This window comes from Podarcis pityusensis, assembly GCF_964106645.2.
Source record: "Podarcis pityusensis genome assembly, chromosome: 6".
Classification (NCBI taxonomy): domain Eukaryota; kingdom Metazoa; phylum Chordata; class Lepidosauria; order Squamata; family Lacertidae; genus Podarcis; species Podarcis pityusensis.
The window spans coordinates 24,604,706-24,676,794 of NC_138030.1; the positions used below are offsets into that span (position 1 = coordinate 24,604,706).

General features: G+C 42.6%; 1 long non-coding RNA gene across 4 annotated transcripts; it reads right to left on the reverse strand.

Moving 5' to 3' along the window:
- Positions 1-21,449: 21,449 nt before the first annotated feature.
- LOC308479010 lies at positions 21,450-44,278 on the reverse strand. Of its 4 annotated transcripts, XR_013987420.1 has the most exons (7): positions 43,832-44,278; positions 39,063-39,232; positions 36,575-36,684; positions 34,503-34,618; positions 30,864-30,985; positions 29,735-30,427; positions 21,450-22,628 (listed from the first exon to the last, which is right to left on the reverse strand). It is a non-coding gene; the product is annotated as an uncharacterized lncRNA (long non-coding RNA). The 4 variants fall into 4 exon arrangements; XR_013987422.1 differs by lacking the exons at positions 39,063-39,232; positions 43,832-44,278 and adding an exon at positions 37,154-37,659; XR_013987423.1 differs by lacking the exons at positions 34,503-34,618; positions 39,063-39,232; positions 43,832-44,278 and adding exons at positions 35,796-35,903; positions 37,154-37,659.
- Between the last annotated feature and the right edge of the window lie 27,811 nt (positions 44,279-72,089).

Consider the following 72,089-nt stretch of genomic DNA (forward strand, 5'->3'; position numbering starts at 1 on the left):
TCCTTGTATGATCAGTGGAAACAGTTGGTTCTGGCAAGTATTAACCACTCTCAACTCCAACCTGATAACTGCCACCTGCCCAGATTTTAACTTGTCTGAATTAATTTTAAGTTGCATTTTAATTGATTGATGTCTGTTTTTATGCATATTGTGTTGTTTTTATGATGTTAGCCACTCTGAGCCCGGCCTCGGCCGGAAAGGGCGGGATACAAATAAAAAATTATTGTTATATATTATTAATTTTTAACTTAACGTTGCTTACCTCAGTTTTTTTATTTTCTATAGAAACAATATTGCCTTGATAGAGAGTGGGAGGGAAGGAGATAGAGAGTGGGAGGGAAGGAGATAGAGAGTGGGAGGGAAGGAGCCTGCAACCTTCCTGTCACAGCAGATGTGGAAGGCATTGGTGTGCCACTCCTGTAATCTGAAGCTGCAAGTATAGTATGTCCTGTCACCTTATTCTGTTCCGTTTTTGTAGACTATCCTTCCTTCCCCCATCCTCTCTTTCTGTCTCCTCCTCTCTTTTGTAGAGGAGAGGCTGGGCCAACAACTCACAGCTCAGAATGTTGCTTCTTCTATTTCAACATTGCTTCTGCTTGGTTGTCGTGATTTGACAGGATCAGGATGCCTTGTACAGATACAAGGAAGTAACTCTGCATAAGCAGCATTATCTACATTATCACCTCATTTTTTCCCCTTGTGGCAATGGGCTTGTATTCTAGCTGACAGCAGGCCCATTGGATTCCCAAGCCTTGGTAAAGCATAAATATTTTCCCTATCATGCTTGGGTCCTGCCTTGGAATCATAGAATTGTAGAGTTGGAAGGGTCCACATCTGTTATCTAGTCCAACCCCCTGCAATACACAAATATTTTGCCCAATGTGGGGATCAAACCTACGACCCTGAGATTAAGAGTCTTCTGCTCTACCAGATGAGCTATCCAGGTCCAATGTCTAGGCAGCATCCTTATTACTGAGATTTCCTCTTCTTTTTATTTTCTCCAGCTACTGCCTGCTAATGCTGCTCTTCTGCGTATACTAGACCTATCCAGGTTCCTTTCATCTGACCACGTGGTTTACCATGATGGTTGGAGAGCTAAATGTGTGATCACCTCTTTACTAAGCCCAATTCCTCATGAACTCACCATAAATGGATTAGGAGGGAGGGAATCCTCTCATACTGGGAGAAAACTGTGTGGTAGGCGTCTCTCTCTGTGAAAAGTTTTGTTACAAGAGGTTTGGGCTATATATGTAGCAATTACTTCAAAGCTAGGGACATTTCTTAGTATCTTTCTTCTGCCATATGCCCACCCTAAGAAAACAGGGGAAAGGCCAGATAAAAAGCTTTGGAAATCCAAGGACTAGACTTTTTAAAGAATGTAGCAAGGTACTTTTTAGTTCAGGGCCCTGCCAGAATGAAGTGAGCACAAAGGAACATGTACATGCCAATATCAGTGGCATCTGGAGCAAGAGAGGAGAAAAAAAGGTCATTTGTAGAACAATTAGAAATAATGTTTCAGCCTTGGGGGTCTTCCTCAGGCCATGGAGAAACTAGGACACAGCCAAACTCAATGACATCCTGTTCCTCTGTAGCCTAAGGAAGGCCCTAGAGGCAAAATGCCATCTCTTGTTTAATTCTCTTGTTTTGACAAGCAGATTGAACCTTCCCTTTCTAATTTGTTGTTTTGGAACTCGGGAGGTGTCAATGAAAAAAACTTGTGTACTCCAAGACTCAGAGTCATCTCCAGAGGTCATCTGCAATGGGTAGTCCATACATGCCCCAGATATTTCTCATTTTCAAAGTCAGCTCAAAATGCCCCCATGGGAAACCAGTCAGGTGACCAGCAAAATTATGAATGGTGTATGGAGAGAGTGAATTGGGAAATATTAATCTCAATGGTCAGTATCTAACTAAACAGTTATGCTAGCACAATAGGTTTTACTTGCGCAAAAGCTGCCCTCTCCCTGAGCCCCCCCAACACCCCCCAAATCTGCTCCAGGAATTCCTCCAACTTTCTGGAGCAGATTGAAGAGGGGCTTGGTGTGCACGGGGACAGGAGAGGGTTGGAAGGTACATTGTGTAGTTTCAAGTCATTTCACTAGCCTATCTGTTTAGTTAGAGACTACTGTGTCTGACCAGCTTTGGACATGATTCTATTGCAGAGTAACCAGGAAGCAGAAGTGGCCATGTGTCCTGTTTTCCTGCTTCTCTGTGGGCACATTCAGGTTAAACACATGAATGCTCAAAGTGTAGTTGGTGGCAGAGGCACAACTGCAAGCCCTGCCTCAACATTCTCATGTGCATCCTTCATGCCTGGCCAGTCCCTGACCCTCTTCAGCCCAGTATACCTGAAGGAGCATCTCCACTCCCATCATTCTTCCCGGACACTGAGGTCCAGCGCTGAGGGCCTTCTGGCGTTTCCCTCACTGCGAGAAGCAAAGCTACAGGGAACCAGGCAGGGGGCCTTCTTGTTAGTGGCGTCTGCCCTGCGGAACACCCTCCCATCAGATGTCAAAGAGATAAACAACTACCTGACATTCATCTGAAGGAAGCCCTGTTCAGGGACGTTTTTAATGTCTGACATTTTAATGCATTTTTAAAATTTGTTGGAAGCCACCCAGAGTGGCTGGGGAAACCCAGCCAGATGGGTGGGGTACAAATAATAAATTATTATTATTATTATTATTATTATTATTATTATTATTATTTTGCATAGGGAAGGTCTGTGGGGGGCTTTTACCATGTTTGCATGAATGCGAGTAGAAGTCACATGCAGAGCTTCCCTGTGAAACATGGGAAGGTTATGTCTGAGAGACAGCAGGGTAGGGGGATGCACAGGAGGACACCAGGGAAGAGGCTTGCATGCACACTCCTGCTCCCATCTATACTTTGAGCATTCATGTGTTCAGACCAATGCCTGAAAATGCCTTGTCCCACCTCAAAGGATTAATCACCAATCCCAATATCTTATTGCAGGTAGATGCCCATTCTTTTCTGCACATTGTGAGCTAATATCACTACTGGTGGCTATTGAACGTCCTAATTCCAGGCTAGATTAATGTATTGCATTAACATGAACTACAAGGCACTAGAGATGGGAGAGAAATTTGACCCATTTTGCACTGAAAGGTGAACTTACCTAATTTGAAGTTTCTGAAACAATACATGACCTGAATCTATCTTTCAAAATTCGCACTTTTGCAGTGCAGTTCTCCAGCCAAGCAATGTGTACAAAAATGCATGTGCTAAATAAAGTGTGCATAAAAATGCATATATTAGTAGAAATAACAGACAAAAATGCATTATATAAGGGAGAAAGTTTATCTTAGGCAAAACTGCAAACAAAAATGTGTCTCTTAGGAGAAATTCACATGAAAATGCTGCTGAATTTTCATGAGAACTTAAAAAAAAAATCACACTATTGTAGAAATGTGGAGAACTGAATTTGAGATTGGAAAATAAGAAACTGAAATTGGCAGCATGGCCCATTCCTACAAGGCGCTCATGCTTCCTTTACAGCACTATCCACATTTAAAGTCATTTTCCATTTCTGTGTATGTGTGTGTGCATGCACAAACAAACGCAATTAGTCTCTCTTTCTCTCTCTCTCAAATACCACATCATCAGAACTTAGGACCCTTCAATAAATCTGATTGGTATTGAGAGCAAATAAAAGAAAATACTTCTTCATTGAGTCTGTAATAAATGTGTGGAATTTGTTGATGTGACATGTAGTGATAACCATTAGCTTTTCTTTTCTTTTTAAGGAAATTGAATAAAAGATAGACTTATCAATGGCTATCAGCCATGAAAGGTAACATGGAACTTCATTTATCTGCTTTTGTTTGCAGGTTTCAAAAAGCATCTTGTTGACTACTGCTAAAGACTGTATTGGATTAAATGGACCACTGGTAAGATACAAAGAAGCTGTTATCTCAAGGTTCTACTTCTGCTTAATGAAAGTTTTCAGTGATGTGTGAAATCTCAGCTTGTTTACAGTTTAAGCCTACATTAGAAGCAAGTGGTTACACCTTGAACCCATGGCTTATGAATTGGCCTTCTTTTTCTTCTGTTTTAACCTTTCTATTGTAATCTTAAAAGCTTTAGAGAGGGCTCTGGTTCTATGAATGGGCCAGATCTTCTATTATGCTGTGTCTTCCCTTCACACTCTCTTTGTAGACAGTTTACATCCGGGATAGAGGTAAATGAGGTCTTGCGACCTATGAAAGTTACAAATTGGTTAGAAAGACGGAATGGTGGGGGGCGGGGATTGGTAGCACAAGTTTATTGCCACCTGGAAATGTCGAAAAGAACAGAGGACATATACTGTGATGATGTACAAATCCTTTATGAATGGGGCCCTTGTGGCTTCATGTCAGGAATGAATCTGAAGCAATGACAGACAACTCATAAAAAGCCCTTCTTGGGATACTGAAGGACTCCCTTAAAGAGCTATCCTGGAAGAATGGGCTCTGGAGACCTTCAGAGTAAAGAGTCCTTCCAAGACAGCTGAAGGTTCTTTGTGCTAAGCAACATTTATGATCACCATAATAGCCAGAAGGAGCTGGTTTTGGAATTTCGACTTGCTGGCAATGCTGAATAACTTCTGCTCTTGTCTCTGGCATATTTTGACCTAGAGCTAGGGTTATCCAGGTAGCATCTTTTACAGCAGAATTTAGCCCCTTATTAGTGTTTTTAATACTGACATAACCTGACAGCTTCCCCATTCCTGCTAAGAACGGGTGGATAAACTACCTATAGCGCTTTATCAACTATCATAGGTTGTCCAGGTGCCACGTTCCTCCTAGGTCTGGTTTCATGTAAACCTTGGACAAGGTCTGGACACTGCAATTCAACAACTTTTCCTGGAATTTGCCTGAACTGAATTTGTGCCCCTCTGCACAGGCTCCAAAATCAACCTCATCTGTTTACATATATACCATAGCAGCAAGCTACTTTCCATGAATCTCTTATAACCTAGCTATTGATCCCAAGTAAGAATGCAAAAGATGGATGCTTTAATGCAGTAGGTGTGTGTTTCTCTCACGCATATGAGAGAAACCAGCATTACTAAAACATTTAATGATTTGGGGCAGCCCCTCCCCCGACACAAAATTATGTAAAAATTGCATATGTTAATTTAAATGTGTGGATGAAAATTTAGATTTATAAATGCCACAAAAGACACATCAACTAACCTCCCCATCAGCTAATTTGCAGCACACCCTAGATCACCCCATCCATTTCTCTTCCATTCATTTACCCCCAATTAACTTCCTAAGAGATCCTGCTCCAAACCAATTCAAGTTCCCTTCTATTACCTCCCTTCACTACCTCCCACTTATCCTGTATGGATGTCTTCTGAAAGGAATGCATCCCTCAAATCAGTATACCACCCAGAATACCACTCAGTTCATTCCCAGTTCAATTCCCCACAAATTCATTGCCCACCCAGAAATACTTGGGGCACTTGGGGAGATTCAGGGCTCATGTTGGGGGTGGAGCAAACCCAACAGTGCCCCTGCAGCTATTGATACTTATTTGGGAGCAAAAGCTAGGCTATAAGAGAACCATATGACATCGTAAAGCTTGTGCTCTCTTAACTACAGCCTCAGAGCTGTTACGTGCCTATGCCTGATTTGATTTCAAATCTGAAAGATATGCTCCCTGTTAATTGAAATTTGGTGCATGAAAAGTTTATTAATTTAGACAGCAACACTGCAGAGGAGTAATGACAGAAACTGCCTGTAGGCTGATCTTCTGTGGCCTGTCATTAAATGTTCTTAGAGTTAACTATTGGTGCTGTGACTTTTTAGTACTTAGATCACATTGCATTCACATTTTTAAGAAAAAGACCCTTTTTTCACAGGTCCTTGGGCTAGAGGCAGAGTTTACTGAGTTAATCACCAGTCTGAAGGTTTTCGTACAGACAGTGAAAGCAGTACAATGCATGAGAGGCATGCCTTAAATGCAGAGTACACGCTTATGACAATTACAGTGTTGTGAGACCACGGCTATGTCTGAGTCACAGAATATCCATTGCCAAGAAGCTGTTTAAATACAAACTATTCTCAACCGTGCGCAGGAAGGAAGGACCATTTCACACAAACACCTGCCCATCTAATGTATGCTACTGATTATGCACAGAAGAAAGTGCAGCGAATCACAGTTCGCTGACAAATAAAGCTGTAATATGGAGAACATATTACAATTCTCCAATTGGAACACAGCCTTTACCAAAGGTGTCATGGACTTTGAAGAAGCACAAACTCAGGATGAAAGGGAGAAACGTGCTAAGAAGAAGGCATGTTTGGCAAACCCTCACCGTGATCACCTCCCACCCAGAAACCTATGTCCCCACTGTGGAAGGATGTGTGGATCCGGAATTGGCCTCCACAGACTCACTGTTCATGTAAGACAATCTTATTCGGCTATGAGTGATCGCCCAAGAAGAAGACTGTAGGACTTGAAAAATTCACACTACACATTTTTCCATGTACTCCTAAAATGGAGGGTTCAGACTTGATGTGTTTATTCATGGTACAACATACATAAAACTTAGTGATGGTTTGTGAGGGGGGTGGCAGAGTCAGTGGCATCTCCTGGTGGTGCCACTGCACTTGTCAGGATGGGGCAGGACTAGGCAAGTCAGTGGTGAATGAGCTCTGGGCTGGTGGCTGCAGTCCAACAGGTTCACATGCACCTGCTGGACCACCCTCCTCCCCAGAGCTCTCTCAAATTCACCACTGCCTTGACCCATCCCTGTTCTGACTAGTGCAATACCACTGCTTCCAACTCCCCTCACAAGTCATCATATGCTATCTTAAAACAGGGCAGCATAGGCATGGATGTCTTGATTAATACCACCAGCTTCCCTCCACCCCCACCTTGGGTTGTTGGTTTTTTTAACACCTATTCATTGTGGATATTTATATTTCTAATGTTTTAATAGGATTGTTTGACTGTGTGTTTTAATTAATGTGCTTGTGTGTCAAGACCCCATAGCCACCCCACCCCCCCAATTAATGAATAAGACACAAGGACATGGATATTGGGTTAATGGTTATTGGGCAAATTTAGGCCACAACTTTATTGGTTACAGAATGTGAGCAGTATTGGCTTAGGCATTGGAATTGACACAACTATATCTGACTTCTGCCCGTCACGTAGGGAGTCCTGTAAGGGTCAACCAGCAGTAGGGGGAGCCCCGTCAATGCAAACCAACTCGAGCTCCCCCTGGGTTCCTGACGGGGTTGTGGCATGGCCCTAGCCCTGCCCCAGACTACGGACGAGATCCACACCCCTGGATTCCTTTAACAGAATACCCTTAAACTTGGAGGGGCAGGTGATGGCCACACCTCCCCTGCCCCATCACAAGATCAACCAATGCCTAACTGTAGCCTTATTGGAGTTCACCGATTGAGTTATGACATTCCTTCATAACCACCACTCAAGCCCAAAGCTCGCCATCAAATACCCTCACACCTGCAACCAATATTTTATGCCTTCTGCAATATTGGCCAACCAAACATTGTTTTCCCAATCGGAAAGATGTACACCATCAGCACAAAATAGGCCATCTTCACAGTATAGAGCCCAGTCACCACAGTTTAAATGGTGCCTGGCCATGCCCCCCTCCCACAGCCAGCGGATTGGCTGGCTGGAACAATGATGTGGCCGGAGACCTCCAGGAGGGGAGTGGATGGCCACATGGTCCACCGCAACTCCTCCCCACTGGGAAGTGGAGTGGATTTATATTATCATGTTTGCAGAACTGGTTATGCACTTTATAATCTGACCGTAGTCCCTTGTGGAGTTCTGGGACCCTTTGAATGCTTGCACACCCTAACACGACGTTTTGGTTGCCCCCCAAAAGGTATTGCCCTAATCTTTTGGAATTTCAAAATTAAAATGTGTGAGGTGGCCCAAAACAATATTTTAGAGACAATGTTGCATTTCACAGTGAAAGGGGCAGAACAAGGAGAAAGGAGCAGGAGGCAAGAATACTGAATGACAACATTTGCCCCTTTGCCAGTTGGATTAAATGAGCATGCAAGTGAAGAAGAAAATTTCCAGAAGGTTTAAACGTGTTCATCTATAAAATGGAGATAATTAACACTTCCCTATCTCACAAAGCTCAGTTGCTATGTTTGGTTGTCTAATGCTTTTTCAGCCTATCAAGACCGCAGAGCCCTATAAGAACTATTATGAACCGATTTAAAAATGTGCCACATGCCAGTGTTTCCAGGCTTCAAACACTGGATGCAACACTTACCCAGCTCTTGCCTTTCTGCTTGGATATCACTTCGCACAGTATTGGTTCTCAGGTTTTTTGTTTTGTTTTCCAGCTCAGGGGGAAAAAACAGGCCGCTTTTACATAGGATAATTATGCCAAAATGAAAATGTCAAAGGAACTCCAGCACGATAGAGAGACTATTCATTTATAGCCTGAGTACCTACAAAATCATTCCATGCGCAATAAATGTGCAGTTGTTACTCATTTGTCGTATCCCCCTCCAGAGAGTGCTAGTGTTATTCTTCTGTGCTGCCCCTGGGAAAATGACCACAATGCAGATGGACACATGCAACACACAATTTTTCTAATGCTTTTGCAGGCTGAGCATTCCCCTTTCATGAGGCAACCGAGTCTGGAAGCTCATATGTAAGCCTAATACAGTCGGACCTTGATTCTTGAACAGCTTAGTTGATGAAAAAATCGGCTCCCGAACACCTGAAACCCGGAAGTGTTACGGTTTGCAACATCCAAGCACAACATCCAACACAGCTTATGCTTGAGTGCAGGAAGCTCCTGCAGCCAATTGGAAGCCGCGCCTTGGTTTTCAAATGGTTTCGGGAGTCGAATGGACTCCCGGAATTAATTAAGTTCAAGAACCAAGATACCACTATACTTCCGCAGAGCAATGGCTAACCACATCACATTGTTGTTGGCATCTGTCTGTCTTGAGGGACAATAGGGGATTGTGCCTTTTGGGATGGTCAAACCGTTGGAGAGTTACAGCGCCTGCTGTGGTTGTGGAGACAAATACAGGAGAGACATATTTTCTTGCAGCTGGGGTAGGTGAAGGTGTCCGGTTGTGCTGCTGTAGATGCACCATGATGTTTCTTCTCTCTGTACTCCTCCTAGCGGTCATTCCTCCTCTGGTCACTGCTATGGATGCACAACCTGACTGTCTGACTTGAGGCACTGGAGTCCTCTTCAAGGGATTCCCACTCAGTGGGGTTGATGTTGCCAGCTTTCATGTCATGTTTGCAGATATCATTGTAATGCAGAGTTGGTCTGCCAAAGGGCCTGGTGCCTGAAGCCAGCTCCCCATAGGGCACATCCTTGGGGATTCTTCCACCTTCCATTCTTTGTACACAACCAAGCCAGAGTAGACATCACTGAGACAGGAGTGCAAAAATGCTAGGACTGTGGGCTTGAGAGTGCACAACTTTCTTTGAAACTCTGTCCTGCCATGTGATGCCCAAAATCTTGGCATTGGTTGCTAACATTACATTCTCCCATACCCTTTCAGAGAAGCGAGCCATAGCTGTAGCTGCCTTGCCAATAGGCTTGTCCAGCTCAGCATCGATGGAGAGGTTGCTGGTGATAGTGGAACTCAGGTTTTGCTTTTATTCTGTCCTTAGAAGGCCTTCTCAGTAGTCGTGCCTGGCCTGTAGAATGCCATTCCATTAGGTGAAAATGAAATAACTATCTGACTTCTAGAAAACATCTGAAGACCGCCCTATATAGGAAAGTTTATAATGTATGGTGTTTTACTGTTTTATACAATAACTTGCTGAAAGCCGCCCACGGTATCTGGGACAACCCAGTCAGATGGGCAACATATAATTTTACAACAACAACAAGGCTGGATGCTTCTGCTGCTCAAGTGTTAGAACACATGCCTGCCCTTAATAGGGCCAAACAACAGCATGGTTATTCCTTTCTCTATTCTATCCACCAATCAGTAAGCATATTAACAAGGATGGGGAAATCTGTGGCCCTCCAGATGGGACTGGATTCCAAATCCCACCATTCCTGACCACTGTCCAACAGCGTCTGAAAGGCATGTTACTTTCCAAGCCTCTTGTATTGCAGTGGGCCTGTTTTGCGTCTTTAAAATTGATATTTGATATTTTGTGGTGCCCACAACAGTTTCTTAGATTTCCAAGTGTGCCCCTGGATCACAAAAGGTTAGGGGCTCCCAACCTGGCACAGGTCCCAATTCACCTGCGAGACTGGCTTCTGCAGACTATCCCCAACTACCTCACACCTGGTGTCAGGGGATTCTGTAAGTACAAATATTCCTTTACATCGCCAGCTTCAGTTTGAGGCAATGATGTAATGAATGTTCCTCTGCAGGTGCATTTTTTTATTTTTTTATTTTGGGTTGCTTGATATCATTGTGAGAGGTGTAGGGTATGGCCCGCCTGTCAAAATGGCCCGTGGAGGTGAGGGGGAAATCAAGACTGACCCTACTGGTCAGATCCTGTTCATCAGCCCTGTTCTAGCTTACAGATCCTGCTATGAATCTTCCTGGATAATTACGTTGTGCAAAATCCACATTGCGTTTCTCCTGGGACAAAGCCCAATTGCCCCATTTGGTTGGATTTCAAATCATTCTGCCTGATGCGGTTTTCTACGGCAAAGGAAGCCAGTGGCTCTTCAGGATCCGCAAGCCCCTCCCCAAGGCAATCTTGGGTTGTTGTTTTTTCTTTATGCATCTGCTCTGAACATGGAGAGGGCAGGTGAGCATGATGAAAATCAAGGGAAGGAACTGCTCGAGCCATCGCCGAGGTCCCCATAAATATTCCCTGTGGAACTCATTACACATTTGAGCAAACATTACCTTCACTCACACAGCTAAATTTCCTGTTTGCTTGGCTGATCAATTCCTCATCAAATTTTAATGTGGGGTTCAGGCCGTCTGTGGCGTTTTAATTAGGCCTAAGACTGCACAGCATTGGAGGCAGAGCTAAGAATCGCCGAAATCCCCTCTGCCTATATATTAAAGCAAGAGACAGGAAGGGAAGGGAAGGGAAGGGAAGGGGGCTGTGGAGCGGGCTTGGAGAGGCAGGGCAGGGGCTGAGACTAAAGGAAGAGGCCAGGCGCTAATTAGCTCTTGTTACCAGGTTAAGCCTGCTCTCTAGTGGTCACATCACAAAGAGATTGTAAACATGCAAAGAAGTCTGTAGAAATAGAGGAGGAGGGGGCAGGCATCACACCCACCCGTCAAATAAAAGACAACCTTGCAAATTCCACTCAGACTTACCCTTGTGCCTGCAATTTACATGCAATTTGACTTCTGACACTGGTTTTCTCTACTGATTTCTTTCCCGTGCTTTCAATTTGTTTCTTTTATTGGCTCCCTCAGATTGGATGTGGCCACAGAAGAAGAAAAAACACATTAATGACGTCTGCAGGCCTTATGCTAAATCTATTCAGAGGCATTTCGCTGCACAATCAGCAATAAGAGGTGTGAAGTATGCCACAAAGGCTAACGTGTATCCTCTTAGCTCGAAGCCCAAATTAACTGAATACCAAGCAATAACCTATATAGCCACACACCTTCCTCAGAGTATTTTTGTATATATGTAGTTTGGTCCCTTTAGTGCCAGATGATACACACACACACACACACACACACACACACACAATTTAATCATGTGGGGTTGTTATTTCCTCTTATCCATCACACTTCTTCCCCTCTCTTTGTCATTGCTTTTCACTGAGTAGCACACAAACTATTCTTAGATATTAGGTGAATCGTTCTGGCAGTATTAAGTTTCCTGCATTAAAGATGGTTATGGGGAGTTAAATTTGAAGAGGTATTTGTTGCACAGAAGGTAGGAGTGGATGAAACTATCAGCTGCAGTTTTGCAAGGGGTGGGGTTAGTCTTAAGTGAATTTGCAAAAAAAAAAGAAAAAGTATTCATGAAAATTCATTTTAGTGTGGATTTCTCCTGTTATGCACATTTTTGTATGCGATTTTCTGCAATGCACACATTTTTGCAAGTGATTTCCTGTGATAAAATGTCATTTTTTGTTATTTTACTACTTTATACATTTTTATACACACTTTCCCCTCATATACAACACATTATACTGCTGGGAAGTACTACTAGGAGATTGCCATTTGGCTCCATGACTTTGGGGCCGGGATGTCCAACAAGGGTCCATTCTGTCTCTTATGCCATTTAATATCTATATGAAACCGATGGGATCTGTCAGGCAGGAAGTTGGAGCATCAGTATGCTGATGACACACAGCTCTATCTCCCCATTCCATCAGAAAAGGCTGTGAAGTTGTTGGACAAGCTTCTGGAGGCAGTGATGAACTGGATAGGGGCCAATAAACAGAAGCTGAAGTCCTGATAAAATAGAAGATTGTTGGGTGGTGGGTTCCCATGTGCATCCTGTTCTGAGAGGCACTGAACTCCTGAAGGATCAAGTTTGTAGCATGGGGGTTCTCCTGGGTTCCAATTTGTCAATGGAGTCTCAAGTGGCTTCTGTGGCATGGAGGGTTTATGTCCAGCTTAGGCTGGTTCTCCTGCTACGCCCCTTCTTGGACTGGTAGAGCCTAACCTCAGTTGTCCATGCTCTAGTGACCTTCCACTTGGATTACTGCAATGCACTTTACATGGGACTGCCCTTGATGAAGGCCTGGAGTTTGCTTGGTGACCTTGGGCAAGCCTACCTAACAAAGGGAAAGCCTATTTGAGTCAAGCCTACCTAACAAAGGGATTGGAACTGTCATCCAGTCCCCCAAGCTTACAGCACGGGCAAATACCACTCCAGCAGATGGTGCCATTGATTCTTCTGTGGAGTTGCATTCCCTGCCCCTAAGCAGCTGCTATAAGAGTGGCTGGGAATCTACCCTCTTGCCAAATTAAAACCCTCATCGAGAATACAATAAGGTCGGTAAAGTGTGTTACAAGGAAACGATAACTTATCGATAAGCCATGTTAATGGATCCTGAGGATTGATTTGGAAGTTAGCAAATGTGGCTTCCAGAGAGGCAAAAGTCCCAGTATCCGTGTCCTTCTGCAAATCAATAGCTACCAAATGCCCTAGAGGAAGTGTGTGGCTTGTGCTTGTTGAACTGATTCCCCCACATCCACAACAAGCAATCAACTCCAAACAACTGAAGCCTTGTGGTCCCAACTTTATTATCTCCATCAACCATTTACACTTGAACCAGCAAGAGGGCATCCATCCATATTCACTGCAGGGCACCCCTAACATTCCCTATGAGTCTGAGCTTGATGCCATTCCCCCTGAGGAGCCTCTGCTTCTAAAGGGTTTTCTCCGAATCAATGTTATCAATCCTGCTTGTAATTTTTACAAACTTCAAAGGGTTAAGATGGCAAGCGCCTTTATCGACTGGTCTTCTTGGTGGGATCAGTAAAGCATGACTGATTAGAGCCCAGTTCTAAAGAGCCCAGCTTTTGTGGGGCTGGAATAAATAGGAGGCCTGTCAATAACTCAGATCCAGGCGTATTGACGTAGTTTACAGCCTCAATAGGCAATTAACACTTTACAGTGGATATTACCCAGTGGCCTCCCCCGTGCTTTACTGCACATTTTCTGCCATCAGCTGCAATATCGAAGATTCAGAATAAAAATTATATTGGACAGAATACACCTTTGTTCAGCTGCAGCAGGGATTTCTTTTAACATCTGGGAGAAATCACACTTCTGCATTCTATTCAATAGACACACGCACACATCTATATACAGGCGCATAGGCATGCACAGCCTTCGACTCTCCACTGTCTCTCATTTACAGTCGCTAAGCCCATATTGGAAAGCCTAAGAAACTTCAGCTTCATAAGTAATTGAATCTGTCACATCCTACAACACCACAAAGAAACCCCTGAAGAATGATGAGCATTGCAAACCCGCCCCCTTCTTCAAAAACTTGAATAGTGAAATAAGTTACAGAGAAATGGCTTGTTGGCAGATGAATGCATTTGATAGTTAACCTTAAATCAAATCCACGATTGCACTCAAACAAGAATATTGCTACATCTCAATATGCAAGTTAGGTGACAACCCAAAGATACTCTCCTAAGCACATTGACAGAGATGGGGGTGGAGGACAGGGGGATACAGGTTGGTATTCATCTAGGATGCTTTTGTAAGTCCCTTTGAGTTGCCCTGGCAAGAAAAAGCAGCTAATAAAGCGTGCCTTCTTCTTAGCATGTTTCTCCCTTTTGTCCTGAGTTTGAGCGTCTTCAAAGCCCATGACACCTTTGGTAAAGGCTGTTCTCTAATTGGAGTGCTCGCAGGCCAGTGTTTCCCAGTTGTCAGTGTTTATGCTACATTTAAAAAAAAGATTTGCCTTGAGGAGTCTTTAAACCTCTTTTGTTGAACACCAGCATTACGCTTTCCATTTTAAAGTTTGGAATAGAGTAGTTGCTTTGGAAGACGATAATCAGGCATCTGCACAACATGACCAGTCCAGCGAAGTTGATGTTGAAGAATCATTTTTTTCAACACTAGTGATCTTTGCTTCTTCCATGATATGGGGAAAGCTTTGACAGCATCAATAAGAACATAAGATCAGGGCAATGGCCCACCTAGTCCAGCACCCTGTTCTTATGGTGGCCACCCAGATGCTTGAGGGAAACTTGCAAGCAAGACCAGAGCACATGAGCATCCTCCCCTCCCTCCCGCACTTTCAAGCAGCTGGTATTCAGAAGCATTACTTCTTATGACCATGGAGGCATGACATAGGCACCGCCTCCAACAGAGGCCCCATGGCAGAGGCAGAGGCCTTGGCCCAGTCACCACCATGGTGCTGGAGAGCAAGCAGAGGCAAGGCAGTGGGCAGAAGGGGCAGGCAGAGGCTGAGTGTTATGCCTGTGCTGCTGGGCACCCACAATCTGTAGCCCAAGTCAGCGCCTCTGAATGGGTACAAATGGGGTAATGAAGACTTACCCTGATACCCATTCATTAATCGTCATTCATTTTATAACAAAAAGAAAGTAAACCAAATGGATCCCATTTGTTTCCATTTTCCACTGGTTGCAAAATGAATGCCTTCTCCTACTTGTTGACAAAACCACTGTCTAAAATAAATAAATACAGTGGATATAGCATGAGTCATTTATTTCACGCAGGAAAGAAATACGTGGCATGCAGGAAAATGCTTGGATGTACTAAAAGAGGAGGTATTTGCTTGTCCAATAACCATATGCCAGTAATTCTTATTTAGATAGTATATAAAACTGTGATTCCTACCATTTAACATATTAGGGTTAATCACAGTCTGGGAAATATACAAATGAAGCTTGTGGTCCTTGCTGCATAGAAAAGCCAATTAGGGCTTGTTTTCACCTAAGTAAAAATAAATCATAATCATCTTTTCGCACAAGACAAATATGCTCATTTTTAAAACTGAACTTTCCTCCTCAACAATTCCCACACCACACACAAGCAAGAGCATCCCTCATGGGCTACCTCACCGAGATGTGCATAAATGTTGGCCGCAAAGTAACTATAACACAAGAAAACCAAAGTAGGTGCTAGCCAAAACTAATCATTACTTTAAAATGAAATATGAGATTAAGAGCTTCTCTCCTTTATGTACATGGATAACAGATTACAGAACAATATAAAAAAGCAACCTAAGTGACCCCTATGTTTTCAGGTAAGCAACTTCCTATATAATATATATAACCAGCATATTCTGCAATCCTCTTACTTGTGGGTGAGGGTCAGGATCAATGTTTGGGCCAGTTAGTATGGGGAGAGGGTTCACTGGGAAGAGGGAGTGTATATTAAACCAGTTTAAGGGATGCGGGTGGTGCTGTGGTCTAAACCACTGAACCTAGGGCTTGCTGATCGGAAGGTCGGCGGTTCAAATCCCCGCAATGGGGTGAGTTCCCATTGCTTGGTCCGTGCTCCTGCCAACCTAGCAGTTCAAAAGCATGTCAAAGTGCAAGTAGATGAATAGGTACTGCTTCGGCAGGAAGGCAAACAGCGTTTCCGCCAGAATTGGCTTAGTCTTGCTGGCCACATGACCCAGAAAAACTGTCTGCAGACAAATGTTGGCTCCCACGGCCAGTAAAGTGAGATGAGCGCTGCAACCCCAGAGTCGTTTGCGACTGGACTTAACTGTCAGGGGTCCTTTACCTTTACCTTTACCTTTTTATAGATAGATAATGCAGCCTACAACTTCACAAAGTTAGTAGAATCTGCTCTAGTTTGATCACTTGTTTCTGCTACAGTCTCTTTTGAAAATGCACACACACAAACACATTTCCTCCTCCTCCTCAATACAATTATGAAATTTTCTAGAGCCGGCCTTTTCTGATTCAAGTGACAAACATGGTACCTAGCAATCTAGATTAAGAAGAGAAGCCAAAACTGTAAGGGAGCCAGAGGGTGAGAAGACTATAATATTCATATCTCACCTTTCCTTCAGTGAGATCACACCGGCTCTCAACATAGCCACAGTTCCCTATTCTGTTGGTAACAGAGTCAGGGCAAAAAGAAGAAGGACATTTCTTGTCTCTTTCAAATATGGAGTCTTCAACCAGAACTCTCTGTGCATGATGCTGGAATTAACTTCCTTTACAGCATAGGTGCACTCAGGGAGGGTAGAGGGCAGAAAAACAAGAAGTGTGTCTCCACTTTGACAACTCCCCACTCCAGAATCACAGACATACCGAGCAGGGGCTATATAAGAATCCCAAAGGAGCCCAGATTCCTTCAGTTTGGTGCAACTTGGAAGCTATTCACAGAAGGTCGTGGATGGATCTTTCTGACTTGTGTTTTAATTATCCTGTTTTCCCAAGATAAGGATCATGTTCAGTAGCTCTATCATGCAACTCTCATTCATGTGGGTTACATTTGTATTTTACACAGGCTTTTGAGTGTCAATTCCCTGTACTTAATGGACACTTAACGTGCTACGGATTATTTTTTGGTAACACTTTATTTCAGATTTCCCATCATTATGAATTCATTTAGCACTGGAAGTAATAGCCCCGCTCCTAATGAATTCATCTGGTATTAATATGGCTTTCACAAGTGTGTCCATAGGTGCCCGAATGCAATTTAGCATTAGTTAAGCGAGAGTTAATGGATACTTAAAGTGCCACTTATTTTCTAAGTGGTCCATAAAAAGGGAGACAAAAGCCTGCCTGCATATTACTCTCAAGATGTAATATGTCGATTTCTGAGGTAAAAGTAGAAGCCAGTTTGAACATAAAAGCATTGGATGCTGCGCTGTGGATAAGGGCAAGGTCCATCTAGTCCATGACTGAAGAAACTTCATCATCCGGTTGATGTTAAATTCCAACACAAGTCAGCATGGCCAATGGCCAGAGAGGAAAGGAGTTGAAGTCTAATAATAGGAAGCACTGATTACTTCAAGAGGTGGGAGAACCTCAGCCCATGAGCCAAATTTGGGCCTGCATGGGTTCCAGTTTGGCCCAAAAGGCCATTTTCCCCACAAACCACACCTACCTACTTCACATCCCCCCCCCCAATATAATGTTCTTTATATGTTATTTTCACTGATATATGCATTTATCTGCACACTTTACCCTTTTATCTGCAGTTCTGCACACATTACCCAACTTGAAAACTGCACTGCAAAATTCAGAGAAGGGTGAATTTTGAAAGATGGGTTGTGTTGTGTTCAGTTCATATATTGTTCCAGGAGTGTGAATTAGGTAATTTTACGTTTAAATGCAAACTGAATCAAATTTCTCCCCCATCCCTACTCAAAGTACTGTTTATGACTACTGTGTTTTGGACGATACTTTCTGAAAGAATCAAGAGATGGGCAATAGCTTTTTGGGGGGCAGAACCAAAGTGATTTGGCAGAGGCATTGCTTCCCATAGTAAGCACTCCTCTCTCTGTTGCCCTGCTGTTACCTCTGGTTAATCAGGTTTTGCAGGCTTTTGAAACAAGAATAAAACCTACAAAACCTGTTTACTAGTGGCCAAAGTGGGATAAGTGCACAATGAGCAGTGGTCAGCCTTCAGCTTTTTGATAAAACTACCAGCCTTTGTATAGTTAAAGCTATGGTTTTCCCAGCAGTGATGTATGGAAGTGAGAGCTGGACCATAAAGAAGGCTGATCGCCAAAGAATTGATGCTTTTGAATTATGGTGCTGGAGGAGACTCTTGAGAGTCCCATGGACTGCAAGAAGATCAAACCTATTCAATCTTAAGGAAATCAGCCCTTGAATGCTCACTGGAAGGACAGATCCTGAAGCTGAGACTCCAATACTTTGGCCACCTCCTGAGAAGAGAAGACTCCCTGGAAAAGACCCTAATGTTGGGAAAGATGGAGGGCACAAGGAGAAGGGGATGACAGAGGACGAGATGGTTGGACAGTGTTCTCGAAGCTACCAGCATGAGTTTGACCAAACTGCGGGAGGCAGTGGAAGACAGGAGTGCCTGGCGTGCTCTGGTCCATGGGGCCACGAAGAATCGGACATGACTAAATGACTAAACAACATCAACAACACCAGCCTTCTCCAAACGGCTCTGTTCTAGGGCAATGGCATCAGAAAGCTACGAAATACTTCATAAGAGAAAGAAAGTACAGCAAACAATTAAGTCTTGCCTTGTTGCTTTTTTACTTTAACACAATAAGAGAACTTTTAAAGGTTCAGGTAATTATTCCTGGGAGATGATGACAGAGCAGTGAAAGTTGCTGCATGGGGAGCAGAGTAACAAGCGTTGAAACTCCTGACACAGACACGGTACAGATTGCATGACCAGCCAGCTCTTCCCACCTTTCAAGAAATCACATTGTTGTCAACATTTCAGCAGCCCAAAATTAGCTGAAGTATTCAGGAGTTGTTGGCAGCTAACAGCAGGCGAGTTCTCAGATGGATTGTATTTTCTCGTGGCGCTTAAAACCTCAAGCCTTGCAGCCGTTACAAACAGCCCAAACACTTGCAAGTATCAAGGCAGGCAGGCACCCATCCTGTCCCCCCACAAGAGGCAATTTAACAAATGAGATTCAAAGTCAAGGTCCTGATGACTTCTGAAAGTAAAGCATTTTGCATGGGGGCTCTGAAGTTTCCTTGATTTCCAAGAGAAACCACAGACCATAATATTTCAGCTGCTTATCTGGCAGGTTCACAGACTTGATCTCCTTTTGGTGATCTAATATTCATATTTAATTATTTTGCATAGCCAAGCTACTACAGCAGGGGATTTGACACTGTAAGCTCATGGTCTGGTTAAATAAGGTGGACACTGATAGATTTGACTTACAATCTTTTTCTAATCATTCCCTATACAAAACTTTACAGGCTAACAGTTTATCAGGGCAAACAGGGCCACCCAAAAATAAGCTAGTGGTTTCTAGGTATGCAAAAATATACCTGACACCTCCTATCTCAAAGCTATTAATTAACAAAGTCATAATCATCACTGCTGGTAGCTGTGTAATGGTAAAGGGACCCCTGACCACTAGGTCCAGTTTGACCGACTCTGGGGTTACGGCACTCATCTCGCTTTACTGACCGAGGGAGCCAGCTTACAGCTTCTGGGTCATGTGGCCAGCATGACTAAGCTGCTTCTGGTGAACCAGAGCAGCACACGGAAACACCGTTTACCTTTCCGCCGGAGCGGTACCTATTTATCTACTTGCACTTTGACATGCTTTCGAACTGCTAGGTTGGCAGGAGCAGGGACCGAGCAACAGGAGCTCACCCCATCGCGGGAATTTGAACCGGCAACCTTCTGATCGGCAAGTCCTAGGCTCTGTGGTTTAACCCACAGTGCCACCCGCATCCCTTGGTAGCTTGTATGACAGGGTAAAAGTAAGAATTCCTGACTGATAGTTAGGAAAACAAAATTTGTTTGGGTATTATTTATTTATTTATTTATTTATTTAATGTTTTAGTGGCTCAGTGCTTAAGGAGTCTCCAAGCAACTTACAAAAGGAAGTATGGCACAATCAGGAAAAAGAACAGCAGGAGCCATGCAATAACCCATAAAAACAAACCTAATAAACAGCAGCATAAGCATATATTTGATAGACAGCAAAGTCTGAGGAAAGACTGCATAGCTAGTAATGCCTCATAGGTAAATAAGGGGTTCTCATAGAATCATGGTAGACTCTAATTGGAAGAAACTATATTTCTGCCTTTCTCTGATATAAGAGAAGCAAAGTCTGTATACAAATGCTGTGTTTCTGTGGGTAAGTTTTCCCCTTTTTGGCTTTGTATCGGACCCTTATTTCCATGTATCTTGTTGTCTCTGGCTTAATCATCATTAGATTCCGGACTTGCTGGTTTAGGCAGCCCTCCCTCACCCTAAGCCCCCTCCCCAGATAAGTATTTCTGCCAAGATTAAAGCAATTAAGGAATCCCGAAACAGGGGGCAATAAAATGTCTGAAGAGAACAACCCTCATTAGCAGCAGGGCATGACTTTCTGGGCCAATACTCTCCGTCTAGTATATTATTGTGCAGTTTGGGGAGTTAATACAGTTGCAATAAGGTGCGTTTGAATCCACAGCATAAAGCATGCATGCCAAGTCCACAAGCCAGCAGAGCGGTACAGTAATGACCGGGAGGCCCAATCTGAGGGATCCTGCTGAAGTAGTCCTTGTTTGAAATAATAGCTCAGTGTTGCAGGCACCATTATAATTAGACTTGGAAAAGCATCTGCATTCCTTCCAAATTTAGTCTGTGATTGTTTAAGGAAAATTAACTGGAGTTATTTCGAGTAACAATGTAACTCTGTACTAGAGGCAAGCCATTCTCAGCAAATACTCACTTCCGGCATAGCAGAGACTCAATTCTGGAGGCCTGCTAGCTGTGATTGGCTACATGAGTCATGTGGCATTATTTTGAATTCCCAGCATGGCCACTGCACACATTGTATACAGGTGGCTGCTTATATCATGAAACATGGCAGCCTTTTGCCCTACACTGGCCTGCTCACTGACTCAAATAGATCATTATCAATATCCCTAGTGCCCTATACTAGCCTGTCAACTCCTAGAAACTGTCAATTGCAGCTTATCTCAGTTTCTCGTTTTTCCAATCTTAAAAGCACTTTTCCCATGTTACTGCAGCGGTTTACACTTCTTATTGTTTAAAAAAGGAAGTCCTCGTGAAAATTTGTCAGCATTTTAGTGCAAATTTCTCCCACTACCCATTTTGTATGCTTTTTTTTTTAGTAATATGCATATTTTTGCCAGTGCTTCTCCCAAACATAATGCATTGCCTTTTTGTATGCTGTTTCCACTAATATATGCACTTCTGAACACATTTCACCCCAATATCTGTAGTTTTATACACAATATTTTGTTAGTGAACTTAATTGCAAAATTCGGATGTTTGTGAATTTCAAAGGATAGTTGTTGTGTTTTAGGAACATATGAGGCAGTTAGAGTTGCAGCATCAGAATCCCTGATTTGGATCTTGGCTCTTGTGCAGAATGAAGGCTCCCCACCACAAGAAAAGTTTCAAAGCTTTATTGAACTTAAAATAGTCCTGGAAAACTGTTACAAGATACAAAGTAACTCATTGCTTTTAATCAAACAACCAATGCGGTCCCATCTTCTTTTTAGTCCTTGATTTAGTACAAGAACGTTCTCATCTCCAGTCCCAGAGAAAGAAAGGGAGATCCTAAGCAAGTTGCTCATCCATCATTGCAGAGTGAAACCACTACTGTTTCTGTTGCAAGCTCCATTGCTGACAGAGACGCTGAAGTCTCAGGTTTCACCTTCCCGTTGTGAGAGATCTGAAGCTCAGGTTTCCAGGATGAGTCATCGATGAGCTTAAAGACTGAAACGGAAACATTCAACCTTTTCTGCCGCATTTGTCAGTGTGAAACCTCTCATGCCTAATACAAACTTTTCTACTTTGCAAATGCAAACCTTTACATAAGTTTTTTTTCTTCCAAACCTCAGTGTATATAAACTTTACATGATATGCATATGAAACATTTCTTTAACAGAAGCTGCCTTATACAAAATCGAACTATCGGTCCATATAGCTCCATATTGTCCATACTGACTGGCAGTTTCTCTCCAGTGTTTCAAGCAGAGATGCTTTTCTAGCCCTTCCTGGAAATGCTGAGGATTGAACCTTGGCCTTGCTGCATGCAAAACAGTGCTCTGCTGCTTAGCTACAGCGCTTCCTCAGTGATTTGAGTTCAGTAACTGGTTGCAGAAGTGCAAATTGTGTATTTTCTCATCAAAATGCAAGCAGAATCAAGTTTCTCCCCCACCCCTGGCCTAAGTAAATGTGTTAGTCTCTCAGGTGCCACAAGATTCTTCACTGCTTTTGTTGCAAAAGACTAACACAGCTACCCATTCTGGGAAATATCCATACATAGGTGGGTTTTAAAAAGAAACATGTCACTATTCTCATCTTAACATAAGAGACACTACATATTTTGTATACTAAGCTGGTGTGTGTCACAGTGGTGGGTTCTGTCCTCATCATCTGTGGTCAAGAACACTGTAATCTTCCACTCATTGACTTTCTCCTGGCACCCCATTATTTTGGGCACATGGTTAAAAATAGCATACGGCACTTCCCGGCCTGTGACTTGGTCTTCTGTGACAACAGCAGCCTTGGGTCAGTCCTCAGGGTGTCTTCTTCACCTCAGATGCTCTGTGCTTCTTTTCCACCTAAAGCAAGACAAACACATTTTAACACACAATGTTTTCCGTTGTGGCCTCGTGGTGGAAAAGATGTGGTGGAGGCAGGTCGGGGGGGCAGTAGGGAAGCTGTTTCCCATGTGTTCTCAAGAGTGACACCGCCATTTAAATATATACATAACTCGGGATTTCATCATTTATTCATAAGGCTATTTCTAATCTAATTCTTTGCATATTATCCAGGGGCAAGAGAAGTCACATACAAGGAGCGGGCCGTTTCTGGCCCCCGCCTTTTCTTCTCAATACAGAATTGCCACATGGAGAACCGCTGATTAATATGCAAAACACCGGCCGCAAATAGGTTCATAAATAAATGATAAACTATAGCGGCTGCTTTATTTACCTATGGACTTACAGACTGTAGAACCCTGATTAAATCAGAATTGCTGTTTGGAGCCAACTATGGGGCTTAACGGCAGTAATTCTCAAAGCGAAAGGTTGGCTTCCTTAGTGAGGTGCATGGAAGTTCCCCAGGATGCGCATGCTTTCCCCAATTTGACCTCTGGCATGAGTGAACAAATCCAAAACAACCTCCTCAGTAGTAAATCCTTGAATACACATATGTCTGAGGTGGTTCCAGGGCCAAATGTTAGTTATAGCAAGCAGCCTTTTAATGTTTGTTGGTTTGTTGCATTTATATCTCACCTCTTTCTCTAAGGCAGGCATAGGCAAACTCGGCCCTCCAGATGTTTTGAGACTACAATTCCCATCATCCCTGACCACTGGTCCTGCTAGCTAGGGATGATGGGGTTGTAGTCCCAAAACATCTAGAGGGCCGAGTTTGCCTATGCCTGCTCTAAGGAGCTCAAGGTGGTGTACATGGTTCTCTCCACCCACCTAATTTATTCCCCACAACAACCCTGTAAGGCTGTTAGGCTGAGAGACTGTGGTTAGTCTGAGAGACTGTGACTGTGGTCAGGCTGAGAGACTTTAAATGGCCGAATGTCACCTTTATGACTGAGTGGGGATCTGAACCCTGACCTTCTGGGTCTTAGTCCACCACTCTAACCACTACACCACACACTTAAATCATCTGCTTTCATTCTGAAGGGGGGATTTGTATTCGGAGACCATGGCAATCTCCAGCCAAGCATCACACAGATTTCTGCAAGTTACTTGCCCTGCAAAGGTATTGTTTACTGCACCCTGCCACAGTGGTGGCTTTCAGTGGGAAACTGGCGCATGCTCCCAGATTTGGGTTGGGAGCATATTCTGGATTGGGGCTCACAACTGTGCACCCCCCCAAAAAAAAACCCTTCTGGCTTAGGCATGCCTTTTCAAAAGCCCTATTATCATCACATGTTGTTTTGCCCTCAGTAGTTTCTTTGCTGGGCGGTGGTGAAATTGGCAGGTCCACTATGGCGAAGAGTGAATATTCCAATTTAGCTTTCTAATTTTTCCAACCTTAAGTTCATTTCTACACCAGTTTTCAAATTTTCTTCAAAAAGTCATCATGAGCATGCCTCAGGATTTTAGAGCAAATTTCTCCTAATGGACACATTTTCATAAGCAGGTTCCCTCAATATACCGGTACATATTTTTGTAAAACATTTTCCTGGCACAAAATGTAACGTGAGCAGCAGACTCATCACCTTCTTTAACTGATCTCCATAAGCTTTCAGACCCAAAGTTCAAAATGTTTCTGAGGGGATCTTGTTGGTTTAAAAATACATCCTGTTGGATGTTTCCTTGCCAAAAATTACAGTACTCTTCTTTGGGAATTGATTCAGAGACTGTGAACCCTTCTCGCTTCCTTCAAATAAAGGGGAGGGAGGGAAACCCTTCGAGCATTTTTCATATGGCAAATCTGTGCTGCCAACTCAGGTTTCACAGCTGAACACTCCCAAGGTACTAGTTCTGCAATTCAGGGCTTGGCTGCTCTCCCTTGTGCATGATGGATAGCTATAAAATGAAGGCACTTTGAAAAGTACCAGCTGTCCAGGTACACGCTCTGGTTTAGGCTGGCTGAGCAATACTCCCTCTATCTTTGCACTTCTCTCTCTCTCCTTTTTAAACATATTGCACAATAAATTTGCAAGCTCAGGTGTATGCTGGAAAGTTTTCCATGAACTCTCAAGGAGTCCAATCTCTGTGTGGGAGCAGGGCTTTTTCTTCCTTAACCTCCACTGCCTCCATAGCAAGACTTCGCCTTCCTGCTTTCCAGATGTGTGGATTCAGTTCTCATTTACAGGTACAGTGGTACCTTAGGTTAAGTACTTAATTCGTTCCGGAGGTCCGTACTTAACCTGAAACTGTTCCCAACCTGAAGCATCACTTTAGCTAATGGGGCCTCCCGCTGCCGGAGCACCGCTGGAGCACGATTTCTGTTCTCATCCTGAAGCAAAGTTCTTAACCCGAGGTACTATTTCTGGGTTAGTGGAGTCTGTAACCTGAAGCGTAAGTAACCTGAAGCATATGTAACCTGAAGCGTATGTAACCCAAGGTACCACTGTACAGTGTCTTCACATGTTTGCTCACCAAGCCAGGGTCTGTTGCAGTAATAATAATAATAATAATAATAATAATAATAGTTTAAGAAGTAACTGCAAAATAAAGCTGTCAGGTTGCAATCCAGAGATTTCCCCTCTACCACTATTACTATGCTGGATATATGGGTTATTCCTTCACTCCCATTCATGAAGCATTTTCACTTCCAGTAGGGAGGATGTTTTTCTTAAAATAAAAAATCCAGGTGTTGCTGGAGGATTCCCAAATCAGCCATCTTTGGTGTTTATTTACTTTTCCAATTCCTCCCCGCCTTTTAAATTTAGGCTTAAATGAAAATTTTAAATGAAAACTAAACTCTTTTTTAATTGTATTTTTTTTGTATTACAACTATGTAAAGCAGCTAAATCAGTAGTTGTGGGGGTCTATGAAAACTGCTATATTATTAATAGTATCAGCACCATCAAATACATAAAATATTTGTGATGCTGCTCAGTTCATCTGATTTCACTAATCCAGAGTTCCAATTAAAAACAGTCGCTAGCCTAGGGCAATGATTCCCAGTACATTAGTACAATGGGGATATTTACAGCTCCGCTGAGAATAGTCCCCCAGCATTTGTTCTGTAAATGAACATTGACAGAAAGGTCTTGCCCTTACTTATGAGCATTGATGTGCCAATTTCTGGATTTACTGTTTCCAGTTATTGGGTAGGTTTTACAGCTTTACACAAACGTGTCCTGGGTAAGACGGGTTGTCCAGAGATCGGAGAATTGTGCACCAAATATTTATGAAAGAACAGAAAATGTATAATATTCTTATATTCACTGATTCACTCAAACATATTAAGATGCCTATTCCTCTAGCTGCCACCAGTCCCGAGAGGGCTGAAAACCAAAGGATATTTGCATGCCAGGGGAGGGGCAGGGAAGAACAGGGACCAAAATCCAATTTATTCAAGGTGTATCTCTATGACGACCACAGTAAAATATCATGAGGTACATCTCATACTCATGGCAAGCATGCATCTGGAAGCTACTATAAACTGTCTCAGCGTTCCCACAGAACCAATAAGTGAGCACTTGTTTACAACACATGATAATATTCACCACAGTTATGTGAAGCAGTTTGGAGAACCACTGTTATGGATATTTTGAGACTGTAACCACAGTACATATAGCAGGAATTGTTATTAATAGTAATAATACACTTTAGCCATTTCTTCTCCCAAAAATGTCCCGCAAGGCAGTGGAAGTTTAGGATCAGAGTTTTCCTTCTCCTAGATGGGCTACCTTCCCAGACTGATGAGCCCCATCTGCACTTACTGCAGTTGTTACAGTAAGGGCCACAGTTTTAATGTTTGGGGAGGGGAAAAGGTGCCAGCTCTGTGTACCCTTGAGCACCCCTAGAAGATAGCACTGTCATCTACCCTCACCTGAAGGAGCGTCTCCACCCCCATCATGCAGTCTGGACATTGAGGTCCAGCTCTGAGGGCCTTCTGCCAGTTCCCTTCCTGAGAGAAGTGAGGTTGCAGGGAACCAGGCACAGGGCCTTCTTGGTAGTGGTGCCCACCTTGTGGAACGCCCTCCCATCAGATGTCAAGGAAATAAACAACTATCTGACTTTTAGAAGACACCTGTTTAGGGAAATTTTTAATGTTTTACAGTGGTGCCTCGCAAGACGAAATTAATTCGTTCTGCGAGTTTTTTCGTCTTGCGAATTTTTCGTCTTGCAAAGCATGGTTTCCCATAGGAATGCATTGAAAATCAATTAATGTGTTCCTATGGTCAAAAAAAGTCCAAACAAAGCCAAATTTGGTACAAAAAGAGTTTATTAACCCAAAATCCAAAAAACCCCCAAAAAAGTTTTAAAAGTTTAACTTACCAAATGGCTGCAAAAGAAGTTTTGGAAAAGCTTCAAAAATCACCAAAGTCTTCAAAAACCTCAAAAAAGGCTACCACACCGCATGCTATGAGTTGCTCCCCGAAGTCAAGTCGCAACTGCACCTCTTCAAGCAATGCACCTTGTATTACTGTAACAGTTTTAAGAAAAAGGAAACAAACTTGCAAGACGTTTTCGTCTTGCGAAGCAAGCCCATAGGGAAATTCGTCTTGCGAAGCAACTCAAAAAATGAAAAACTCTTTCGTCTTGCAAGTTTTTCGTCTTGTGAGGCATTCGTCTTGCGAGGCACCACTGTATGTTTTGTTGTGTTTTTAATATTCTGTTGGGAGCCGCCCAGAGTGGTTGGGGAAACCCAGCCAGATGGGCGGGGTATAAAATTAGCAGTCATAGTAGTATTCCCTCTACATCATGTGCAGAAAGCACTTTCCTGATTTCTTGGCTGTTGGACCCACTATTAGTCTTGTCCACTGAATGCACCAGTCTTTTGAAGAAGTGCAAAGCCTCTCAATCAACTAAGCAGGGAAAGTCTGTGTCTGAAAAAAGAATGCACAGCTTTCCAAACTCTGAGGGACCCCTCCTCTCTCACACACAAACACACAGGCGTATATACCCTAAATAGTATGCTTAAGACCATTACCTCCTAATCCACACAGTTCCTTCCACATTCTCTTGACTTTTACAGACCTAGGTGTTATATTAATCACTGCCACCTAAAGGTATTTACAGCACCTCTACCTCAGTATATATTTACTACTGAGCTATATATTTAGCAGGAATGTTTTGTATGCTGGGAGTACTTACACCAGCTTGTGTGGTGGGATTTTGTTTTGTTTTTTTAAGTAGCCATATCAGTTATCTATTGAAAGCCGCATCAATTTCTCCCAAATGGCCCATTAAATCAGTTGCTGCGGAGAGACTTGCTTCTGAAGTGTCACTTCAGGAACGGTCCTTTTCTATGTCTGTATGTACTCACTACAGAGAAAAGAGTTTCGCCGGGGGTGGGTGGGTTATATTCTTCCCGACCGATACTCCATCTTGTCATATCATGAGGCAAAACAGTAAACAACCTCAGCGTGAGACCCTCATTGTTTTGTGTAAGTACAACAGAGATCTCCAATGCCCGTTTTCAGCTTTTGGCAGCCTTAAAAATAACACTCATGGCTTAATAACAAATGTTGTTTCATTTCAAATTCTGCTGCTAAGAGAGCTGTAGTGAACCAGCCTGTAAGGTGTTCTTTGGGGACATTCGTCAGATACATTGAATAAGCAGCTTGGGCTTATTCAGGAGTGTTATGAGCCACAGAACTGAGCGGTGGTTTGTCCAGTATCGATGGCTGCCAATTCACAGGGAAATCGAGATCTGCTAGGAAAGCAACTCAACCCTAGCTGGCAGGGTGGGGAAAACAATATTTGTTTTCCTCTTAGGTAAATGCATGTAAAAAAATAATAACAATGGAGGGGAAAGAGAAAGAAGTCGGGTTGAAATTGACAGAGAGAGAGAAATGAATTTTAAGATTTTTCCCTGGTGGAAACTTGCATCCCCATATGCATCCGCACAATGGGTGCATTTGTAAATGAACACTGTATATTACTAAAGGCAGTGGGCTGAATAAATGCACAGGCTGAGCATGTCTTTCCCTTTCTCCACAAAACTTGGAACTGGGTAAATGTGAAGAACTAACCAATTTGGGCTGTTCGCTTGTTTTTCAAAAACAAAACAATGAAGAAAAGCTTTTCCCCCCACTGTGTGTTGTTCTGCAGCCAAAACATTTGACTTAAATCAAGTAGCACAGGGATAACCGGTGAGATGCCTTCCATAATTCACATCTTCCCTGATCACTGGCCATGGTGGCTGGGGCTGATGGGACACACAGACACAAACAAACAAATCTGCTTCCTGCCCTCACTTAGAGGGAATATCACCTTCTCTCTGATGGGTGCCTCACACAAATGCATTGGGAGATTTCTAACCATCTCCTAACCCAAGTCTGGGGACCCTAAGGCCTTCCAGATGTTGTCAGACTCTGAAATCCCATCAGTTACAAACAGCATGTCCAATGGTCAGGGATTATGGGAGTTGAAGTCCAATTACATCTGGAGAGTCACAGTTTCCTCATCCCACTCCTAACCATTATCTCCTGCCATATGACCAATATTAGTTACGACCAACTTACCTAACAAAGGACTGATCCACTAGCATAATAAAGCATACACTGTTTTGTATCCAATCTTGCTTTAAGATCCTGTAAAATGCTCAGGTATAAGATCCTGTAAAATGCTCAGGTATAATACTGCCACTGGTATTAAAACATATGTCAGGAAAAAGAAATAGAGTGATAAAAAAAAAAATCCTGCTGTGTGGTGCAGGGGTGTCTAGTGCCAAAGACATAAATCCCACAAGAAAATAGGCTTGTTTTAGTGTAAATCAGAAGTCTTGATTCCATTAAATGTATATGACTAGGGGACAGATACGCAAAATAAACGCAAGCCCCAGATATTCTGATGCACTTACGGTACATTGTGGAATCAAATAGCAGTCAGCTTTTCATTTTGATTGCCCTGTGACCAAGTTAAATTCACCAGAGGATAGAGTCCCAGCATATGACCTCTGGAGTCTTGCCACAAATCATTCAGTTCATAGTTATGCTTACTGACTACACAGGAGTGATTTTTCCTCCCACAATGCTATGTACAGTCTAGAATAAAAGCCTCACGCTGTACAGTCATACCTCATGTTACGTTTGCTTCAGGTTGCGCGTTTTCAGCTTGCGTCCCGCGGCGACCCAGAAGTACCAGAATGGGTTACTTCTGGGTTTCACAGCTCGCACATGCACAGACGCTTAAAATTATGTCACGCGCATGCACAGAAGTAGTGAATCACGACTCATGCACGGACAGACGTGGGTTGCATTCTGCTCATATTGCAAACGGCCTCCGGAACGGATCCCGTTCGCAACCAGAGGTACCACTGTAGTCACAAATAAGAGGATCACTCCATTGTGAATATTTCCTTCTTGAGCTCTGTGGAAATGAATCAGCATGCCTCAAGGCTGAGTTCCGCCATGATGCTAATTCTGTAGAATAGCTGTAGCTCAGTGGTACAACATCTGCCTTGCATGCAGAAGGTCCCTGGTTCAATCCCCAGCATCTCCAGGTAGGCCTGGAAATGTCCCCTGTCTGAAACTGTGGAGAGCTGCTTCTAGTCAATGTAGGTCATATTGAACTAGGTAGATGGATGGTCTGACTTGGTGAAATGCAGTTTCCTACGCATAGATTTCTTCCAGCAATCTCCAGACCAGGGGACTCCAAGCTGCTTGGTTTGACTGCTGAAAGCACATCCACTGTTTCATTTGCCTATCCAGAGGCTGTTCTAAAGCACCGCAAGATCTAGCCTCAACGCCTAGTTCTGTGCTACTTTTCATCTGCAAAAGAAATATCAAAGTGGCTGGTGCAATATTAAAAAATAGCAACATCCTATAAAAATAAACACCAATAAAACCAGTAAATTCATAACAATGACCAAGGACTTCAGCAACTGGTATTAATCAATAGCAAAGGTCACAGAAGGCATAGGTGAACAGGTGTGCGTTCAGCAGGTATGCCCACAGTTGGCACTTGCCTGATTTAATTAGGGAGAGGTATTCATCGGGAGGGAGATGGCCCAGGTCACGGCAGTCTTGGATGGGGTGCTTCTGCTGATCATACCACCACCTACAGAATTCCATCTGGTGCTAATGCAGATGAAGGCCATCTCCCTCCCAATGAATACCTGATTTGCGTTCATCCTGATTTGCGTAAGTGAAGGTTAGACCATATCCAGTCTTTAGTGAGCGTTTGTCATGCATTCATCCAAATTACCTTGTGGAGTGTTTATACATCTTTCCATTAGCTCTTTAATCCACTTTGACTGAACAAACCCAAAGCTCCAGTATGTGCTTTAGTCTGTCCTCGCGAATAGTGACAAGCTGGCATAGGTGAATCTGATGTACAGAAGGGGGAAATAAATTCAATTTAGTTCACATGTGAAGGTGAACCTGCACAATTTTAATTTTCTGAAACAATGTGTGAACCAAATCACAGGAGCCCATCAAAGTTCACAGTTCTCTGAATTTTGCAATGAAGTCCTCCTGATAATAATGTGTACAAAAATGCATATACTAGTGTAAATTTTACATTGAAATGCATATATTAGTGAAAAGAATGTTTTAAAATGCATTGTACTATGGGAAATTGCTTTGCAAAAATTTGTAAATGAGGCAAAAATGCACACAAAATTGTGTACATCAGGAGACATTCACACACAAATGTTGATGACTCTTCATAATTACTTTTTCTTTTTTAAAAAAATCCATAAAATGGTATGTAAATGTAGATAATTGAAATTTCAATGGGGAAAATAAGGAACTGAGAGACACCCAAACTGACAAATTCACCCATATCTTCTTGGAGGTGCAAGAGTGCTAAGGCATTGTGTGGGACAAAGTCAAAATTGAGGATGCCGAAGAAGAGGAGGAGGAGGAGGAGGAGGAGGAGGAGGAGGAGGGGTTTGTATTTGATACCCCACTTTATCACTACCCTAAGGAGTCTCAAAGCGGCTAACAATCTCCTATTCCCTTCCTCCCACAAAACAAACACTCTGTGAGGTGAATGAGGCTGAGAGACTTCAGAGAAGTGTGACATTCTATAGTGAAGAACGAGTTCAACTTATTTTACCGCTTCTATCAAAATTTATACCCCTTCAATATTATTTGGAATCCTCCCCTGAAATTCTTCGAAAATACCTCCTGGAAGATTCCTCAAGCTCAATATCATATGAGGTGGCTAAATTTTGCACTTTAGTAATTAAGAAGCGTAAATCTCTTCTGTTGAATGGCACACTGCGAAGTTCCCTTGTGTAACCTTTTTTCTTTTCTGAAGTTGTTGCTGATTTCTTGTTGTCTGATCTTGTGGTGTTTAGTGTCACTGGCTTTGGCCGCAATAAACTTGAAACTTGAGAGAAGTGTGACTAACCCAAGGTCACCCAGCAGCTGCATGTGGAGGAGCTGAGACGTGAACCTGGTTCACCAGATGATAAGTCTACCGCTCTTAACCACTACACCACACTGCTGAGATGGGAGGAATGGAGTTTTCCTTCCCATGGAAAGACGTAGCCCACTCTCTCCACAAAATGTTCTGCACACCTCTGTGCTTTGGATGATTTACAACAACCCTGACAGACACGTTGCTATTATCTCCACTTTACAGATGGCAAATGGAAACTTCGAGATTGCAAGGAGCAATCAGATATCGAAATGTGAACACCTGTTCCAAGGTTTCGTGAGCCCATTTTAAATCTAAATAGGAGGGGGTGGGATGCTTTGAGAAATCAATGATAAAATAGCTGGATTATTTGTGATGGATTATTATAAAGTTCCTTCCCACACAACTAGCTCAATAAGGAGACTACAACTAACCCATTTATTCTCCCTATGTGCGAGAAGAAGCCGCTGACCTGGTGCATTGACCTGTCCATGAATTTTCACAGTAGCTGACTTCATAAAGAAAAGATTGCACTGTACGCAGGAAAGAACTTGGATCACTTTTCTTCCAGTTTTTCCTGCTAGGCCAGGTGCCGTGTCCACCAAGCACTGCAAATGACTCCCCTTCTCCCACTCCAAACAAATAACTTTTTAATGCACCTGTCATTTCAAACGTCAGACCTGAGACAGGGTCAAGCTTGGAGCGAAATCAGCCTGCTCCTTCTTTGACCCACCATTCATCACTGCATTTATCCACAACACGGGCACCCCAGCTGGTTTCACAGGGGTGAAAACACACACACCACAATCTGAGCAGTTCTAGAAGGATCCCATTTCTCTATTTCACTGACTTTATTAATGGCGCTCTGCGGAAGCCAGCAGAGGTCCTGATGGACAGCTTTGCAGCAGCGTTAACCCAGAGGAAAAAAGCTAGAAAATTCCAATGCTGATCAGGAGGCTGGAGGGTAAATATGGATTTGAACTGCTGAATGGATAAAGCTATTGTATGTGATTGCTGCCTTAAAATTCAGCTTAGTGGGGACATTCCGCAGAAGCCTGGTTTACATCTCTCCTCTTTGTATAAAATAAAGCAGCATAACATGGGAATGCATAGTGATCAACAGCCTTCCTGTCCTAACCCTCATTATGTAGGGCAAAGGGCTCTCATGCATAGTTGTGCTTAATTTCCCATTTGAAAAGCTCATAGGCTAACTTGTCAGGTATGAGGAACCTGTGACTCTCCAGATGTTGCTGGACTACAGCTCCTATTAGTCCTGACAGCTGCTTTTTCCTTAAAAAAGAAATGGGTAGTCATTACACATGCTTGATGATGGTGCGCAAGTAGAGCTATGCCTCCGTAACTCTCATTTTTCTTCTTTGTCTCTTACATGGCCCTTGTTCATGCCTTTACCTTATGAGAACCAAGTCTTAATTAATTTCAGCCTTGGATCTGTTTGGAATACTCCAATTAGAAGTGTACAAATATGTTCAGAATATCAAACAAAAAAAATCCTGCTCTTGCTAAACCACAATCCTGCTGTGATGTGATGATCATTACAATCCTTCATCAATTAATGCATGCAAAAGCCCCACTGAAATTAACGTAGTTTACGAATCTATCACTGTGTTTAGGTTCTCCCCTAATAAACTATGTGCCAGCCGTGCTTGGTTGGCATAAAGTTCATTAAGAGAGAAATGAAACACAATGATAGATTTGCATGCTGGATTAATTTCAATAATTTTGCATGCATTACTCCTTATTCATATGCATCCAGGAGAGCTAGAAACTTGCATTTGTATTTATTTTAAATGTGATGGTGTGGTGGAGCAGGACCTGGGGAGCAAGGGAGTGCAGCTCCAGGATATGAGAGAGAGAGAGAGAGAGAGAGAGAGAGAGAGAGAGAGAGAGCGAGCAGGAGCAATGGCATCATCTGCCAGAGTACCATGGTAAGTGATGGCTTCCACTTGCAAATGAATGAGGTGATCACAAGGCCTTCAAATTGTAGTAAATGCAGGGTCGAACTAGTACAGCAGAAGTCAGAGAATGAGCACAGAAACCAAACAGAAGCTTTCCTTGGATGAGAATCCTCCTCCATGCTATCATTTTGAAAAATAATGTTTGTATTGCTGCCTCATTCAGTTGTCAGAACAAGGATGATCTGGCAGATGACATAATCACTTCTGACATCATCACGCCAACAGATAATATCATCACAGCTTGGGGAAAAAACCTGAGAGCTGCCCTGTATTACAGCTACTATTATTTATTATTATTGTATTTGCTAATTACTTATCTCACAAAATATAACCCTATAGATTAAAAGAGGCCACAATAACCTTTGAGTTGAAGGCCAAAGCATCCGGGGGGGGGGGGAAGTATTGCCTGTCACTTAAAACTAAACAAAGATGGTGTCTGGCAAGTCTCCCTGGGGAGCGCATTCCACTAGTGTAACTTGTCTTGTTCCAAAATATTTATTACCTCCTTTTCTCAGGGTGAAAACTGTGTTTGTTTTGAGGAAGGAGGGAGCAAATTCAGATTTCGAAAAGTCCTCCTGGCTCTGCCCCCTTGCTCTGCCTGAGGATATGGCCTCAACACTGAATAAAAAGAAAGCAGTAGAAATGAGAAATGAGCGTGGAGGCTTGTGAAATAAACCATAAAGAAATCTCAGTCCTGGTTGTTCTGCCACCTGTCAAATCTGATGGGCCCTATCTATGACGGAACAATAACAATATATTTTTGTAAAAGACACTGTTAGTATACATCAGCCTTTTTCAACTTTGGCTCCCTATATAGCACTGAACTACAATTCCCATTATCCCTGGCCATTGACCATGCTACCTAAATATTATTGGAGTCCAACAACATAATGGGACCCAGCATTGAAAAATGCTGGAACACTTGTATAGCTCTTTGTTTTCTTTTCATTGTAAGCTCCCACACTCCTTTCTAACTGCCAGCAAACTCCAGGATGGAAAAGGGGTCCGCTGTATCTTCCCACCATGTTTTCTCCATTGCACATAAAGTTTCAATTGTTTTAGCCTCCTAAAAAGCACCCAAGCTCTGATGCTCACTCTAGCAAGGAGCTTGTGACAGACAATGCCAGTCAGAGTTGAAGATGCTAAGTTAGATGGACCAATAGCATGGTTGCATATAAGGCAGCATTATACATGCCACTCAGAGCAGTGGGAAATCTTTTGGGAAATCTGTGTATTTTCTAACCATCCATACTAGTAAACTTTGTAGCAAATCTCACAAAAAGAATAAGTCACTGACTGAGAGTAGCCCTTAACCCCTCAAAGGTGTCCACAGCTATAAGCATTCTTTCGCCATTTTCCTTTTTAGCTGTACGTACCACATTAGTAGCCTCAATACAAATCACTTGTTTCAATGGAAATTCAGCTCCAATTCATTTGGTCTTTACAGCTATTTTGTTGTTGTTTGGTGCATTTGTGTGTGTGTGTTTTCGCTTCTGTGCTTTTCCTCCATGCTCAAGTTGACAGCTATTTTATCACCCCAAGCAAGAATGCTGAGCCTGTTGTGAAGGCAAAACATTTGGAGAAGGGAAGGGAGCATGCACAGAGCAGAAGGAAATGGAGAAAGGGCTACAAACAAGCTTCATAAAAAAATATGCCGACTCTCCCATTTAGGGCACAAAGCACCTGCACCTCTGCCCCCAGCAGTGCTGCCTGCAGACACTCCTATTGTTTTCATTGCTAGTTGTGACTTGATCATTAATAAATTACCTTTCCCCCTCTCATTGGCTCTACCTACCAGGGGAGCAGGCAGGTGCACCATGCTAACAATTAGTCTTTGGTAATGCATGCTTGGCAAGAAAAGTTGTCCTCGAGCTGCAGAGTTTACCAACTGGATCTTGCTTCCCTAGAAGTAATTAAAGGAGAATTTTTGCAAGGTGGGACCTCGACATCACACAACAGCCAAAAAAAGTGAAGCCATGTGTCCAAAAAATCTCTTAACTTAGCATTCTTGTTTAAAACCAAACCTGGTCATGCAAATGTGCTCACTGTGAATTCAGCTGTTCTCTGGAAGCTCCTTTCTTCCCCCAAGAGTGGCAATTTTCCCATCGAAGGACTAGAAAAATTGTAGCATATAATGGCAAAAGAAAAAGAAAAACTCCTTTTTGATTAAGAAGGCTTTCCCTGAGGTGTAACCCAGTCCTTTATGAAATATGAATTGTACATTTGTAGGGATGGATTTATTGGGTTGGATTCACTATCACACCAATATGAATATGCCATCTGTACAATTCATTTCAGTTTCCTCCCCACTTGTGCTGCCCAGGGGGTTCTGCAGAACCTCCCCAGAGCTAATTTCGGAGGTACAAGAGCAAAGCCCTTTTGTACAAGCCAATGTCCTTGCGCAAGCCTTCCACTGGTTGGGCTCTTTGGATGAATCTTGCTTTTTAATGTTGTTTTTAATCTTGTTGGGAACTGAGAATTGGTTTCTAAAACTGTAAAAGTAATAAACAGAGGCAACTGCAATCCTAACTCCACTTATCTGGTTGTCAAGCCCATGAATTCAATCAGACTTACCTCTGAGTAGACATGGTTAGGAGCATGCTGTGAACCCAAATGTCACCGGTTTGGTTCTTGCCTCTACCATGAATTTGGCAAGCCATGATCATTCCATCTCAATAGTCCATCTGTAAAATGGGAATAATAAATAACTCCTTACAGGCCCATTGTAAGGATTACTGAGATGTGTGAAATGGGTTTAACCGCACTAGACAAATGGCTGTTATTATTAGTTCCATAATACCTTTATCTGAAGGCCTAAACATGTAAAGACTCACTTCCTGGGTAGGATCATAACATTTTAAACTAAAAGAAGGTTTTGGAGTAAAAGACACATAGTCACCATCAGGGATCCCAATGAAATTTGCATCCAACATCTAATAAAAACATGGGAGCTTTTTGGCTCCTCTTTGCCTCCCTGTATTGTGGAAGTTATCATCTGTATCAAAGAATCTGACCAGGATAGGGCTTGGGGGAGGAAAGAGAAGCCCTTGACTTCCTTTCTATTTTTTAAAACCCAGAGTAAAAGTAAACTATGATTGAGGCAGACACATGTAAAACACCAAAGTCCTGAAGATTCTCCTGGCCCTTACTTACAACAGACTGTAGGAAGAGGTTCAATAGTCACAGCAAGATACGTAGGTTTATGGATGAAGTCATGCGGTTGGGGATCAAAGGTGGTGTGCAGCTGCTACAGAGCACAGTAGGGACCAGGAGAGGTTGGGCATTGGAGATTAATTTCTTGGATGGTTAGAGCCAAGGTTTAATAGCAGCCTAGGAGAGAACCGTGATTGAGTTCACTGCTAGCGGAACCTACATTTCAGGTCACACAAAAGCTGGAGGAGGTGGGGAGGGGAAAGCGTTTTCTGTGCGTCTCTTGCAAAACCAAAGTCTAATGGCTTAACAATACAGTGCATCAAGAAGACTTATAGCAGCCGCTACTAGTGAGCTACGTGCTGCTGTGTTGGGGTAGGGGGTAGAAGCCAGAGAACAGAACCTTGTGTACCTGGCACTTACCATTTAACTAAGAATAAATATCCAAGACCAGAATAATGCACAGAGGCAAGAAGGAGTGCACAAGGTGTAAAATTGCATAGGTTAATAAAACAAAGAACAATTTAGAACATGCCTAGTACCGGTAAATAGAGAAGGACCCATTTTTAAGGTGGAGAGGATTTCAAAGAAGGTCTTTCTTTCTCTCCTTCCTTCCTTCCTTCCTTCCTTTCTTCCTTCCTTCCTTTCTTTCCCCAGGAGATACTGCATATCTTTGCCTATAGAACCGTTGGCAAATAAAGGGAAAACAATGTCCAGGAAGGGTGAGGGAACAGAACAGGAGCCAGAATGAAAGCCATTGCAACTCACTCACCCAAATGATTATTAACAATGAAAAAGGACATCATGTCATGGGTGCTTTCATTTTTTTGGGGGGGGGGGTATGACTTCAGGGTAAATTACCTGGAAGTGGAATGTTCTGGAAGCCGAGGCAAATTTCCACAGGGATCGCCATGTCAGTTGCAGTGAAATCAACAAATTTTACAGGCTAACACATTTTATAATGGCATTGGCTTTCATAGACTAGAGACCATTTCATCAGATGCACAGGGTGTGACCCTCAGTTACCTCCCAGGTGTGTGTGCATAAAGGCCTGAGTCATGTGGCAATGGAATGCAAAAGCACAGTCTGTGAGAATTCAGTTAGCCTTTAAATGTATGCCAAATGAACCTTCGCAGCAGCCATACAAATCTGGTGATAAGACAACCATCTTAGCATTGCTGAGAAAAGGGACAATACAATTAGAGCATAAATGCATACGAAACAAGCACCGTGACCCTTCACTGGAGTAGCAATCGGTGATACAACAGAATCATTCCCATCACTGCCAGGTAAATACCTTTAGCATAGTGCAACAGGAAGCCGTTGTTGCAATTCAGTCCTAAATAAATGGTTTTAAGTTCCTTTGTTCCAGGTTGTCCCTCTTAAAATCAAGGCATGGTATTTATATCACTCAAAATGAAGTACTGGTTCTGTTTACTGGAGTAAGTTTTAAAGGACTCATAACCTCACTGTCAATAACAGCAGTTCCTCAGCCAAAATGCATTACTGTATTAGTTATGGCCATATACTTTAGGACCGGTGTTAGCTCAGGCATAGGCAAACTCGCCCTCCATATGTTTTTGGGATTACAATTCCCACCATCCCTGACCACTGGTCCTGTTAGCAAGGGATCGTGGGAGTTGTAGTCCCAAAACATCTGGGGGGCTGAGTTTGCCTATGGCTGTGTTAGCTCATAATTATCTTCACTGATGGAGTAAGGAAGCAGAAATGAGCAGGCTATTATATACACAACCAAAGTAACAGCAGCATACCACCAGAGGTTATTGGTTGCTTATAGAAGAGCTTCCTCCTGCATTGCAGGGGGTTGGACTAGATGACCCCCTTCCAGCTCTAAGATTCTATGATTCTACAATCCTAAGTGTACAAGAAGGAATTTGCACAGATTGTTTACCCTGAAGACTAGGGACCAGTTCCTTTTGCACAGACACTAGTTTCTCTTGTGTACAGGATATGACTGGCTATTCATCCTGCATCCATCATGGCTTTTTCTTCCAAAACTGTTTTTCCAAAGACTGCCCGCCTTTTGCCCAGAATAGCTGTTGAACCTGTGCTCCTTCCTCCCTGCAAAAAAAAAAAAAAAGACTTAAAAAATGTGGCACATTGGGATGTAACTCAATGGCACAAGCAACAGCAACCTATATTTCTTTAGGGTGCCAACATTCAGATGCCAAAGTGCCTCCTAGGATTGGACTACCACTTGCACTGTAATTAAATTGAATCTACTCTTTGGCTAGGCTTTGTCCCTGAACAATACTACCATTTGAGAAATACATTCTCAGGGCACTCATACATCACCCGAGCAAACTCTGTGTCCATGATGTATTGGTGTAATGCATCACCAGAGTGCACTCTCGCTCTAAGGATGTATGGGCATCGTAGATCATGGAGGTGAGACAGAGTCATGATCTACTACTCAGAAGATGGCACCAGTCACGACTAGGCTGGGCAGGGCTCAAGAGGAGGTAGGTTGGCATCTGAAACAATAGTTCTGATGCAACACAAGCTTAACTCTGCTGTATTTATTTATTCTGGGTCACCAAGGGCATGTCTGCAAGGGAGTTCTCCTGCTCACAGTTCAGTTTTATAGTATCAAGACTGGAAATCTGGCATAAGTTATTTAGGACGGGTATGAAATAAGAGAGTGCTCAAGGCTGGGTCACTTCTGAAGCCTTTGCCCAGTAAACTATCCATGTAGGTCCAGAAACTGACTTCCTTCTCCCACTGTCTCAGGTCCCCACTTGCAATTCTGTATTTTCAGCTTCTCAGTGCTTTTTTGGGGATGGGGGGGACCTCAAGGGTACACAGTCCTGGCACCCTTCCCTAAAGAAGTTAAAAGTATGGCACTTTCTGTAACAGCTTTGTGGTGAGTATAGCCACCATTTTTTCCCCTATTAAAAATAGCACTGCAGGTTCTATATTCTACAATTCTCATGCAATTCTGTGTTTGAGTTTTAGTGCATGAAAAGTTCCACATTTCAAATTGAGAACATAGGAACATCGGATGCTTATACTAAGTAAGATAGTTGGTCCATCTGGCTCAGTATTGTTTCCAATGACTATCAGAAGCTCTCTGGGGTTTCAGGCAAGAGTCTCCCAACTCGACGAGGAAAGGCAGGAGATTGAAAATGGATCTTCTGCCGCAAAACAGATGCAAAGCAGATACCTAGCATGGTGCACTGTCCCTTCCAGGCTTTTCAGAGATGGGTGTCTTTCTGGTCATTCATTTTTGCTGCTCCCCAAAGGGTTCACTAGCCCAACCCTGAAAACTATTTCACTGGTGGAACTCTTGCAGCTTCATGGATCCAGGAGGAGGGAGTCAGGTTCAGAGGTCAATTTCACACACACCCTTGGGAAACCAAACTTCTTGCTTTCATAACTTGCAGCATGCATAGCTGGTGCAGGCTGGTTTCTACTATGATGCGGGGAGTTAGGAAGGAAGTGAATTTCTCCTAAAGTTTAGGTGTGCCAAGTGTGTCCCCCTCTGTTGTGCGTGGATGCTTGCCTGTCTACTTTGGCTGTGCATGTGTGTCTGTGGCAGGAGTGTGTGCATGCAGCCCTTGAGAGAAGTGGTCCCTCAAGGTAGTCCTTGAGGAAAGGAAGTTAACCACCTCTTCCCTAAACCAAAAATTCTCGTGTACATCTGATGGGATTTGCTGAGCCCACACATACATACATACATACATACATACATACATACAGTAGTACCTCGGGTTGCAGGCACTTCAGGTTGCAGACACTTCAGGTTGCAGACGCTTCAGGTTACAGACTCCACTAACCCAGAAATAGTGCCTCGGGTTAAGAACTTTGCTTCAGGATGAGAACAGAAATTGTGTGGCAGCTGCATGGTGGCAGCGGGAGGCCCCGTTAGCTAAAGTGGTACCTCAGGTTAAGAACAGTTTCAGGTTAAGAACGGACCTCCAGAACGAATTAAGTTCTTAACCCGAGGCACTGCTGTACATACACATGCCGTCTCTTGTGGCCTATTTTTGCAGCCACCAGACCTGTACTTCTTTTTTTTTATTAATTTATTGAGTACAGATACAGAAAGTGATAAAATTGTTGTGTGAGTCAATCAGTTTAATTAATTTAGAAACCTCCAATTAACTGATTTGTGGATTAGGGTGCAACACACACAAAGTCACGGACTTGATTCATCTTACCAGAACAAGATGTTTCCTCCCACCAGCCATGGATCTACATGGCCCATATTTTTAAGTATTCTACTTCCCAAAATGTGAAAGTGATACTTATCTTGGGGGGGGGGGGGACAGCCATACCCCAGAAATTCTTCTACATAAAACTGCATTTTTCCATTTCTCTCTCTCTCACTCTCATTCTCTCTTTCTCTTTCTCTCTCTTATCATCAACATCATTAATTCCTGATGGAAAATATATATTTCCCCTATAGAGGAATGGGGGTGGGTCGGTAGGGGGTTTGGTCTTCTATTATTTTTGTGCAGGGGGTTAAAAAAAGGTTTGATTTTGCAGTTTAGCATGTTGAGGCCTCGAAGTGCTCACTGTCGGAGGGTGCTGATTACCCAGCTCCATTCATCAAAGTGTCACTTTTCTGACAGCCGCTAATAAATATACTGCCAGAACCCCTCACACCTGGCAGCCATGGCACACTGCAACACGCCGCTAACCTAATTTGCTAATTGCTGCTTTCCCCATTAATTTTAGTCCTGTCTTGTTTGGTGTTGACATGGAGAAAAAGAAATAAGATGGGGGGAAGCAAGAAAATATATGGGATATTTATTTTTGTCCAGATTTTTTTTTTTTTTACCATTTGAAAACTTATGGTTAAAACAAATTCTCATTCCTATGTCTAGGCATAGCCCCAAACCAGGTTTTTGTTGCCAAAGCCTGGCCCTAAAATATAATGAAGGGAGCTCTTCTATCATGTGCAGAGTGCTTTCTCCCTCACCATGAGTGAACCAGAATCAACTCTCTTGTTTGTGATTAGAATGAAGAGCTATTAAGACACAGGGTGTGGTTTCTAGGCAACATAAAGCCCCAACACTGCTCTTTTTGAATATTAAGAACTGTGCTTAATTAAGGTCAGAGCTCTAAACACACTTACTAGGGAGTAAAGAGCACTCGACATACTCTCTAGTGTGTTTGGAATTATAGTCTTAGTGTCCCACTAAGCCAGGTGGCCCACAATCAAAGAAAAAACAGCCCTCTATCTGAATAGCTAATGGAGGACAGTTCTCTGTTTGAAGGCATCCTCTATTTTAAGAGCTGGAAACCAGGGGCCAACAGGCACACAGGTCACCTTGGACTCAGCTACATCTACATTGACAAAGAAAAAACGCTTTATATACGTCATTTATGCATTATAACACTGTGACACCAGAGGGCGCTGTGGAGTTCTGTTTTTGCTTACTCGATTTCTCATACAAAGTTTGCAACCCATTTAACCGAAGCACTTCTTTGATGTGTCTAGATCCAGCCCTTGTCACTGTCTCCCCCACTATCATGTAACACATTTTATTTCTGCTTAAATTATAGCAATCATTTCTAAATTTGCATCTGATGAGCATAAGGAAATATACAAATATATAACCCTTCTTTCATCCTCTCTTTTTTTTTTTTTTTTTTTTTGCAGTGGTGAAGTGGCTAATGCAGAAATAAACCCCACTGAATATACTGGGACTGAGTAAACCTGTGTAGGTTTGCCCTGCTTATTTGGATTGTTTCTATCAGTCAATTCTGTAACTCAAACATTGCATCAAGCAGATGAGGATGCATTCTGGAAGCTAGTGATGGCCAAAGTTAACTGGGCATGATACATGCAGTTCCCATCTGAGCTTTTAGCCAGGTTTACTGGCAACAACTTAGGGTATTCACAGGGCATCAAATGTGACACCAAAAGGACATGGTTATAGGTCAAATGCTAAACTCGTCCAAATTTAAACTTTGCAGTACTTTTGGAGTGCTTTGCCTCTACACGTTTTTGGAGTAGGGTGGGATAGGAATGCATTGTCTAAAGCAGGGGTCAGCAAATTTTTTCAGCAGAGGTCTGGTCCACTCTCCCTCAGACCTTGTGGGGGGCTGGACTATATTTGGGGGGAGGGGGAAATGAACAAATTCCTATGCCCCACAAATAACCCAGAGATGCATTTTAAATAAAAGGACACATTCTACTCATGTAAAAACACGCTGATTCTCGGACTGTTCACAGGCCAGATTTAGAAGGCAATTGGGCCAGATCCGGCCCCCGGGCCTTAGTTTGCCTTCCCATGGTCTAATGTATACATGACCATAATAGCAACCCAAAATCAGAGCCATGCTCCCCCAAACTCCCTTTTACTGCTTGGTTGCGACTTCAGGTAAGATCCACTACCAGTTTTGATGGTACTTGGAGGGGGGCTAACAACATCCTCCACTCCCCCCACAAAATGTGTCTAATGCAAAACAGGCTTTATTAATCTGTGCCAATTCACAGAAGTGTTTTTACTATCATTTTACTGCAACGTCATATAATAACCAGGCAGGGAAAGACCATATTAGAATAAAATTTCACAAAGTTGTAAAGAGTATTCAGGACAGTTTGCAAAGTGCTTTCCCCCCCCCCCCCTCCTATTTGAACAATCTCACTCTGAACATCAACTTTCCCAGGCCAATAGAAGCTTCCCTTCTACTTGGTTTGACTCTCACCTGTGCAAAGCTGGTAACAGCAAACATCGCCTGGATTCCTGTTCTCAATGAGTCATTGCTGCAATAGGTTTCTTGCTTTGGAGACCTGGCAGCTTGTACATGTTGAGTCAGCTTGAAACTGCTGCCAGGCTAGAAAAGGCCACAAACATCTGCTCTTCCTTATTATCTTGACCCTTGACACAAAGGGTTGCTGCTCTATCAGCTTCTCTTCTGAAGACCACTGGGTGCTCCAAATGAAAACACACCAAAGAGGTTCAGAGCTCCTCAGCAGCCTTGCGGTAAGCGCCTTTTGTTCAAAGCTCAGAGCTGTTAATTAAAGACTGGTGATTAATGATTAAGCTCCATGTGGTTTCTAACTTGGGCTCAAAAAGTCCTACCGCTGCTGACTTTGCTTAAGGCTTCTGGGTGGAATTCTGCTGCACACACAGCTATTTATATACAAGTCCATCAGAGTTGTAAAAGACGAAGAGTCTCTTTTGCATAAAGGGAGAGAAAAATCACCCTGCACCAGCAAGTGTGGAGGTCATCTCTTCAGACAAAGTAAACAAGATGTCCAGCTGTCACAGACAAAGCTACAGCAAGGCGAGTCATTATTCACAGCCCATTTACACACCAGATCTTCTGGCTGTAAACTATGAAGATTAAACAGTGAGAGAAAAAGTGCTCTACTCTTTTGGGAAGGGCGTGTGGAAAAAGTAATGAGGATAGGTCATCAATTCACAGATGGAGCATCAAAGGATGGATACAGAGATAGTAAGGTGGACCAATACAGAAATGGAGAGATGAACCAAAATATGACTGCCCAGTAAAATTCCCAAGCCTTGCTTTAGTGTAATTTATTGTAAGTTAAGCCATTTAAGTTGCTTAACGTACAATAAACGTTCACTATTAGAAGGCAGAAAGGAGGAACAAACTAGAATGTTCATATTTCTCTGGTCTCTTTGATGTTTGAAGGCCACCTAATTTTGTTAAAGTGGATACAAATGAGAGATACGCTACCTCTCAAAGCACTAGAACTGGTGAAACCAGTTATGGACTCGAGATGTTGTGGACTACATTGCCCATTAACAGCATCCAACATGGCCAGTAGTCTGGGATGATGGGAGGTGAAGTCCAGCAACATCTTGAGGGCCACAAATAGCCAATACTCTAGACCAAGGTTGGGTAGTCTGGATCTCCAGGTCTTCATCTCCCATCATCCCAGCCTACTGGCCATGCTAGATGGGGCTAATCAGATTCCAACAACATTGGATGATCAAAAATAGCCAATACTCTAGACCAGGGGTTGGCAAATTCAAGCCCCCTTTCCCAAGAGTTAATTGTCTGGCTTCCTGAAACTGGTGAACAATGTTCTTCTGTTATTTCCCCCTCTATGACATGATGATGGCCCCGGACCACAGGTGCTTTGTTTATTATATGTACAATTTGGACACAACTGAAAATTAAAATGGTAACCTGTATCCTTCATTAATCTAGTCCAACTTTACCTTGAAAAACATCTCTTTCCATTGCTTTGACAACAAGTGACACGGGGTTTGTCTCATCAAAATGCCATCATGTCTAAGCAGAGGCACTGCCTGAATCAGAGTGAAAATGAGTAATGATCACAATTATGGGCCATATAACAGTCCAATAAAATCTAATTAAAATGATCCACATCCCATCTGCCAGCAGCATATAAGCAAAACCAGTCATTTGGGAAGAAGGGGGAGAAAGTAAATATTGTCATGGTTGTTTTTAAAATATTTCATCATGAAAATCTTATTTGCATTTTATAGTTACCCCTAAAACTGTTCCTCCAAAGATTCCCAGTGACTTTTCTGTAGATCATATACACCAGGAATGGTGTGGAAAAATGGATTCTATTTTATGAGAAAGAATGGGCTACAAGATCATAGTTGGCAGAACTCAATCTCCATGTATGTTTTTCACCCTCTTGATATTCAGAAAAACTCCTAAAGAGAACTTTTATGTATGGGACTGGATGCCAGTGTAGCAGGAACCATGATGGGTAAGGAATGATATTGCCTTAATTCTGTTCTCATTATAGAAGGGAGTACCAGTTAGCACCCACTGATATCGCCTTACAGGAAGGGCACAACTAAAAGGAATCCCCAGTTCAGAACCAAAGAATAGCCGACCTAGTCCAGCATCCCAGATGCCCATGGGAAGCCCGCAAGCAGTGCCTGAGTGCAATAGCACTCTCCCCTCTTGTGATTCCCAGCATCTGGCATGCAGAGGGATACTGCCCCCAGTGGTGGAGGTAGGACATATCCATCATAGCAAGTATAGCCTTATTGACCGTGGATTTTCTAATCCTCCTTTAAAGCCATCCAAGTTCTCTTTCTTCTGAGAAGAGACAAGCTGCAACAGACAACAAGCATTCTGGAGTCTTCTCGCTGAATCGATAGGACTGCCCAGAATTCAGTTGCAAATATCAGTGTGCTTTAAAGCACAACATGTGGTGGTTCTCTCCACACAGTGGACTGTTTGCATTCATGGGCTTCCCATGAGGATGATGGCCTTTTGTCGTGCAGATCTAACCAATAAAAGGGTCTGTAGCATCAAGGGGGAATTGTTTCAGCCACACATTGAACTGATGTGCGTCAAAAGCACACTGGAAGGAGACAGCTGTTGTGGGGGGAGTGATTTAAAGCAGCCATTACATGGCGGACATATTGTGTGCACACACACACAAAATCAAAACAACAACATTTGTTCCCTTTCTCTGGAGGAAAGGCTCTTGGCACGTGTTCAGAGGAACTCATTCTAAGATCAGATCCCAGGATTTTTGACAGCTGAAGTTGACAAATAAATGCAATATTTTCCTTTCTAATCTTGTCCCAATTGAAACAATATTTTTAAACACACATAAGGGAAATGATTTACTTTGTTGTGGCATGCAGAATTTACCAACACCTCCAACTTTTATTGAACAAGCTTTGTTTAGTTATATTCTAACTCACAACGCTGTTCCTCCTTTTTCATGAAGCTTCTTGGCCTCAATGTGGATGTCACACTCTGCACAAGGCATTATGCCCAGGAGCCAAAGAACTGTGAAACTAGTTCCTGCCAGCCTCCCAGGAAATATGAAACAAAACACCCCCTAACTCCTACAAACACACACAATTTGTTTAGGGGGCTCCCAACCCTCCAGAGCAGAACTGGAGGGAATAGGAGGGCACATAAAAGAGGAGAGGTAGAGTCATTGCATCAGCCGAGGTTGCATGACTGGAAGTAGTGCACTCACTCAGTTGGCTTCAACCCACCATTTTCAGGCAGCTGCCAAGTGCCTGGCAGAACCCATTGATAGCACACTCTTTCCTCCCCCTTAAAACAGCAGCACCAGACACTTTGGAGCCACTATTTTTTTATATATATATATACCTATGCATAATACAAACAAAATTTAAATAAAGCGAACCAATAATAGCGAAACAGAAAAGAAAAATACAAAAGCAAATATACAAGGATACAAAATAATTACATAGACTACAATCAAAAATATGAGCATTATATTCTCCTTAAAAAATGAGAAATAAAGATAAAAAGAAAAAGTGAAAAAATGACTTCCAACTAATTCCATGTGGATCTTTATTTCTCATATCACTGGTTGTCTGTAATGGTTAAATTTTGGAAAAACATTCTAATAACCTGTGAGGTTTTTATTCTAAGCTAAAACAAGTATGGATCTGGGAATCGGTTCTCTTCATATAATTTATAAAGGCTTCCCACTCTCTCCTTATTTTCTCATTGGAATAATTTCTTATTAAGCCTGTGAGTTTGGCCAGATCAAGATATTCTAACAATTTAAGGACCCATTCTTCTTCTTCTTTGGTGTTATGTTACTTTTCCAATGTTTAGCAATTACTATCCTGGCCACCATTACCGCATACAAAAAATATTCCTTTCATCTCTTTTGAGATGTCTGTTGTTAATAGGCCCAATAAAAACATTTCTGGGGTTTTGGGGGGGAATGTATGTCTTAACATTTTAACATTTTCTTTAATTCTTCATAAATAGTATCCCTTTAAAAAAGAAATTAGGGCATGTCCACCACACATGGAAGAAATTCCCTTCTTAAGTGGAGCCACTATTTTAAGCTAGCACAGTGCTCAAGTTCAAATGGGTCATTCTTAACAGAGCCCTCGATTTGAAGGCATCCCACTTGAAGGGCTTTTCAGAAGAAGAAGAAGTTCCATTTAAAGATAGAGAACTCTGAGGAGAGGGGGCCTTGAAATTTTCTGTCAACAGTTAACTCCTGAGCAACAGAATGAGCAGGCACAAGGGACACGCTTTCGCAGTTTCCCCCACTATGTTGAGATAGACTGTAGCTCTTTTTAAATCACAGCAATAATTGATAAACTGGAATCTACAAATGTTATGCAAGCTTATGCCCTCTTTTGAGAGTGATGCGGGCGGGGGGGAGGGACCCTTCAAATAAGGAATTATAGGAAAAGGTTTCTGAAAGTGAGCACACATCATCTTCAGGAAGTTGCTGGGGTGCAACACACTGCTGACATCTCTCCACTCCACCTTAAGTGCCAGGCAGCTGAGAGTCACTATTTGAATTGACTGTAGCATAACATTGGTGGTTGGTTATACAGTCAAACCTCATCCTGCGTCCGCCTCCACTTGCATCCATTCCAGCAAACATCCACAGCAAATCCGGAAGTACGAGAATGGGTTACTTCCAGGTTTGCCGCTCACACATGCACAGAAGCGTTAAATCGCGCTTTGCGCATGCGCCACAAAACCGCTCCGCACATGTGTGCAAATGTGGCGCTTTGGCCTGTGTCATTTTTGGCTTGCGGCTGGGGCTCTGGAACAGATCACAGCCGCAAAACGAAGTTCCACTGTATTTACATTCCATCTTTCCTTCAAAGAGCCCATGGTGGTGCATATGGCTCTCCTCCTTTCCATTTTATCCTCACAACAACCCTGTGGAGCAGGTTAGGCTGAGAGACAGTGACTAGCTAAAGACCACCCAGTAAGCTTCATGGCTGCGTGAGCATTTGAACCCGGGTCTCCCAGGTCCTAGTCTGACACTCTATTCACTAACCTGGTTGTCCACATTGCTTCATCAAGGGCATTGTGGGAAAATTTTATGGCCACTTCCAGCCACAGGACATTGCCTAGCACCAGGTAACCCTGCAAGGACTCGCCAAAGTAGGAAATGGGGTCCTTTGCCCTCTAAGAGTGGGTTTTGCAGCCAGACTTCAACCTTGACATGTCTTCTTCTGGAAATTAAGCACTGGGTATCTCTTATACGATTATATAAAATAAATAAGAGGGATGTCAACGGTCCCTGAAGTCACTCTGTGGACTACTAGGACAATCCTTAAAAATCAGCAGCTGATTCCACAGACAAGATACAATGCAGGCTTTCCCCCAGTGACAATGTTCCCAAACTAGGATATCCTTTCACTCAGGAAGAAGTTAGAGATGAGCAAACGAAACAATGATCTTCCGAATAAGTATTACAATAAAATGGAATGGGGGGGGGGGGGGAGACACATATTATAAAACATCACCTCCAGGAAACAAAAATCACAAAAGTTATTAACAGTCTGTCAGAGGCTCTGTTGTTGCCTATCCTACCGACCCAGAGTTTTGTTAGTAATAAAGGCAGCTTCTTAATGTTTCCTGCTCTGAAATGCATAATTTACTACTCCCAAAGATGAGGCGTGGAGGGGGGGGGGGACATAGCATTTTCATAAAAGGCTATGAAGTTGTCCAATTTTCCGGACCTGCAAGACGACAGCATCTGAGTGCTGTATGGTAGAAGTCTGTTTATGCATTATGAATACATAGAGACTTTGCAATTCAAAGTGACAGAGCTTGGCTTTTGCATTGCCTGGCATTACTAGATTATATTGCAGCAACTACAGAATCACTGGAGACTGAGCAAGCATGCCCTGGGATATATAGTGGAAAAATCACCTGCCCAAGACCTAATGCCCTTATCCCAAGACATGCTGCGCCAGCTAATAAATACTTCGGATGAGGCTTATGATGTCTCCTGCTGCCTTAGCCTGAAATCACAAACCAAAAAGTTATACTGCTATATTGCAGCCAATGTGTGGGGCACCCTATTTGTCGCCAGCAGGGTAGAGGAATTGCCTGCTACCCATTTGTCCTATATAAACCCTTAATACTGTGGGACAGGGGTGCAGGATTCAGCTAGTCCCCCATCCCCAATATATCCAGGTTTATATAAAAAGGCCACCCCACACACTAGAAAAGTGAGAGTTGAAGCAAATTCAGCATTTGGTAAAAAGTCTGAATTGAACTTTCTTTTTGTCGTTTTGTTGGGCTGGGTGCGTAATAAAGGGGAGCCGCACCGGGGTGAAGGCATCCTCTTTTGTTTGTCCCCATGCTAGTTCAGTTTGTCTGTTAGCTTTTCTAGTAGGGCTGTTTCCCATACACAACAAGAACCCACCAACAGCATACAAATCGAAATTGCTAATTTGACCCAACAAGCTTTCCCCCCTCACACACGCAACAACACTCACTGCAGTCAGAGGTCTTTTTCAATTCCTCTAAAGCATTTCTTTATAAGTTATTTTAAATGCTTATTTTCAATGAATCTGTTTTTATTTAAATAGTCATAAACCACACTTTCCTAGAAAATATAGCATGATGGTGTAAAACAGAAAAACACAAGCAAAACAAAAACACAAGTAAAAAAAAAAGGATTTCTAAGACCTGTCTGAACAATGATGTTTTAAAAAGATGTGTAGAATATTCATTTCTTTATTTAAACATTTTGGAATCGTGTTGCAACATTCAGAGATGTGCAAAAATCCAGTGAATAGCTAAGTTCTGATCTGCACTTACTCTGAGAGGTATTGATCAGTTTGTTTCATACAGGGATTCGCCAAGATCAAATTCCTCCATTATCCCTGCTCTGTAAATACAATGAGGTGTGTTTAGATTTGAACTCTGGTCCTCCTTGAACCCCTGTTGTGTCTTGGTTACCAGGGCATCCAGAAAAGTGCACCATCTATGCTCAAGGTATCTGAGTCAAGATGAAATTAATTTGTATTGCTTTTCCTGTTGCAGATTTTATTCGGTGTTTCGGATTTTACCCTGATTCCATTAAGAACTCAATCTACTTATATATTTCGTATTCCCAAGCAGCCACATTAGTATTGATATTGCTGCGGGTTATATCAGCACAAACATGCCTGTCTGATGTCACATCAATACTAATAGAGGACTTTTCATGTTGGCCACTACTCTATGGGAATTTTCAGACACTATTGTGTATACAGCATAAATATTTATGTACATGCATTTGCTGATGTACGTATATGCACACAGAGACAGCTAGACCTAGTTAATCAGAGTCAGTTTGCAAACTTCATTGCTTGTAGATAAAGAAAAATATATGTGATATTAACATATCAATAGCATATACATGCTGTGAGAGTGATTACCCTTTACATCTCCAGGACACCCAGATATGCCATGGATACATTAACACTCTAGTTAAAATATTCTCTCTATTTTGGTATCTGTCTCTCCTCTCTCCCCCCCCCCTTGTGTTCTCTCTTACATATTCAAATTCTGTTATCTTTTTTGGGGGGTCCCTTTCTCTTTTATATGTCTTCCTCATCTTTCCCCCTCCCCTCTTTTTGGTTCCATTCATCTTCTTCACATCTTCATCCTCTATTCTACACTAATTCCCCCCACCCCATCTTTCCCTCCCGCACACCATCATCTCTCCCTCCCTCCCTCCCTCCCTCTCTCTCTCTCTCTCTCTCTCTTTCTCTCTCTCAGCTTGTTTCGCTTGAAAATCTCTACCTTGTGGTTGCGTACTGCTGACTTCATATTTGCTGTGGTGTGAACTTCACATCTGTGAATGGATGACAGGAAAGATTAATAACCCCACAGTTCCCCCTTCTTGTCGACTGTGGGCCTATCTAATGAATGAATAAACAAACAAACAAACAGAGCCATATATCCCCAATAGAGACCCAAAGCCTGGGAGAAAACATTTTGTTCAACCTATTTATTAAGAAAATGGGAGGTTTTGATTCTCTCTATTAAAAAAAAACCTTTATGATCATAGTCGGCATTTTTCATTTCAATATTTTATTTATTTTTAAGGTGAAAAGTTGGAAGCCAAGGAATTAGTTCCTTTTTTTTTCTCCAGGGCAATCCAAGCAAGGAGCAGCTATACAAATGCAATGACAGCGAATATGCATAAAGTTAGGAAATCAATGTTACGAAATGCATGTCAATGTCACCAGGTTATTGATTGCCTTTTGTGCTTCTGTGGGTTGATTCTGTTCTAGAGCTATTTATTATTTTTTAGCGGAGATTGTTCGTTTCACATTAGAAGCAAGGGATATAGCTGCTTTTTTTTTTTTTTGGTCTAGCAGGATCTCACCAGGGTCAGGACAAGATCATGGATGGTCATCAAACTAATGTTGAAGTAGCCGCAGTGTAATGTGTAGCTTGGCCTGAAATCAGGATTTTGTAAATCAGCTCCTAACAAGTATGAAACATCCTTAATGTGTGTACCATTTGTCTTCCCATAATACAGAACAGACTCAAATGGTTTTAAGCTGCGTCTACACACCCATTAAGAGTCTGTGGACAGCATAGGGTACAGCACCACTCAAGAAAGATGAAATGGAACATCATTTTTGAATGTTCTGCTACATCATGAAGGGATGGAATCCTTGCAATGAGAAAAGCAGCACAGCCATGAGAAAGGTTCTAGTCTGGCGTTCTCTGTGCTGTGCTAGTTGAATGGGGGTGGGTGGAGAGCGAGAGTGTGTGTATGGCAATGTTCAACTAATGAGTCCTCTCAGCAGAAGCACTGAACAACAACTTCCACTTGCACAATGGGGCTTTCCTTCATCTCCTCCCCCCCCCCCCCGTGCCTCATGGGCCCCCAGAGAACCCCTAGATCAGATTGTGAGGGGGAAGAGAAGGTGATTGTTCCATCTTGCAAGTTGACTTCCATCTTGCAATGCTCACCCTTACAAAACAATTGCCTTATCACTATGTTGAATTCCTCCCATATACCCAAAACGGTGTTCTGTACCTGTAGTTTGACATCATTGTGCCTACCACCTCAGAACTAAACAACCACATTCTTTACAGGTCTAACCTCCATGTCACTTGTAAAAAGTACTTGAGGGACAACTAATCAGAAGAGCCTGATTAGACCCAAAAGTGCTCAAGTGGCCACAAAATGCTGGCTGACTGTTAGAGGGGTGGAAATGGGAACCAGGGATGGGTGAAGATGGAATGGAATGGAGTATCCTGGAAAAGGATGTGGCCAGTTGAAACCCTGCAAGAACATTTTGCTGCAGGTCCCACTTGTGACCTTGATACTCAGGATTGTAAAGTGGTACGGAAGAAATCAAGAGTTCTGTTCCTAAACAAAAGTCATTTAAATGGAATCTCTGTTTTCTTAACTGAAATCCGCAATGCTGTTTGTACAATCTGGGTCCTCTGTATTTGTACTGATTGATGAGTGAAGTGTTTCCTGTTTCATATTCAGGAAGTGTGGAGCAATATACTTCCTTGCAGCAAGGCTTTGAGAAAGCCGCTCCTCTTCACAGAAGGGCAGGGTTGCGGGCAGGCCTCGCACCTTCCCTCAGCGGGGGCATGTTGAGACCCTGCATCATTGGGGAGTCCCAGCCCACGTCACAACCACAGCCAGCCAATCCAGCTGGCTGGGGGGGCATGGTTTGCCGCATTTATGCGGCCGTGCAGCCAGGGGCTCTTCCTTTTGCTCCCTGCTTCCACAGATCTCCTACCCTCCCACTCTTTCTTCTTGTGCTCGACACCTTGACCTTGCTATGGACCTCGGTTGGTCGCCTCTTGATGGGGCCTGGTAGGGATTTTTCCACTTGGCAGATTGGCACCAGCCACTTGGTTTTCGCCTACCTCATAGCAAATCGTCACAACTTTGTAAGGTTTGGCGGTTAGGCATTGGAAAAGCTTGGTTTATGGGAGGGGAGGCTGTGGCCATCACCTATCCCTCCCCTTTAAGGGTATTCTGTTAAAAGAATCCAGGGGTTGTGGTTCCTATCCGAAGCCCAGATGGAGGATAGGACCATGGCACGACCTTTCCGGTGACCCTGGGGGGAGCGCCGAGTTGATGTACATCAACAGGTCTCCCCCTACTGGTGGTTAACCCTTCCTGCATGGTGGGCAGGAGTCAGATGTAGTCGGTTCGGGTCCAATTCCTAAAGCCAATACTACTCACATTCTGTAACCAATAAAGTTGTGGCCTTTATTAGCCCATTAACCTAAAATACTGGTGTCCACGTGTTTTTACTCATCAAAGGAGGGGGTGTGGAGCCTTGACGCGCAAAGCAGGGCTGGTTCTCAAGGGATGCTATCCAACTGTTTTCCCTGGAGTACGCCCAATGAAATGAATTTACCTAAGGCCTTGTCCAAACCTCCATTTGCCTTGCTTTTTTCCCCTGGAAAAACTCATGGTTCACTACTGAATTGGACCAATTGGCAACTGGGTTTTCTGCAGACTGTTGATTGTTCCAATTCAGTGGAACAACCTGTGGGAGAAACACAAAACTGCTCAGATCCATGCCCGGGAAGCAAGGAACAAGTGGAAAAAACCTTGGTTTCTAAGAACAAGTGTGGATGAGTCCAAACTTTGTTATGTCCATTAATTTAAATGGGTCTACTGTGAGTAAAACTTAGTTGGATACCACCCAGGATCTGTACACAAGCACTCCAGGGGAGCTGCACAGTCAATGAAGCGGCAACAATTCCATAGGCAGGCATTCTCCTTTGTGTCTATTGCACAACAAAACCATCAGCAGAGATGCAGAGCTTTGAGTATTCGGCAATGCTGCGGTCTTCTTTGGGAATCAAAAGTTCTCCCAGGGGAGCTTCTTGCAGAAACTATCTAGCAGGTTTATCAGGGCACAGTTTCATCAGGATATTTCGAGTGCATTTGTGTCATTTCCGCCCCTGCATAAAGAATGTGTTCTGAGAATGTGGGTCAAGGTTTCGGTGTGGCAAAGGCATCAGCAGCCTTTGCGTCACTGGGATCAGTGTTCATTATGTTCTGCTGCCAGAAAAAGGATTCCACCCCAGATACAATAGCAGCCTTTGCACCCCTTGAGCTCCAGAAAATTCAAACACTGCATTTGATTATGTGAGAACAAACCACTTAACTTGCAAAGCTGCTTGTTTTTCATAAACGGGATAAGTTTGCGTGCTTTATTCTCAGCCTGGTATCTGGCCTGTTTCAGGACGTGATCCCCCTTCCTTTTGGCACAGGATGGTTCATAACAAGAATAGCTATGAGCAACTGGGAAGCAACTTAGGATGTAACGAAACATACCTGAATGGTCTGAGAGAGAGGGGACCCTATTGACCCAGTTTGGTTGTAAGTTCCTGGCTTCACAAACCATGGTTTATGAAGTCAGAAATGAGAGTCAGTGCTGTGCACTCTTCCTTCCCGTTTTTGTGCTAGAGCTGGCTTGGAGTTCCCAGCTTGTTTTAAACCAGAATTTCTCAAAGGGTCCATTAAACTCTGGTTCAGTGTTGGTTAACTAACCAAGATAATAAGCCCTGATTGTTATATTACAGTTGTATCTTGGAAGTCGAACAGAATCCGTTCCAAAAGTCCGTTCGACTTCCAAAACATTCAGAAACCAAAATGTGGCCTCTGATTGGCTGCAGGAAGGTCCTGCAGCCAATCAGAAGCCATGGAAGCCCTGTTGGACGTTCGGCTTCCAAAAACAGTTTGAGCAGTCACCTCTGGGTTTGCAACGTTCAGGAGTCAAAACATTCGAGAACTAAGCTGTTTGAAAACCAAGGTACGACTATGTTGTGTTGTTGTGTTGTGTCGTTTCACATTATTGTATTGTATTGTATTGTATTGTATTGTATTGTATTGTATTGTACCCATAATGGAGAACTCTGGTTTTAAAATAAACTGGGATGTCTGGACTAAAGATGGTGTAGGAGGGGAGGTCCTGCTGCTCATTCCCAGCTTCAAAAAACATTAATTATGAAGCCAAGACTGTATATCTGAATTGGGCCATTTGGTCCATGCTCTGAACATTGTGTCAAAGTGTATAAGCAATCTCAACATCCATGAAAACTAGAAATTAGGACTGAAATCTTCAGCTCTCCTAATTAGGAAACAGATACCAGAGTCAACACAAAATTGATGCCCATATAATTTGCGTGAACCTCACAACCATTTCACAGTTGAATTCTTTATTCCACTCTAGATCCGCATCAGAATTATTTTTCATATGTTTTCATTGTTATATCCCACCTTGTTTGCTGTCCTAGGCTCCTTCGGGAGACAGGGTGGGGTATAAACTTAATTAATAAATAAATAAAACTCCCATCATATTACTCTGTGCTCTACATGCTGACTGGAGTTGATGGGAACAACACTGGGCCTTCATCGAGAGAAGGGCAGAGGGTGTGTGACCCCTGCAAGGTAGGCTGATGTCAATACTTCCACAGACAGAATCATAAAACCATAGAATTCTAGAGTTGGGAAGGACTCTGAGGGTCATCTAGTCACTGTTGGAGGAAAGGAGGGCGGGGGGAGCGCACTGTTAGGATATAGTTCCGTTCCACCTTAAAAGGAACAGGCATGACTGTTGTGTGTCACATGCCTGTTTACATTTCAGCACAGCTTGCTGGGAACTTCCGTTTGTATATTGCTTTTGCTATGCCATACTGCTTTTTGCTTGGACACGAAGGGAAGCTGACATGTTTTTTTTCCTTTGTTCCTGAACTATGCTGAATAAACACCTGTAAATAATGCTTACACGTGTCTCTGTCCGCCTCTTCCATTGTAAGAAGTTATTCACTTTGCTGATTGTTGTTGTTTAGTCGTTTAGTCGTGTCCGACTCTTTGTGACCCCATGGACCAGAGCATGCCAGGCACTCCTGTCTTCTACTGCCTCCCACAGTTTGGTCAAACTCATGCTGGTAGCTTCGAGAACACTGTCCACCATCTCATCCTCTATTGTCCCCTTCTCCTTGTGCCCTCAATCTCTCCCAACATCAGGGTCTTTTCCAGGGAGTCTTCTCTTCTCATGAGGTGGCCAAAGTATTGGAGTCTCAGCTTCAGGACCTGTCCTTCTAGTGAGCACTCAGGGCTGATTTTCTTAAGAATGGAGAGGTTTGATCTTCTTGCAGTCCATGGGACTCTCAAGAGTCTCCTCTTTGCTGATTAGAGCATGCCAAGTCTCTAAAGGTCTCTGAGGCTTGCATTGCTGATTGATGCTGTTCTGAGAACCAGAGTTCGCCCGGCTGCTGGCTGGTGGCTGGAGCCAGCTGGGGGCCTGCCAAATACCCCCGTCTCCCCGAACGCATCCCACCACGCACCGCCCCCAGCACCATCGGGGAGGGGGTACCATCTCAGCCGCCCATGGCACGTGCCACACACTCCCCCACTACGCCACACCGTGCGGGTGGTGCACCACACCCCCGGGACGTACGCCAAGCCCCCTGGGACACATGCCAGCCATGCCCCCACCTGTTCTCTGCTCTAGTCCAACCCCCTGCGATGCAGGAATCCTGCCCACATCCATCCCTGGGTAGGCTCGAAGCACCGACCCCGCTGGTTAGCAGACAGAGGCACTAATTCACTGTGCTGCAGAGCTGGTGGGGGGGTGATGAAGTCTTGCCTGAGGTCTCCTTGTCGGTTGTGATAGAGATGAGATTTGAACTGGGGAAATGCTTGTTTTACATTTCAGCCACTGCCAGTATACTGCACTGGCTCTCTCCTTGTTTTCTAAAGCTTGGCTCAAGCATCCTGTTGCCTACACCTTCACCCACACTAACTCTCAGCCAGCTCCCAGTCACATCGGAATACACTAATTTTAAATCCAAGTACTAATGTGCCACCCTCTAACAAATTGCTAAAACAACAACACCCTGCCCCCGCACCTCATTCCACTTTAGTATGCAATGACATGGAGCATTTCCTTTTATTTGTTTATCGTCAATTTCTAGTGATGTCCCCCGGTTCATCTACCACTACGTATTACCAATAGCAAGGGCTCACTTGTTTACTGTTGAACAAAGCATATTTTCTTTAAATAGTGCTTCAAGGCGATTAGATGCACTTTCAGGAAAAAGTCTTAGGTTTTAAAATAGTTTGTGCAACTCTGCTTTCTCCTTCAATAATGAATCTGACCTTTTATTTCAAATAAAGAAGCTTTACGATGGCTAAAGAAGCAAACCCGGCAGATTTATAAAAATGGCTCTCTTTGCATATTCACATACAGTTCTTCTGAAAAGCCAAGTGCATGGAACACTTTGCGAGCTTCTCCTCAGCACACAAGTAGCTGCTAAAATGTTAACTTACGTGGAAAGCCAAATACTGTGTTTTGGGGATCTATTTTTCCCAATATGACAATATTTACTCATCTACAACATGCATTCAAAGCATGCATGCCCACCCAACATGACACTGCTTCAGAATTTGATGCAATGAACTAATATTTCTCCTCAGAAATTATGTTGGCATCCCTTTCCTATTTTTCTATTTTACAATCAGAATGAAATTACAGAAGAAAATGGTTTGTAAGTAATCAATGAGTAATTAAATTTATTTTGAAAGTTCAAAGCGGGGGGAATAGCTAATATAGAATTGCACAAAAGATCTGCCTGTATAATTACTTATATAGTAGCAAACAAATCTTCTCTTATATGGATTGATTTCACAAACACACACACACTTTTTTGGAGATTGCATCTTGCACATCTGAACTGAAAATACTTTTTTATGAAACAAACACTTAGACGTCTTTGATAATACTGCAAGCTAAAGACCCCAAATAGATATTTAATTTAGATTGAACATGGCACTTGCTATGGCAAATAAATAGCAGTTTATTAATGAAAAGTCTCTTCACTAATGCTTAATGACTGAACCTAATTCTGGCATTTCTATTAATCCGAAATAAATGTGTTTAATAATCAATTGGCATTTGTTTATCATGCAATAATAGTCTTATTAAATGAGAATTAAATGCCTATTAGAGAATGTTAACTTAAACCATCGCCACATCTTCTGAATGAGGCTACAATAATTAATTCTCTTGCTGTTTAAAAAGGAGTAGCAGATTTCATTGTTACAGTATTGTAATGTACATTAGAAAACCCATCACAAGAACTTTGAACTGGTGAACACAAAAGGAGAGAGATAAAATGTTTCTAAGAGCCAATTAAAAGGAATACTCATCTTTCTAATTCTAACATTCAAAGGACGTCTTGGGCTGGATTTTCATAACTTAACATTTTAAAATAAAAAATAATTGGATCCTCCGGGGGTTTATTATCCAGTAAGGAAACAGTGTTCAGAGTTTCCCTTTTATTAACATCAGAGACATTTTAACAAAGCAACGTATTGTACTTTTGTAAATCAACAAAGCATTTGAAAATAAGTTATTTGCAAGAGAGAACTCACCCTTTAAATGTTAAGGCACATGTATCCCCCTTCCAGAAGACACTAGCTCAAAATTTTAAAGAAAACAAACTCTACCAAAACAACCCTCGCTCCATTTCCCCCCATTTTCTCTCATATTCAACCTAATAAACACATTTCAGTTAACTTGTAGTCTGATCCCAAGAATGTGTAGTCAGACTAAAACCCACTCATTTCGGTGGGACTTACTTGTGTGTAAATGTACATTTGGATTGCAACCGGATTGCCTTGCTACATTTCAAGAAAGCTGCAATTATTTTTAATAAATGTAAAAAAATAAAAAAGCATAGTGTTGTGTGTGTTTTTAACAACAACAAGAACAAAAATAATGAGTGAAAGAAATGACCAGATGATAACAATATGTAATTTCAGGCAGGATCTTTGATAGATGAACTAGCATCTTCAGCACCTAAATATTTTAAAAGGATAACCTTCATATAAGCAGAGCTTTTTAAGAAAAGATGTGGACCACCAGAAAGGGCATAACAGAAGGTCAAAAACCATTAATTTATAAGCAAGTAACTCAAAAGGAAGGTATGTGTTTTCTGAATGTAATGTAGATTCACCTCCGTATAGTGAGTGCAGCTATTTTTCTTCAGAGAAAAGAAAGTACAGTGGGAAATTGGTGTCTCATTACAAATGAGAGCAGTCGGCCCATTAAGGGAGCATTCAGATAATCTGGTAAGGTTTGTCGTCATTTTTTCAGTGCACAAGCAATGGGTTTGCATTCTGCACAAGCTGTAACAAATTAGATTTCAGCTGCACAAGTAAATTATATATGTTCATGGCAAAAACAATTTCATCTACGTTAGTCTGAAACAGCTGACAATTTTTGACAAAAGAAAAAGGTTAACGTGTCAAAAAGATTCTCCCCTTCTCTCCTTCTATCTTTTCTGAAATCACTAAGTGTGGGGTGGAATTAAAATCTCCATACTTTTAAAAGTGCCAATTTAATGAGCAGTGAGTGCACCATAACATTTTGGCATCATGCACAAGCACACAAATGTGTTCTCTGCTAAGTTTCAGTGATTGATGGATTGATTCTGCCCTGCATACCCTCCTGCTTTGATTGTATAATACCAGAAATGGGCTGGTAACATTCCAAAGATTATCACTGGGTTGTTTTTTGCACTTTTATTGTTTTCCAGCTAGTTTTACACTTGCACCAGACAACCAGTATGTTACAACACTTAAACCTTAGTATATATTAGATGGTCACATTTCATTAATTTTGAAAATACAACTCTATTTTTCCCACCACAAGAAAAGAGCAACATGTCACATTTCTATTAGCCTGTTTGGCCACTCAGAGATCTGAAAAATGCTTTTGTCCAGATTTCATTGAACTGTTTTGATTTCAAATGCCTCTTCTAAACTAGTGACAGTTTAACTGTCGGATATTTAATAATTAAAACTTTCATCTACTTCTCTGTCTATTGACTCAGCAGTATAACACCTTGGTATCTCTGCTTTTATCTAAACCCCCTTATCCAAATTTTGCACTCTGTACTTTATTTTTATTTACAAGTCTATGTCAATAAGGATCCCATTCATTTCCACTTCTGATTATATTTTCTGTTTGTGTTTTTAAAATATGGGCAGAACTGCAAGTAACCAAACTCCCCAAACAGATCCCCCTAATTCTGGCAGTGGAAAGGATCATAATTAAATGCTCAAGATCTGTCACAACAGCCAGTCAAAGCTGAAGAGATCTGACATGCTGTGCACTCGTTGGCTTTGAAAAGTGCACTACAAAGGGGAGGGCATCCCTTGGAAAAACAAACTAACAGCTGAGTCTTTGAGCAAACATTGCAGGAATATAGGAACGACACGTTCAGTTGATCATACATGAGCAAATTATTAAGCTGTGTAAACTCTCATTTCAATATTAGTAGGCTTACTTGCTGCTAGTGGGCTCTAATATCCTGCTAAGAAAATGTAAGCTGGTTATATAAAAAAAACTGAATTCCAAAGGTCCATTGATCTCATATTTCTTTCTTCCTCTCTCTTACGCACACACAACACACACAAGGCTATGGGTTGTAGGCCTATAAGCAAACTTGCTTACCGATAGCCAGGCTTAGCTTAGGAAAGTACTATCTATATGATGATTGGACTTCAGATAAGCCACTCAATATTTATCAAATGTGTGTATACTGATTTTGTATTATATGCTGCTGTAAATTCAGGGAATGGTCTGAAGGAAAATGATGCAGAAAAAGAACAACTCCAGCCCTCTAAATTGCCTGGATTGTCAGCTCCCATAAGAATCATATGTATTCTGCTTCAAACTCTGTAAGTGTAACAAATAAATAAAAATAAATGTGAGTGAGGAATGCATAACACAAAAGTTGGACTTCAACATTTAAAACAGCATAACCCTATATCCCTTGCAAAGAAGTTCTGAAACATGATTACTTCAAAATTGATATATCCTTACAACATAGGCCGTATTTTTTAAAAGAAAAAAAGTAGATACCTCTTTGTTCTCAGTAGTTTTCATCCTCAAGATCACTGCAAAAATACTCAGAAGTTTAAAAAGGCACTTTCAAAACTGTATGTTGTGTGAGCAGCACTGAAACGGTGCCATTCAAATTGATGTGCTTGAAGGTGCTCCAGCATTGGAGAGATACATGCCTGGAACACTCTAGACATCGTTTTCCAGCTTACGGAAGTCAGATCAGTGCCTATGAAAGAGGTACTGGTAGCTGAAATGCACAGGTATCAAAAAGATCGAACAGTTTAATTCTCTTAGAAATTTAGATACAAGAGAAAAGAATAAACTCACCCTGAAAGCAGAAAGTTCATTTCACTGGGGAAATGATACCCAAAGAGTAAGAAACAGTGGGCATGATTCAGGCTTCTGTACCTAGGTAGTTTCAATTCATGTTAACTGATAGTCAGATGTGAACCAATTAACAATATGACCCCCCCCCTTAAAAAAAAAATCAAACTTGTTTTCTATGTTTCTTCTGGTAGGTACCAGGATAACCAAAGTTCAAAGCCCCAGAGTGCCACCTTCTGGCTGTTCCAACCTACAAGAGAAATGTTAAAGCTGGTAAATAATTTAACTGTTTCCATTGGCAGACAAACTAAGAGGTCAATAGATATAAAAGGCATATGCAACAGATCTAGGGTTCTTTCCGAGTCCAAATGACTGTGTGGACCTGAGGCAAAAGGGAGTCAACTTGGTTTGCTAGTCCATCACAAATGTGGCATCCTTCTGCTGTCCTCTGAGTGATGCCTACATTAGTTTCATGTACAGTAAACCCACAGCTTGTGCCCACTTTATGGAAACAATTACAACCTTACGCAGGTGAGGGGGGGAATAAACAAATAAACAGAGATCAGAGAAAACCAACTTCTCCACACTCCATTTCTCTATTTCCCTATCCCACCCACCCACATCCAGCCTGCCATCCTTGTTTACTGGGCTATGAGAAGGTGACGCAAAGGCTGTGAGATGCTGCCAGAACCCTGGCGCCGCCTCTCCAAAGCCAGATAAGTGAGGTAACTCTGGCAGCATTCCAGAGACCTCAATGCGTCATCCCAAAGCGTGCTAAGCAGCATTCATGCCTCACGATGGGGGTGCAATTCCAGGGGGTCTTCATATGATTTGCCGTTGCGCACAGACCCCTGGAATCGAACCCTCACAAATGTGATGGGCCCACAGTACTCAAATAAGAGGAAGGCTATAGCAAGGGGAACAGCCATCGCTCAAAGGCAGAGTATCTGCTTTGACCGACAGAAGGTTCCATGTTCAATCTTCAGCATCTCCAAGTAGAGCTGAGACATGTCTGAAATCCTGGAGAAAGGCTTGCTGCCAATGTAACCGATACAGGGCTAAGTGGACCAGGTGGGAAGAAGGGCTGTAGTTCGGTAGCAGAGCATCTGGTTGCTGTTGTGAATAATTTTAGCCTTGGTTGCTTAAACATTATTTCAATGTCTGCAGGGGAAGCCAGTTTCTCAGCTTCCTGTGTCCTTTGGTTGACCTTCAGTCCTGACTTCACTCTGTAGGCCTTGACTCCCTGCTTCATTCTATGGTCCACCTCAGATAGGTCTGCCATACTTTCAGGATTTCTGGGACATATCTGGGATTTGTCTATCGGAAATAGTATCTGGGAGGAACTGCCGAGAAATGGTAAAAATGTCCGGGGAAACCCGCATGTATGGTAACCCATGTCAGAAGTGTTGATTTGGGGGGGGGGGCAAATTATCTTTAAAAGCTCAATAACTTTGCCCAAAAATGCAGCTAAGCTTTGAAATTCCCACTTTTCTGCAGTTCTCAAACCAAATGTGAATATTAGTGAAAAGCATGCATTGAAATGTTTATATTGGTGAAAATAACAATCCAAAATTATGTTATGGAAATTCGCTTGGAAAAAGATGTGTTTATCTGGAGAAATTCACATGAAAATGCTGGTGAATGTTCATGATATTTAAATAAAATAAAATAAATAAATAGCCTACTTGAGAGTGGAAAAGTGAGAAACTGAGAGAAATCTAAATTGATTTTCATCCATTCCTAGGTGGGTAGCATAGATGAAAAAGGAATCTCGTTAAAGAGCTGGTTGACATAGGAAGAAGGAGTAACAGAGTGCTCAGAAAGAGCACTTAGGGCATGGGTCAGCAAACTAAGGCCCGGGGGCTGGATACGGCCCAATTGCCTTCTGGAGTCGGCCCACAGACAGTCCGGGAATCTCTACAAGGATCGGTGTGGGGATTCTGATCGTTTCAGCTGTGCCATTTCCACACACACACAAACACACACACACACACACACACAACCCGCAGTGGCGCCTCCTCCCTCCCTCCTCCTGGCTTCTCCCCACCCTGCCTAGAGGAGGAGGGGGCTGGGCTTTGTCAAGCCACGGTTGGCTAAGTGCCATTTTAAGCAGCCCCTCTCCGGAGCCAGCACTTTTGCTCCACTCATTGTCCCTCTGCCACCACTGCCACCAACCCCTGCTGCTCGCAAGGCACAGGTAAGCAGCCACCGGGCTCATCCGGTGCTGTGGAGAAGGGAGGGGAGACTCGGGGGGTTCAAAATATAGTCCGGTCCCCCACAAGGTCTGAGGGACAGTGGACCGGCCCCCTGTGGAAAAAGTTTACTGACCCCTGACTTAGGGTGATCAATGGGCTCAGAATGGGCTTTGAAAAGATTGAGCATCAGGACTGTGAGCTGGCATGGAAGAATCCATGGAGTTTTTAGTATTTAGCCTAAGGTGCAAGAAAACAATCCCTAAGGCTGGTCCTGAGTTAGCAGCATCATATGCAGATATCCAAGGCATGCACTGGCTTCAATCACACTTAATGCAAAGCCATGGATTAGCATTACAAGGACAAGTCATAGTCAGTGTTCTTGCCTGCTAGTGATTGCAGATTAAATTGCTCTTAACAGGACTGGGCCCTGCCATGCAACAGTGTGAAGTGACCTGGTTGACTATAAGGCAGGGATAGATGAATGCAAGAACTGGTGTCTGCAGCAAGACTTTTTAGAAAGTGTTGGCCCTAGTTCAGGGAAGGAGTATGCCATTTGCGCTCCACTTCAGAAAAGCATTAATTAGTAAAGGCACATGATGAGGGGCTACCAATAATAATAACAACAACAACAACAACAACAACAACAACAACAACCTACACAAATCCATTCAAAATTTTTGCAAGCATAAGTTAAACCCTTGTTATAAAACCTAAGGCCAAAACCAATTGTATATGAAAAAAAGGCAAATAAGAGGGGGAAGGAGGGTGATTCACCCTCTCTCTCACCTACTGAATGTCCCCTGCCAATGGGTCCTGATACTATTTTAAGTCACTTTTTTCCTCAAACTCTGAAATAGGAAGGTTGACTAGGAAAAACTGCCAGGGGGGAGCAGTCTCCTCCTTCAAATGAGAATCAGCAGGAGCAGGAGGTTCAAGTACTCACACGCCCAGCCCATCTGCTGGGCCTCCCCTTGTAAGTTCCCCTCACCTCCCCATTCCTTCAACAACCAGGGATTTGGGAACACACATTTGCCAAAATACTGCAAAATCTGCCCTAATCAGACAAAGGAAGCGTAGGGAGCAAACTGCCAAGACTGGAGGAAATAATTTCGGTTTGGGAAACAAACTATCAAGCATTAACTTTAAAGTCAAGGCATTTGTTTGTTAAGCAATGGCCATTGGCCAGAAATAATAAAAAACTGTCTGAAGTAATCATTTGTCCAATTCTTCCCTTGTTGCAAGGGCCCTTGGGGTCCTGATTAGGGCTGTTCCAAAATCTGACCTTCATTTCTTGAAGGTTGTTTTTGCTTTCCAAAGTGGCTTCCAGTTTTCTGCCTGTGTGGCTCTCTTTCCAGGATATCTTTCTACAGCACTCTGTTGTCTCCCCAGCTATCAACACTGTGTGGTATTTTAAAAGCCCCCTGGGAGGAATTAAAGATACAATGTCTTCCCCTAGGCCTTAACTGGTGTGGGCACCTGAAAAGACTGGCTAAATGATTTGTGCAATAAAAGAGACGACTCTCACAAACACTCCTTGGCTACCTGCAAAGTAAGGTTAGTGCATCAATAACCTTGCACACCAACTTTGAGAATTTTACCAAAATTTTCTCTCCCCTTTGATACTTTTGGAATGCAGTTTATTTTCTCATTAATTGATGGGAAATTGGGGGAGGGGTGGCAGAAATTTTGAACACAGCACTGGTCTTAAAACACAGTTCTCTCGTTTGGGAAAACACAAAAAAACACATTTCTTAAAAACACAAACAGAGGTCTATTTCCAGAACGAAAGTGACCAGATATCCACCCGTCTCTTCTACATTGGAACCAAGAGACTGGCAACCAAAGTGAAATATCGCCCTCTTCCTAACCCAGGACCATTAATGTGCATATGAGTTTCTGAAAATAGTTTTCAAAAGGAAAGAGAGAGAGAGAGAGGAAAAGGGACCCTGGAGTTTACTAATGTCTTATTTCCCTGTGTTTGCAATTTTTCCTATAATCTGGTTCTGAGGGAGTTAATGCACCTGCCATTCTGGTGCTGACAAACAGTTTTTCAGATGAAAATGGAACATTAAAAAAGAGAGAGAGGGAGAGAGAGAGAGACTCTCAAAGATTGCACTCTAGAGACTTTCTGAGTCCTGCCAATAACTAGCAGGTACCAAACACATGAACATTTTTGACTGCAGTGTGATTGATGGTGTGTATTTGTGGCTTGCTGCCTAAACCTCTCTTTTGCTTTGTGCATCTCACTTTCCACTTCCCAACTCTCCTCCTCTTCTGCCTTGCTCTTCCCCACCCCCCTTATGTCTTCTTCCTTTTTCTTTTCTTTTCTTTCCTTTTTTTTTTTTTTTTTTTTTTTTTGAATAAATATATTTTCGCCATTTGGGATAAGAGGAATGATTAATCTAGTGCTTTCTCTTTTTTGAACTGCTTTGTTCTGCTGGGAGTTCAGATGGGGAAATAAGTAATCGGTGGGGAGGAATGAAAGGTTGTTATAATGAGTGAAGGCCTTTTGTTTAAGGCATGCCCAAAATTTGTGCTATATAGAAGCATCCATAACAAAAAGCCTGTCAGAGGGAGACCAGAGCTGGCCCAAGACATTTTGCTACCTAAGATGAAGGAAAAGAGGTCCCCCACCCCCCAATTTCACACACAAAAGCTGATCAGACTGGTAGGTGAATTATATTTCAACATTTATGATGACACACCAAATCCTCCATCTCTCCTGCAGATAGCAGGTTACCACAGGGCAGGCATCCCAAACCTTTGACCCTCCAGATGTTTTGGCCTACAACTCCCATGATCCCTAGCTAACAGGACCAGTGGTCAGGGATGATGGGAATTGTAGTTCAAAACATCTGGAGGGCCAAAGGTTGGGGATGCCTGGCATAGAGGGCATTTGGCTACCATACGGCATGTCACATGACACAAACAGCGCCATCGTCCAACTATCACCCCTTCTCCCCACCTCTTAGCATCATCTGCTTGAGATCTCACTCAACCTCCTTTCCAACCAACACTCTTGGGTGTTGAGATCAATAGAGAGGCCCTCTTGGTAGTTCCACTGCCCTCTGAGGTTTGGGGGTGGGAGTGTCCCAGAAGAAGACATTTTCCATGTCAGCCCCTTAAGTTGTGGAATTTGCTCCCCACAGAGGTGTGCCTGGCACTGTCCTGTTACAGTTCTTGTTGCCTGCTGAAGATGCACATGGTCAGCATACCGTCGGAGTATGCTGTCTGAATACCAGTTGCTGGAAACCACAGGAGTCGATAATGTTTGCATCAGGCTTGTGGGCTTCCCATAGACATCTGGTTGGCCGCTGTGAGAAAGGATGCTGGACCAGATGGGCCACTGGTCTGATCCAGCAGGCTCTTCTTAAGTTCTAATGCTCCTCTTTAGAAAGACACTTTGACACTTGATATACTTAAGACCCATTCTATTGTTCTGATCGTAAATTGTTTCAATTGATTTTAATGTTCCGACTTTATGTTGTTATAACTCACCCTGGGATATTATGGTGAACGGGTGGTAAGAAATCTAAAAACCATAAATAATTATAATACTGGCCCTAAAAGAAGTCCTATCCTAAGAGGCCTTTTAAGCTAGAAAGATACTTTGAAAAGGTTGTGTGCTGTGAAGAACATAACTTCCTGTCCCTCTCTAGATTCCCAATATTCCATTGGCACTTGGAGTGAGGCTTGCCTAAAAGATACTTTCATCTACACAGAGGGTTTATTTTTCAGCATCAAGTACATTACAATTGTTTAATTTAACCCTACCCCCACCCCCAGGATCTTGGTGCCTCTCAATCTGCAACACATATTGGCTCCATCCATTCTAAACAAGCTAAGCTGCCACCTTGTGGTGCCAGGCCAGGCCAGACCTTCTTCCCTGCAGAAATTCTCCTGAACTTTTTGTTTGGAGCCAGAACACTAAAAGCGACAAGACACAGCCTAGAAAGTGATCCACATTCTAAGTAAATGGCCAGTCACCCCTACAATATCTGAAATACTTGCCATAATTTGGGATGAGGGAGTTGTTCAATTTGATTTGCATTTAAAGTTGAATCTACAGAATGCACAGTGTGCAAAACAACACAAGAACTGAAACACAGCCATCCTTGGAAATTCACTCTGAACTTTTCAATGCAGTTTTCCAGTGGTACCTCGGGTTACCTATGCTTCAGGTTACATACGCTTCAGGTTACAGACTCCGCTAACCCAGAAATAGTACCTTGGGTTAAAAACTTTGCTTCAGAATGAGAACAGAAATCGTGCTCCGACGGCACGGCAGCAGCTGGAGGCCCCATTAGCTAAAGTAGTGCTTCAGGTTAAGAACAGTTTCAGGTTAAGAACGGACCTCCAGAACAAATTAAGTACTTAACCTGAGGTACCACTGTAATGTGTACAAAAATGCATGTGTTGAAATAAAGTGTGTGCAAAAAAAAATATACATATATTCGTGCAAGCAGAATACAAAATTGCATTCTATTTGCGGAAATTGCTTTACAAAAATGTGTATATTGAGTGAAATTGCAAACAAACATGTTACATTCAAAGAAATTTGCACCAAAATGCTGATGAATTTGCATTAAAACTTTTTAAAAAAATATTGAAAACTGATGTAGAAATGGGAAAAACTGAACTTGAGACTGGAAAGATGAGAAACTGAGAGAAACCAAAATTGACAGACTTGCCCATCCCTGTCTGTGATGTTTCCAAGCTCCTGATTCAGTTTCATTAAAGAACTCATCTCTGATACTGAAGTGTGACAAGTATCTGTAATAAATCGGAGCAGACTATTAGTAGTTAAATATGTTAGATCATAGTTAAAGATTTATCCACAGGCAACCACTTACTATACTTCCCTGCACTCTGAAACATGTTTTACAGCATATATATAATCTTCTAAACATTAGCTTCTGGCTCCAAAAAGTCAGCTAACATTACCTTTCCTTTTCCTCCCACACACATCCAGATGGGGAGGGAAAAAAACATTCCATGCTTCTTTGGAAAAAAGTAGAATGATGAATCATCTGAGAGCCAAGCAAATGGGGTGAGATGCAAAAACAAACACCAGAAGACCTTCTACAGTGGTAAGACACTTTGCTCAAGCATGTAGGCCAAAGTATCATTACTTATATTTTATGCCCCTTTCCAGTCTCATATGACTCCCAAGGCAGACAGCAGTCATCTCATCAGAGAGAAGCAAGGTTTGTGTGGGCAGTACAAAGGAAAAGCAGCTCCTTCCCCCTTAAACGGGTAGGGCAAAGTGATGCCTTTTGTGCAATGCACCTATAAAGCATTCCATTTCTAAGTCTGTCCATTTATTTTTAATGTGGTAATTTCAGGAGTCTGAATTTTCAGACTAATTTAGGACGCAGTTCAAAAATACCTGTGACTGCCGCCACCTCCCGTACCCATTTTCACATGCCCTCCAACATTTCTGCAATGAAAACAGGGACATCTTACATAATCATCATCATCATCATCATCATAATTTTCTTATTTATACCCCACATATTAAACATTAAAAAGCTTCCCTATACAGGGCTGCTTTCAGATGTATTCTAAAGGTTGTATAGTAACTTATCTTATTGGCTTGAGGGGGGCCACTTAACTCCATACCCCCCAAAACATTTCTCTGATGAAATTAGGGATGTCCTAAGGAAAAGCAGGACATTCCTGGATCAAATTAGAAACTGGAACAGCTTCTGTAAATCTGGGACTGTCCCTGGAAAATAGGGACACTTAGAGGCTCTGTTCTCCCTTGAACACAGTTTTCTCCCCATGTACGTTTGTGGCAAAGCGGGACTTCCCCCCGACAACCACAGTAGTTAGGGCAGGGATACTTGCATGCACAAACTCTGCACATCTGATTAGGAACGCTGCTTTTTACAGGAACCGATTCACATAGGCAGAGCCTACACACATACAAAAGGCCTCTTTGCATATCTGGAGCTGAACAATTGGAGGGGAAGGGGGCAGAAGATGGGCACACAATGCCTCTCTCTCTCTCCACCAGTGCACATCCTAAACACATGCTTTTAATTATTTCCATTAATGTTCTTTAAAATAATACAGCACTGGGTGGGGGCGGAGAGAGATTGCCTGGAGGACAAATAAAACATTTTCACCAGATCTCTTCAAATGATAGGAGAGATCTACCAAAGCTGTGAATAAATATGCTCTGTTCACTACAGGGCTGAAAGAATGCCTGTTACAGACCTGAAGAATCTGCAGAGCAGTCCAAGAGTGTCATCTACAGGGTGGAAAGGAAGTTGCACATCTCAGTAGGAAATGGCTTGAGTTGCTTTAGGCTGGAGACAGATGGACAAACAATATTTCTAAAAGAGCTGAAAGTGGTGCTTCGGTCCATGTAGTGTGGTTTCTTTCTCTCCTGCCTCCTTCCCCCATGTCCGCCTTGAGACAAGCAGGCTTGGTAGACTTGGAAGCAATACAAAAGCTGCCAGACCATTGGCAAAAGTGGGAAGCGGCCACACCATGTGGAGCAATCCTTCTTTCTTTCTTTTTCCTCCCAAAATAATTTTTATTTGATTTTACAAGTGTAGAATTATAACAACACAAAATACATATCCATATTTAGAGACTTCTCAGAATCTCTAGACTTCCCACTTCCCATAGGACTCTGTGGGTCCTATTATCAACCTTTTCAACTGCATATTATTTCATCATCCAAATTTTATGTCTCTCCATTTTGTCCATAGTATTTTGTCCATAGTATTTTCTTGTCATGTTGCAATGCTGAAAGAAAATTATAGTGGTACCTCGGGTTACATATGCTTCAGGTTACATACGCTTCAGGTTACAGACTCCGCTAACCCAGAAATAGTACCTCAGGTTAAGAACTTTGCTTTGGGATGAGAACAGAAATCTTGCTCTGGTGGTGTGGTGGCAGCAGGAGGCCCCATTAGCTAAAGTGGTGCTTCAGGTTAAGAACAGTTTGAGGTTAAGAACGGACCTCCAGAACGAATTAAGTACTTAACCCGAGGTACCACTGTATATGTAAATGATGTACCTGTGGTATTTGACTCCTAGTAAGCTAGCAAAAATGTATACGACAGGTACAAATATCTGCTGGAAATGTAAAGAAAAAGAAGGCGCCTTTTATCATATGTGGTGGACGTGTAAGGTAACAAAAGCATTCTGGGAAATGATATATGAAATGTTTAAAATATTCTTTAACAAAAAAAACAGAAGCTTTTTTATTAGGAATTGTAGGTACCGAGATCCCAAAGGAGCAGAAAAGACTTTTCATGCATGCAACAACAGCTGTGTAGATGTTACTAGCCCAGAGATGGAAAGAAGACAAAGTCCCAACCAGAGAAGAATGGCAAACTAAGTTGTTGGACTATGTTGAAATGGCAAAACTGACTGGAAAGTTCAGGAACCAAGAGGACCAAAACTTTAATAAAGAATGGGGGGGGGGAATATAATTTACTTGGACAGCAATCCTTCTTTCAAACTACATGAACTATTTGGGGTGCTGTTTGAGCTCAGAAAAGGATCAGACAAACATTCTATATTGTCCTGTGAGTTGAGGCTCAGGGGCCAATGTCTTCAAGCCTCTTCAAGCCTCTTTTGAGAGCCAGTGTGGTATAGTGGTTAAGAGTGGTAGTCTCGTAATCTGGTGAACCGGGTTCGCGTCTCCGCTCCTCTGCATGCAGCTGCTGGGTGACCTTGGGCCAGTCACACTTCTCTGAAGTCTCTCAGCCCCACTCACCTCACAGAGTGTTTGTTGTGGGGAAGGAAGGGAAAAGAGAATGTTAGCCACTTTGAGACTCCCTAGGGTAGTGATAA